The sequence below is a fragment of the Meleagris gallopavo genome, chromosome 4, assembly GCF_905368555.1.
Source record: "Meleagris gallopavo chromosome 4, MGAL_WU_HG_1.1, whole genome shotgun sequence".
Taxonomy (NCBI): Eukaryota; Metazoa; Chordata; class Aves; order Galliformes; family Phasianidae; genus Meleagris; species Meleagris gallopavo.
Genome location: NC_139407.1, coordinates 60,674,700 through 60,746,788, shown reverse-complemented (window position 1 = coordinate 60,746,788; position 72,089 = coordinate 60,674,700). Strand labels below are relative to the sequence as shown.

Genomic DNA, 72,089 nt, shown 5'->3' with positions numbered 1-72,089 from the left:
ACACCTGAGCCAGGCTCCATACACTTCATTTAGGGTTATGAGGAAAGCAGGCACTTCTGGCATACATTTCCCTTCATTCCACAGCAGACAGACCAGACTGTGCAAACTTCCTGTATAAGTTCACTGCTCTCCATTCAAGAGGGATTTAGGGATACTAACTTATGTTCATTTATCATTACGTACAACAAAAATTAATTCTGGTGAATCCCCAGCTCCGCTGTCCAGTTTAATGAGCCTGATTACCTATTTTCATTAGAATCTGGTGAAGCAATAGAAAATTTCTCTCAGCAATATACTCTGATCTGGTTCTCAGCACTGCTGAGAAACACGAAGGAGCCAGCACCAACTGGGCATCCAGCTCACACAGAGCCCTACAAGGACAGGCTTTGAGAACCATCGTTACAAAATACAGCATTAACAATGTTTTCATTGCATTAGCATCTGGGGATGAATCCAGCAGAAAAGATGCACAAAAGACCTTTTACAAGCACACAGCTAAGGGCCACTCTGTCAGAGCTCAGGAAATGGTTTGTAGGAGAGTCTGAGGAGAGAGGAAAAGGCAAAGAAACCAAAGCAGAATGGAAAAGCACTAATCTCCAGCAGTGGACAGGAATTAGCACCAGTTCAAATTGACCAGCTGAAAAACAAATATTTGTATAAAGTTATATTTACTTCTTAGCATATATTCAGCCACAAAAATCCCACGATAATGTGCTAAGCATGCTATCTCTGATACAACCAGCCCTCAGACTGCACAGAAGCCATTTAGTGGTGTTTGGAATGTTCCTTAACCAATGCCACATGTTTAATAATACCAGCAATTGGAAATGTTATGACTGTCTGTGACATTTTCAAAGTGTTCTCTTGCTAGAAAAGACTGACAGCAGCCAGAATGCAGTCACCCAGTCCAGTCCATTCCAGCCAGCAAGCATCCTGGAGAAGGTGAATCAAGCTGTATTAGGTTTGCAACAATATTGGAAAGTAGATTTGTCCTGAAATGAACTTCTTCAAAAAATACAGCTCCTGATCCCATGTGAAGTGCCTTTGACGTTTAAACAAATTCAATTTTCAGAAAAGTTTATATGCAACTGGAGTAGACAGATCAAAATATTTTTGTCTTCATATGTCCTTTCTCCTGATTGCCAAAAATTTATTTTATTTGGCTACAGAGCCATATTTAACCTCATTGAAGTCTAACAGGCAAAGAACTAGCACAGGAAGAGCACCTTCCCTTATTTCAGATATATGGCTTCATCTTGGACTGCAGAAGCACAGTTTTGTTCATGAGGGTAGAGATTTATGTGGGTACATGCACGCAAGCACATTCATTTTGTTGACTTGCTGAGGTATACACGTTCAGGTATCAGAGTGGATAGGCACAAGCTGTACACTAGAGATTGAGATTCCAAGTGCTGTATCACAGACCATTTTATTTATTTATTTATTTTTGTCCAGAGCAGCCACTTCATACAATCTGCAAGACAAAGTTCCTCTTGGGTTTTCTTTCCATATACCTCAGTGCTTTGGATATATGAATGCTCTGTACCTGGATAATGCAGGCTCAGAAGAACCACTGGCACAGCCCAGTGCTGAACCCATCATACCAGCAGAGATAAGACTATGTACTGTGATAATGCTTTATGCATCAAGAGTGGTTGCTTTTCAAAGTCAACCTGGTTTGAGATGTGATTCGGGTAACAGTGAGCTTCCTGGCAGAAGGAAGCAGGAACACGTAATCCAAAGCCATTCCCATCACCTCATCAGCATGACTAATGAAGGTGACGAGTGCTGAAAGAGTGAAGAAGAGAGAATCTTTCCTTGAAGAAAGAGAAATGGAATTGAGACCATAATGTTTTATGGTTTAACACTTACAAAGGGGTCTGAAATCTCCATCAGCTCCATATCTACTATAGTTAGTGGATATACCTATTAATGGCTATTAGAAATCCAAAGTTTTCAGATAGATTAGGATGTGTGTGATATGGAAGATAAAACAAGGGAATACTTGCTTTGTTCTTTGTTTTCCTTGCCCACATATTCATTAGGACTACAGTCTGAGGTAGGCAGCTGCTTACTCTAATACTTAGCTTGTCCTTCTTAACTTCTGATCAAAAGATTTACAAATTCACACTCTCAGAATGATATATTGGAAAGACAAATCTTGGAAATCACCAATAAGAAGAGCTCAGCTTTTTTTTTTTTTTTTTTTCACATGAATCCCATCCTAACTGCATCTTCGAGTGAGATGTTTTAAATATTTAAGACTAAGACTTAAAGCCTAATTTTCTGTGCATAGACACCCTTAGGTATGATTTAATTAACATGGGGTGCTTGAATACACTGGTAATGATAATTAATGCCCCTTTATTCCACTGAAGCAAATAGATTTCCTGTGGGCTCACAACCAAGTCTCATGATTCTTTTCAAGCTGAACAGAAGATTCTACAACAGACAGAGGTCATGCTGACTACAGCCCTGAGAACAACACTATTTCTTATTGATTTCCTTTGTCCTCTAAAAAAAATAAATTTAAGTCCTGTAGCTTAATGTTTGATCTGGCCAGAACTGCACTCCAGTAGTTGAATAAATGACCCATAAATTTTCAGTACTATACAGTTGTTTTATGTTTAAAAGCGCTCATATAAAATTTCATTAGCCCATAACTTTTCCGTAGTATATTGGTTAACATAAGGAGAGTTCCAACCAAGTAAAATATAGTTATGTCATCTTTATTATTCCCCTACCAATAACCAGGCACAACTTTCAGACCTGATGTAAGAGGGTATATCTTAATCTCAGTCATTAGGGTCTGTCTTTAGCTCCTGATGTCAAAAGTTAGAAAAAGGAAACCTGTTAGATGAAAGAGAATGTCAGTATTTGATGTACAACCCTCTTTTTCAACCCCATTTCTTGACCATAAAATTTATGTCCACGGAAAATCTGAAAATTTTTCTAGCACTATTGTCAAGCTTTTATTTCCCAACCTTTGTCATACATTTCACCTAAGAAATTATGAGTTTCATTTACATTTATTCTGAATCAATATGTTAATTACTTTAGTCTCTATGTGTGTAACAGAATTATTGAGAGAAAAAGAAAATGCATTTTTCAACCCTCCTTATTTTCTGAACATCTATGGAAGTTCTTTAACTGAAATCAAGACAGAAAACTCATGGAAGTGTTGGTTAATGTGCAGAGGCCTGAAGTGAGATCAGAAAATCTATTTCACGGTTATTTATATACAATTATCATACATATATTTCTGAGTATTTAGATAAATGTGCACAGTGACCCAGGAAAATGAATGCTAAATAAAGTAATCAGCATCAGCAAGGATGTGGCTTCAGTAATGGTTTGATTTCTCGCATCCATTTCTATTGCAGAAGAGATAAACTTTCACCTTTCACCTTAACAATTATTTACATGATCACCTAATTGTAAGTTATCAAATTCACATACTTTAGGAAAGTTGTTTTTTTACTTATTAGCTACGTATCACAAATGATTAAAACATGCAAGTAGGCTTGCCACTCTGTTTCCTGAGAGGTCCTTTGTTTACCGCTTATGGAAGGAAAAACAAGATTTAAGTAGAACTTAAGCACGATTTTGACTGAACTAAAATGTGAATGAACTTATTTGTTTCTGTCTGAATCATTTAAGTTCTACTAAGCAGCAGTCTATATCATTTATGTTAATTCAAATGGTTTTGAGGATATATATACAATAATAAAATATAAAGGTAGACCAAGGTTCCCATGATTGCTCATATTGCTAATTGTTAGCTTCTCTAGTACTATTTTGGCTTATGCTAACCACCAGTCTCCCAGTCAACATGCAGCTTTGAAAATAATTGCGGCAACTCTTTAGGAAGGGAAAAAAAACAGATGCAAACAATGTCATCACTTGCCGTCAAAGCCACAAAACAGTCTTAGCACACTTTGCAAGAATAGCCATAGCCAGCCTGTATTTTCCTATTTCAGACTGTGTCAGATTCTCTGTAATAGGCAGCAGGTTATCTAGAAATTCAAGCTTAAAAAAGATAAGTATCTGTGGTAAAACAATACCAACTTTCTCTGTACCTTCTTTCATCAATAGGGACATTTGAATTCTTTTTTCCTTTGTTGGTATAATTAAGTAGACTGTACACTGTGATGCATAGCCATCATCGGGCAACAGCCCAATTATTGCACAAAAACAGGTGAAAATCTTATCTCATCAATTTGAGAATGCATCTATTATCTGGAAAGCTTGGAAGGACAACAGACATAAACTCCAGCTATTGTTTGCCCTAGAGGCAAGGAAAGGCTCTTGATTAGTGATTATTTACAAACAAGAACACAAAGGTCAAATAGCATGATGCTTTTATGTTGGCCTTCTGAGAGACTGCACATAAAAACATGTTTGATGGATAAAACAAATACTACTGATCATAATATAAAGGGCTTGGTTTTTTTCTATCTAGGGACATTTGCCAATGGTATTACCTCTGTTTAGCAAAAAGAATATTCACATATGGGGAAAACAGGTTCATTGGGAAAATGCCAGCAAGATGAAATTAAAGCAGCAAAAGAGTAGGAAGCTTTCAACAAATGAGAAAGTGGAAAAAAAAAGGCAGCACCTTCTCATCCGTGAGGCTGCCATCTGGGGAGAATTTTTATCCTGTTTGCCTTTCTTTACAGCAACAAAAGATGCTGGCTGAAAAAGCAAACAGATCACAGTCACTCTCTTTGCAAAATGCAAGCAGTGCTTATGAAGCATTGCTTGGGATTCTCCATGCTAGAGGAGGCTTCCCAAGGTGAGGGACCAGCTGTTGGAGAGGAGAGATATGCTTATGCTCTGGACTGATCCTAGGAGGGTGCAGATTGTGTTCCCAAGCAGTGCCTGAGGGCACAAAGCAGCCCTCTCTTTATAATTTGCTCTGCAAATCGCTATTCCTTCTGATATGCAGATTGCTATATCCTTCTGACAGTCTTTGTTCCTAAAGCTGTAACTGAAGTTCAGCTCCATCTCACTGTTGACTTCTAATGTAAGCTGCAGGGAGAAGGGAAAACATGGTATGTTTGTGACATAGCGGTAGATCTTGTCCTACAGTGACAAAATGGTCACAGCAAGAAGATGACAGCAGGAATGAAAATAAATCAGCAGAAAGATTTTTATTTGTTAAGTTTTAAACACTCTTTTGTGAACTTTCTTGCAAGTCAACATAAAATAGAGCAAATCAAATTTAGTTTCTGTGAGGGGAATAGAACAGAAGTGATTTCCTTTCTCTTTAATTTCTCGGGCAAAACACATTGAAAAGTACCTGTGCAATATTAATGCAATGTAGAATAACTTCAAGAAGAAAGACTAAGAGAAAGACAGCTCAATTCCTCCACTTAGGAAACCAAGCAGATGCAGGTTCAAATTTCAGACACACGAGGTCTGGACACTGAGGTACCCAAACAGTACTGTGGGAATAAAGCTAGTTTCTTTTCTAAGGGTAAACGCCTGCTCTTGGTATCTATGTAAATAAAATCCTGGCTACCTTATGGCTACCTTTATATGCACTCCTTTTACTGCACTTGAGTAACAAGAACAACGTGGTGCTCTTAGAGCTCACATGAGCCACCGTTATATTAAGGTTTATCAATAGGAGATGTTAGGTGTTAAGCATCTTTGAAAACTATACCTTTTATTTAGGTGCAAAGCTAGCACAAATTCTTCATAGGATAATTATTTTTCCTTCTGCTCACCCCTGGCTTTTTTCCTTTACTAACTGGAACATGATCTGTTTTTTATATCGTGATGTTCAGAACTGAAAACTGAATTGTTCTGGTCCCAAAACCTACAGAACAAGGAGGCATATCTTCTCAATCTGAGGTTAAATGTACTCACATCTTACTACTGGAGACATACAGAAAAATCTTTCTACCCATAATTCACTGTCCAATCAATTATTTTCTAAGAGAGTTAACATTTCAACAGTTTTATGGCTAAAGCTCATATCAGAACCGAAGTTCTTTAACTCATATGCTGAGGAGGACCATTTTGTGCTTCTGTCTAGAAGAAGTATCACAGTTTCACTTGATGAATGCTTTTTGGAGCAGCTTTTCTGGTTTAAGCCAGAAAACTGCTTCTCTTGAGAATGCTTTGCTCTCTGAAGAATACATTTAGATGTGTGCCAGCTTTTCAACTGTAAAACTGTAAAATATATAAAATAATGTCATGGTGTTTTAATGCAATGTTTTATGAGGATAAGTTTTCTATTGTTTTTAAGTTGCATAAGTACTGGCATGAAAAGCATTACAGAAACGACTGAAAATGTTACTCTGCCATTCAGGGTTTAAAATTCCTCCTCAGCACTGAGCTTGCTGTTGCTTGGACTACTACTTCCTCTTGCACATGACTTCATGGAATCAACTCTTGACTGTCTTCTGCAGATAGTTTGAATACCTCTCATCTTCCTGTTTGATTTATTGGCTCTTATTTACTCATTTGAATCAATCTTTTCCAAAAATCTTTCAAATTTCATACCATCTGCAAATATTAACACTGTTACAGACTTCCTTATCTGTAAAACACACAGAAGTACACGTCCATCAAAAGAAAGATGTAAAATAATGTTTTTCCTGAAAAAAAAAAAAAATCTACTTGCAATATATCACTGACCAAAATTATTTGAACTATTACATGGAAATATTGAATATATATGAATTGTTGACTGGATATATATGAACAGTCAGGTAGATTGTACAGACTTGTTTCTCACCTGGCAAAATCTGATTCAACCAGGGATAAACCTAATCTAGTAAATCTTTGCTGACATCCACTGAATTTCTGGGGTCCTACATTAACCATCTGTTAGAGTGATTTCACTATACAAAAATATCCAAAAGCTTCTGAGAAGTAATAAGTTACATTTATAAACACATATGTTCAAAGAATTTGAGGCCAAAAACTCTGTAAATATTGAAAGCACATTTACTTAGAGAATTTAATGTCATTTTTTGTAGCTGTGTCTTCTTTCAAAGCCTACAGTTCTCAGCTGCCAAACCAAGCAGTGCAAATCAAATTTGTTTTGATATAGACTTTAAAAGGCCTCTGTCTTGTGTCTCAAATCAGTAGGGCAAAACTAGGAAAAACTAGAGACGAATATCTGTAAAAAAAGTTTAAATTTGGAATTCTGGCTCCTGAAGTTTGTATTCATATTTGTATTGCAACATGACCCCATTACGTAAGCTGAAGATGTGAAAATAAATAAATAAAGTGTTATATTACTACTATTTCTAGAGGACTACCATGATGAGAGTTTGCATAGTGCTATTTTTCATCTCCTACTATTAACTGAAAAAAAGTAATACAACAACAGGGCTCATCTTGCAATGAAATACTCCAAATTTTTAAACTACAATTTGTTCACAAAACTGTACTGCTCACCATGATTCATGGAGGTACTTAAACACCGTAGTTATTTGTGACATCCTATCATGTCCCCCTACTCATAATTAAAACTGAAGCAATAGCACTGAAGCAATATAAGATATAGCACTAGATATAACAGCAGTTAAATGAGATCAAACATTCTTAAAATAAGTCAGTGCATATGGATACCATAAAGCACTTACAATACATTCAGTCATATCTAGTAGGCAGCATAGAAAAACAGTGCGAGATTCTGAGAAAAAAAAAAAATCACATTTTGATTCTCATACCTCTGTTTGTGTTCTCTGCTTGATTCCCTTTCTTTCAGTAAGTACCTGATTATCAGTGCTCCAAGTTAAAAAATGTTGTATCTAATTATTCTCACAGCTATTTCAATTATGGTCGAACAGGATGGAAGTTACTTTAATTGTCTTAATGCTTCAAGATTTAGAAGATTAGTTCTTGAAGCATCTAAAATGCACATCCTTCCCTGCTTTCTCCTTGCTCCCTGGAGAGAGAGAGTTATCTGACAGCCTAACCTGGTGTTAAAAGAAGGTGCACCCCTACTGTCACAGTAGTTCAGAAGATTGCTTCCTTGCCATGCTGCTGGAGAAAGAGAATAAGCAGGTGCATGTATAAGTATTTTAGAGAGCATCACCCATGCTTACCCCAGGGATGATATTCAGCAATCAGAGAACGATTCCTTAGCTCTATCTGAACTGTCCATCTACAGACTTAGAAGGGCAAGGATGTCTGAGAATCAAATTTATCCACTCTTAGGATATTTTTTCCTTCAGACAAAGGGCAGCAACTTAAGGATCTACAGATTTGACATGGTTCCCCACCACATCCTTATCTCTAAATTGGAGAGAGATGGATTTGAAGGGTAGACTATTCAGTGCATAAGGAATTGGTTGGAAGTTTGCCGCCAGAGAGTTGTGATCAACGACCCTACGTTCAAGTGGAGGCCAGAGGTCCGTCTTGGAACCCTTGCACTTCAACATCTTTATCAATGACATGACAATAGGATTGTGTGCACAAGTTTGCTGATGATACCAAGCTGAGTGGTACAACTGATACGGCAGAAAGAAGGGATGCCATCTGGAAGGACCTTGATAAATTCAAAAGTTGGGCTCACGTGAACTTAATAGGTTCAACAAAGCAAAGTGTAAAGGTAGCCCTGTTGAAAAGGACTTGGGGGTCCTGGTAGATAAAAAACTTAACGTGAGCCGGCAATATGCGCTTGCAGCCCTGAAGACCAATAGTTTTGTGGGCTGCATCAGAAGAGAAGTAACCAGCAGGGCAGGGTAGGTGACTGACCTCCTCAGCTCTACCCTCATAAGGCCCAATTGGAGTACTAAGTGCAAGTCTAGGGTCCCCAACACAGGAGAGATGTGGAGCTTTTGTAAAGTGCCCAGTGGAGGGCCACAAAGACGATCAGAGGGCTGGAGCAGCTGTCCTATGAAGACAAGCTGAAGAAACAGGACTTGTTCAGTCTGGAGAAGAGAAGGCTGCAGGGAAACCTCATTGCAGCTTTCCAGTATTCAGAAGGAGACTATAAGTAAGAGGGGAATCAATTTATTATACTGGTAGATAATGATAGAATAAGTGGGAATGGTTTTAATCTAAAGGAGGGGAGATTTGGATTAGATATCAGGGGGAAGTCTTTTGCTGAGAAGGCTGCAACAGAGAGGTTGTGGATGCCCCATCCCTGGAGATGTCCAAGGCCAGGCTGGATGGGGCCTTGGACAATTTCATCTAGTGCTTAATCTAGCAGTTGGTGACCCAGCCTTTGTCAGGGATGCTGAAACTTGATGATCTGTGAGGTCCCTTCCAACCCAAGCCATTTTATGATTCTGTGATTTTCCTCAATTAGTCACCTGACTCTTCTTATGAGACAGTCAGAATATTTTGTATATGATAAATCTGAAATTTTAACATAAAGACTTCCAAGGCGAAATTAATTCCTCTTTTGTAAAGGAAAAAAAAAAGAAAAAGAAAGAAAATTATATAATACCGTTATATAATAATCAAGATGCAAGATATTAAACAATGTGAGATAGGATATCTTGATTAATTATAAAAATATATAAATTTTTCAAGCTGGAAAAGACTGCGTTTATAGAATTTCCCAATTTTGATGAACTTTATGATGGCAGAACAGAAAGCTCAAAGAAAGTTTTCTACTATCCCTGGTAATAAAAACCAATCTCTCACTTTCCTGCACAAGAGTAAAACTTAGGTTACTTTACTTCTGGTGCTCTGCTTAAAAACAAGCATATGTTTCCAAAACGCTAGCAAAAACCATATTACTTCTTAAATAGAGTTCTAATAGAAAAAGAATCTTTATATCTGAAGTATAGGTTGATAGCACACTGTGGCAAGCATCTCTATTTCATTTTGATTACATGTCCCCATCTTCACTCTGGTTATAAATACATTGGCAGTTCTCCAGAGAAGTGTCATAGCTTAATAGTCACTTTTCTCCTGAACTGTGATAAATATAGAGTAATGTAATTAATGCAGCAGGAAGAAAAGTGCTGCTCTTTGAGGAGGAGAATTCATAAGTTCCCTTATGTTGTCCTAGCAACTTCGCGGAGTTGACATAGATTCTTCTCTTCGAAGGAGGAGTAAGTATATGTCATTTCAGAAACAGTGGTGTTATCTGTCAAATTACCTTGAGCACTGAATAGAATAAATACTGTTTTTGCAGTCTGACTTGGAAAAAAAAAGTCTTGCATGCAAAAATTTATAAAATAGATAATCAAGTAGATGAACTTCAGCTCAACTCAAAGTTCCCCAAAATAAACAGAAACAAACTTGTATGTTTCAATAGTTCTATCTGAAAGACTAAATCTCTTTAAAAATCTAAGCTGAATTTCTTTATTAACCCCCTCAACAAATGACAAGAGAATTGTATCAACATACTGTAAAAAATTTGGTCCTGCATCGCTAGCAGGAGAACAAACTTCTTCACATTTACATACAATACATAGCCTTCTTCCTAATCTACTGCACAGAAGTGACCTGCTTGTGTTCAGTTCCTTTCCTGTTGGGCAGCCTCCATCAAGTTTTTGTGCTAGATCAACTTCGTGTTAACATCAAATAAAGTCCGTTGTTTCCTTCATTTTCAATTCCCAGACCTGTACCTGCTCCCTGTTCATCATGCTTCTGCTTGTGTTTCTTTGTCTGTTTTTCTAAGGATTTCCCTTCAGTCCTCTTTCTTGGCTTGGATAATTCCTCCTTCACCTGTATGACAGCTGGAGCTTGAATCCTGTCCTCTCTGGAAACCAACTATTCCCCCTCAATTCCAGGCTGCCTCTAATCTTCCTCTGATAACTCCTCAAAAGGCTCAGATTTGATGTTCTTCCAGCTGTCTCCGTTTCCTGTTCATAAACTGTTGGTTTTCACTGCTCCTTTCTGGTTAAAGTAGATTCAGGGTTTTTTTTTCCAGTCAATATGAAGACTGAGGTTGCTGCTTTTACAAGATGCTCAATCTGCCCTTGAATCAAAGGCACGTGCTCTGAATCTCAAGTATACACAGGTTGATATGACTTCAAAGGAGAATGAAAATATGGACAAAAATAATTATATCCTCCTCCTCTAGAAATAGCCAGAAAAGGGAAAATATTGTGGAGCAATTACTTCTACTACGATTCCTCGGGGCTGGCAATAACATTTTCATAAATGATTCTGAAATAAGGCTAATACAATCTTGAAACAGCTACAAATGACAAAAAAAGAGGTAGAATGAAAAAGAGCAAAGATAGGACATCTATACAGAATGATCTGGAGTTCATCAACATACAAAACAATTCAAGCCCACAAACTATTTTAAGAAAATCAAATTCACATTATACATCCAGAAAGAAAAATCATATCTACAGAATGGATGTGTACTGACAAAGCAGTGACTTAAGGGGGATCTAGAATTGAAACAGACAAGAAGAGACCCATAGGGATGCTGAGTCCAAGCAGTGACTACAGTGAAGCAGAGGCAAACCAAGCAGCAGGACAGATCAAGTCAAATTCAGATTGGAAATAAGATTAAGTTTCAGCTGCAACAGTAATTAAACAAGACCTTCAAATCAAGACAGAGCACATCTTTGAAAGAAAGTCACAATCTTTAGTTCTATAAATCTATTATAGCTTAATGAACAAGCAATCAAAGGGAACAAGGATTCAGACTGAAGTTGTACCTTTGCTGCCCCCTGGAGACTCTTCCCATTGAACTAAGGACCTCAAAAGTAAAACAGTGACATCCGCAAAGTTTTTAAGCCTGTACACTAACACTTGAAATTGAAATAGCAGGTTTGTTTTCTTCAGCTCAGTCCATTATTTTCTCTGGTTTTTGGCCTTTCTTAGCGAAGAACACTAAGTAAAATCAACAGTCAGAATGCATCATAAAGGAGACACAGACTATATAGTGCAGACAGAAATAAGCTTACTAGGCCAGATCCTCTATCACCTTAAATCACTGTAGGCACATTGTTTTCTCTCAGCTGCACTGAAAAATATCTAATTCCCAAAACTGGGCTTTTGCTAGAAAAGATTTTCACATAACCTAGCAGATATATTAACACATGTCAAATAGACACAAGATGCTGCAAAAGATTTTGTGATGTTGTTCAAAAGGTCCGTAAGAAAGTACAGAGTAAGAAGGTGTGGAAGAGACTATAAGAAGATTTAAAATGCATCAAAGAGCTATTAATTCAACACAAAAGTCCTATTCAGTTAATCAATTCTTGCTTCCCCAAGGTCAGGATGACATCAGAAACACCACACATCTATTGTTTAATTTGCCTGTTACAAAGTGTGAAGTACTCTGAATCCCAGTTTGTGTTATTCAACCGTTACTATTAAGCTTCATTCTAAATAATGATGTAATGAGGATCACTGTAAAGAGCCAGCCTGTCTTTCTCTTCAGAAGATAATACTTCCTAGGCCAACCTGGTCTTAGGAGAAACGAACCACACCTCACATACCTTGTGAGAATACCAGAATATAGCTGCATCAGTCTTATGCAGTTAGGAATGAGTCAGTGATAGATCTAAAGAACAATGCGTAGGTTTCAGAGAAGAAAAATACCACAAAAAAATTAATCACCGTATTAAATTAGCTTGGCTCGGGATCCACGCAAGGAGACTCACAAAAAACTTTCCTGAGAAAACTACTGATTGTAGGGGGTTCTCGATCCTGCTTACCAAAGTGCCTATATCTGACTGGGAAAGGTCCTTTACCTTTCAAGGATAACAAAAGATTTTCTTAATGGGCTTGTGGAAATGCGTGTTAGCCCTCGGTAGTGCAAATTTCTATTTGTTCCTTTTGTATCTCTTAGAAAAATGACAGTTTTCCCTAAGCAGATAAAGACTTAGCATCACTTACCACACCTTCTGGGGGATGCTGGTGGTAGACATGTATGACCATCCCATCAAACACACAACTAGTCATTTTCTTCTGAAATCAATCTGGTTCATTGAATCATAAAATGGCATGTGTTGGAAGGGACATCAAGGATCATCAATTTTCACCACTCCTGACAGAGGCAGGATTGCCAACTGCTAGATTAAGCAGTAGATGAGATTGTCCGGGGCCCCATCCAGCCTGGTTTTGAACGTCTAAGAATGGGGCATCCACAACCACGCTGGGCAACTTGTTTCAACACCTCACCTCACTCCCCTTCTCAGTGAAAAATATTTTTCTTTTTTCCAATAGGCCTTTTATGGAACCTTTCCACATAATTAGAAGTTTAGTTAATATTACCAGAAAAAAAAAAAAAAAAAAAAAAAAGGATTACCAAGCCTTGTGTGCCTGTGAACAGGATAACACAAGATTTTCTTAATGGGCTTGTGGAGATAAGTCTGAACACAGACTTGTGGACCTGTGTCCATCTGCTTCAGTATCCTCCAACAAGGCTAACATTTTTCAAAGTAAGACAGCTACAGGGCAATGTGATGCTAAAGAAACCAGTTTCCTCCACTCGGATATATAAGGGCTATCTTATGTCCTGAAGTGTGTAGCTTTATGTCCTTTTTTGATAAAGTCTTTATTATTTTAATTTCCTCTAATGTTTCATGAGATTTTCTCATTATCTATTACCCTTTTTTATTCCCATTATGCTTCTGGCTTCAATGATATCAGGAGACAGTAAGGTTCAGAGGTTAATTGTGCCTTGTATTTAAAAAAAGTACTTCCTTCTTTAACTGTGTTCATCTTTAAATAAAGCTAAAATAGAAAGTGAAAAAAGAAATCAATTTAAGATAAAAATGAAAGAAAAAAAAGAGTGAGTTAAATTATGACACTCAAATAATTCTTTCCTGGATGCCTTGGGGAAAACTTGATGGCACTGAGAATTTAATGCAAATTGCCACTGTTAAGGTTAGATTAAAAAGAAAATTTAAAAGATAACTCTTTTAATCAGCTTCTCAGCTGGTGTGAATCAGCTTAGTTCTTTGGGAGTTATTGAGCCTGAAGTGATTTATATCATCTGAAGATCACGCCCTTTGATCTTTAGCTATCTAATCATTTTTATCGATCTCCTGTGGTCTTCTTTTAATGTATGTATATCTTTGTTATGCCACAGCATAAAGAAACAGACACGCACTTCACCCAAGGTCTCACCCTCCTACTTCCTCTAGATGATCTTGCTGTTCATAAATTACAGAATCTACTTTATCCTTTTTTTTTTTTTAAAAAGCAAATACTACTGATCTACATTTAGTTTATGTCTTGCCATGCAGTTAGTAACTCCCCATGTCGTATTAGTAATGCTCCCTCCCTGCTTGCAAACATGTACCTCTCACCATGTATTTTGCACTTAGACTTCGTGAATTTCATATCACTGATCTCAAATAACTTATGCATTTATAATTCAAAATGATCTTGATTAATTATGTCCTTTACTTTCATTCTTTCTCCAGGAACTGCGGTCCTTTCTAACTATAAGCTCAGCTCTGCATCAGAATCGTTTTATTCCAGAAATGTAACAAGTACTACAACACGAGCACGTTGCTGGCCAGGCAGTTACCTACTGAGACTCACCACACCAAAGTTCAAAATCAAAGACAGTCAGATCTAGTTTATTATTTTTGTTGATATGGTTGTTAAAATTCACATAAAAAAATCTTATCCTCTCAGTTTTAAGTATTCTTATCAACAGCTACTTCAAGAAGTTCACAGGGCCTTCTGCAAGGCATAATATAAAAATGTAACATGCATACTGTAGAATTTTACAAAAAATAATAGGATTCCTAAGACTACCAATTTGTGCAAAAGGACTCAATATATCCTTCAGGTTTTACATAACTCGAGAGGCTGTATTTCAAACAGTTAGGGGCAAAATTCATGCTATTTACACCTACAGGGGTTTAACTCATTTGTCATTCGTTCATAAGTATCTTGGAACATTTTACATGCCCTAGGACAAATTATACATTCACACGAGGCTGACAGATACGTTAAAGGACATAATGGAAGCTCTATATTCCTCTCATCCAGGAAACTTGCTGAGAAACCAAGAGATAAGTTGAGATGGGATAACAGCATCTTAAGAGGCACTTCAAGTTTAAGAAGCTGAATTGTTGTTTATAGATTTCCATACCATATTAAAAATATGCCATTTAGTATGTTGGTGTTTGCTTATGCATAAGAATCATAGAAATGGAAGGGTCAGAAGGGACCTCTGGAAATCATCTAGTCCAACCCTCTGCTAGAGCAGGTTCTCTACAGGAGATTACACCGGAAAGCATCCAACAGGGTTTTGAATATTTCCAGAGAAGGAGACTCCACAATCACTCTTGCACAGCCTGTTTCAGTGCTCTGTTATCCTCAAAGAATTTCTTCCACATATTCCTCTGGAACTTTGTGTTCCAGCGTGTGACCTTGTCCTGTCACTGAGCACTGCTGAGAAGAGCCTGGGCCCATGCACTTAACTCCTGCCCAAACTTGGATTTGTGCAAAGGACGCTTCTATACAGAGGAAGACTATATTGCAGCTATGCTTTTCTTTTCTGAAAGAAACAGTTTTATGCCTCTAGTCTATATTCGCTTCTGACAGTTAATGAGTCAAAAAAGAGTTGTTCAAATCTGCTTGACGTACTCTATTAAAAAAGTATTTAAAAGAACTGAGCACACAGACCTCATCTCTGCCTGCACGCCTTCCACTTGCTAGAAGAAAATGACGAAGCAGTTGACATATTCAATGACAAAAAGTACAGTATCTCTATTTTCAGTGTCAGCCAGCAACCAGAAATATTCCTGTGGACGTATATTTGCAATGTAGGCAGTAGCTCTTTCTTTCTGAAAGACCCAAGGAATATAAGTGCAATTCTGCTTTTCATCCTCTCTATAAACCTTTTGTTGTGCTCTCCTACTGAGATGTCTCTTATCTCTTTCTCTTCAATATGCACTTAGAGGTGGAAAAGCAACCTATAGGTTTCTCTGCCAAGAACATATAGCTGACTCTCTCTTTTGCTCTCTACAGATGTAGACATTGCTATCTGCAAAATGTCACAATGCCTGGAAGAAATTAGTTCCTGTGCAAGGAGCAGCAAACTCATCCTGACCCTTCAGAAGACATAACAATGATCCACAGATGAAAGTACTTTAAAGAATTAGCTGGGGCATACCTTGTTTCTTTCATCAGTAATAACAGTCTTCTATTCAGCAAAATTGTATGAAAATGCTGAATTCTGTTTCACTGCTGATTAAACAGTGACAATCACCATTTGTGAAGGAAACACAACAAAAAGAACCATTTCCCATTAAGTGCACACATTTAAGAATAGTATTTCCAGACAAAGCTGAGTGCCTGTTGACAAAATTACAAAATTTTGTGTCTGGATTTTATAAAATCGAGCCTGTAATCTATTGAAGTGCAGAGGGGGAATGCAGAGATAGATGAGTAATGGCAACAAAGGTGTCCAAAGAAACCTGAACCTGCATCAAGGTCTGATCCTGCATCTCAAAGAAATTAACAGAAAGTAAGATCATTCAATCATATAAAGGATTGTGTAAAGCTTAACATAGGCAGGTATATAGGAGAGGCGATTTGACATTTTTCTCCTACACCAGAAGCTAGCTATAAATAAATGAAGCATGGGAGCTGTGGGGCTTCCCTTCCAGCTGTGGAGGTACCTCTCCCCTGTTGTCAAGCAATCACTGAGGGTCAGATTTCAGCTGTGATGCACTGAAGTATAGTTCTGTGACCCTGCTTCCAGATTGACAGTGACATGACATTGATGTGATGCCATATCAAATGCCTTTTATACTGGTTTAAAGTATTTAAAGTCAGAATCTTTCTACTCGGAAGTCAGTCTTTCTCTGGGGTATTGCTAAAATGCTGCCACAAGAGAGACACAAAGGCACTTAACTGTATCATAAACATACTTCTTCACCTAAGGATTCCTAGGAAGACACTAAATTTATACAACTGTACAGGATTTTCCTGTTTTGACCTCTAAAGATGTTTCAAGAGGCCTTCAAAAAGGAAATAGCGTGACATTTCTATCAGGAGTGATCATTGCACAGTTCAGAACCTCCTTACTCACCACGGGAGAAGAGTTGGACCTTCTTTATTTATCCACTGCAAGACCTAGAACAGTACAGGCATTTTCAGGAAAGAAAACAATATTTCAGAGGAATAATAATGTTGTGCAACATCATTTACATATCTAGTTTCTTTAATAACGATTTGCACTTCAGATTGCAAAAAAGATTTGAAATAATCTACTGCCTTCTATCTAATCATGAAAATATGAAAATAGCACAATTTAGTGTTAATATACTAAAAATTTACTAATGTAATTTTGTTTAGATGATTAAAATCATACAGAAGAAAGATCCTAGAGAGAATTGTATGAGAATTAGATTTTCAAGAGAAAAATATAATACCTTGGATGAACGATGAAGTAATCTGTTACTTAAATCACCTGACATCACAATTACTCTCCCAATCACTGGAAGAAGCAATCCCAAACTCTTTCGAGCCCGGGCATTTGCAGTAGCTGCAGGAGCTGACTGACTATAGCTTTCTTTTTCACTTTCTCCACCTGCTGGCCATGCTGCAAAGCAGCACAGCACCTACACAAGAACATCTGACTTCAATGAATCACATCTAGGTACTTCTATAGGTTATTAATAAAGTCTTTCTGTTCTATTTTTTACTGTTAAAAGTGAGATCAGAAACAATGCACTCAAACAACACTGAAAGAAAGGACAAAAGGTTGTTAAAGTTCTTCAAAAAGCAGAAAATGACACTCACTGAAAGCATTTTGTATTTGCTTAGACTCTAAATACAAGAAAGAATAACTGCTGGACTAAACTGGACAGAAAGGGTCAATGTTAATGTTCACAGCATTATCAGACCATTGCTAACAGGTGATGTGATGCATACGATGCATACACTACTGGGTATGAAGTCCCTGAAACAACCTCACAAAACATTTAATACAACAGATGAAAAAAAAAAAAAAAGAATCAAGAAAAGAAAAGAAGGAAAGGACCACAGTGATGAAACCCATACTGTTACACAGTAAAACAGAGATGATGGTAGCAAGACTTGTTCTGTGCTTCACAGATGGATCAAAGGCCAGTGAAGGTAGCTGCAGAGTAAATGCATCATTTCTGGAAAGGTCATGCATCCAAAGAAAAATTAAAAAAATATATATATATATGTTTTACTGCCAAAAATTAGGCAAATTGAAAACTCTTTATTGTCTCCATATTTTGCTCTAAAAAAAAGGTAAATGATTTTCTCTTCCTTTCTCAGTTCCATGTTTATTCACTGCATTCAAAAACACTTAGATGAAGCCTAGAATTTGAAGTAAAATGCTGTCATGTCACAGCTTTTACAGTATTATGTACACACCCCACAAAGTATCAATTAGCAGTGAGGAGAGTTTATTGCTTTTACAGCAAAGTAGTCACCAAAGCATTCAAAATCGAGGGTAGGCTTTCTGGGAGAAGATTGCTTTGTTTTTGTACACAGTGCCTGGTTAGCTGTCAAACAACAGGACTGACGGGCAGCTTGACTGATGGTGTTTTCAAAACATGGCAGGTGCACGCAGCTTCAACAGCATGCACACCACCACGTATATGGGTAGGGTTGAATTTGCTGAGTCCTTATGCAGTTTTGTAAGGAGCACAAGGTGGCTTGTTGGGAGGTTAATGCAGATGGATTCAGTGATCCCTGAATTATTAACATCCTTCTTTGCTGCTACAGAGATTTGCCATGACGCTCATGCTGCAAAAGAATTTGAAGTTATACTCACCTACTTAGAGTTGCTGAAAGCTGTTATAATGAAATTGGGCAGGGAAGAATGGAATGGGTTGTGATTGCTAAGCACATTTCATCTGGCAGAATTTTAACAGCACCCCATTAGAAGCTACTTACAGCAGAAACTGTAAGAAGTAATTGAGCACTGTGAAGTATGCCTACCTGAGAAATATGAAGTTATACCAGGAAGGAACTACACAAACTCAACAAGTCCGAATAGGAATCAGACAAGAATCACAATTCATAAAGCCTAATCATGAAACCATTGCTTCAGGAGAGGAAATATACCAAAACTCCAAAGGAAAATTTTAAGACGCTCCTCTCAGATGCAGCATGATACAACAGTCAGTAAAGGTGATCGTGAAAGTATACCTTGTAATAAGATGATGGCATTATATTCCAGGAGAATATCCTAATAACTACAATATTTGTTTGAAAATACTCCTTCAGTCATACGAATTACCAGCAGTAATAAAACATAACCAAGCAGGTGTGCATGTCTGACTTCAGCTGATGCTAGATGTTTACATACTTTAGTGAACCCCTGTCCCAATATCTGATGTAGCTGCCACTTGGTCCTTGTTTCAGATTTTATTCTTCATTTTTGAAATATTTGCCATTATGATGGCAAAGCTCATGATTGCTCAACTCTTGCTTATTTTATATTGCTAGATAAAGTTAGAATTCAGCTTACAAAAATCACGTCCTTAAGGTCACTGAAGCATTATCATTTAAAACTCTGGATCTGAAGAAACAAGCCCCAAAACTTGGTATACCTTCAGGCCCATATTTGTTGTCAAACTGACAGACTTCCTCTAAAGGCTTAAGGCTACCTAATAATTGGTAACATAAAGCAAACACAGTAATCTCATAAACAGACAATGTAAATGATACAAACACAGAAAAATTAACTGGTTTGAGATGTGCCAGAAAAGACTTCTGAAGATGCATGTAGATATTCCAAAAGGAAAAATAATCTCTTCTAATTTGTTACATTGCAGATGAAAACCTAAAATACAGCCCTTTACTGAGGTATAAGAGAGGAACCACTCAGATTTTTCTTATGCCAAATATTTATCTGTAGATTTTATGAAAATGTAACTCTTCCACACACACATTTATAACATTTCCAGCTACCAGCATTTCTATGCTTGTAATCTGTCATCTAACTCTCCTGTCTCCGTGTGTTGTGACTATCAATAACAGCAACTGTTTTCCCTCTACAATGACAGGTTTCAAATAAAGCTAAATTTACTAATGGGTAGTGATGGCAGTAAACTAGGCAGCAAAACGACAGTGTCAAATCAATGACTGAGACTTCAGGCTCAACCTCCTTGTGTAAGCAGGTTTTTATTAAGAGTTTTTATCCGCTACTGGCCTTCATCTATTGCCAAAGTTGAATATTATATGACCTTCTAAGACTGTGGATCATAGAAAAGCAACAAGATACAGTGATTATATAAAATAGACTTTTTTATGCTTCTAGCACTTACCTTCAGATGTATATTTAAACTTACATAACGTTAACATTTCTATACAAAAATAAGGAGAAAGAACATCTATTACCAATTCTCCAAACAAAGAAGGCTCTGTACAGATTTGCTGGATGGCTGGCCACCTGTAGTGATGTCAAACTGAGAACAGTGATCGAGAATTTGAGACAGATCTATATGTTGGTGAGTTTAGGATACAAAGTCTATTCAAAGGAAATAGTGTGCTATACTAATATATTAATATGCTAGTTAGCATAGCATTGCACAAACAAAAGGCAGTTTTAAAACACTAGAGTATTAGCACGTGTATTTATAACTTCAGTCAGTCAGGTGTGTATTTCTTCTTCCTTTGTCAAAAAGAAGGAAATAAAAACAATCCTTTTCAGCTTCTGAATCCCTACATAATGCAAATCCATGTGACTTAAGGCCTGCACAGGTGAGTGAATTCTAATTCAGAAAATTACATTTTTAGTCAAACACATTGTACCACAACAGGAATCACCAGGGAAGATGGCAATAACTGGAAAATAATTTAAAGTCTGTTTCTGGTTTTTACATGTGGAAACGAAATCTTCACCTGGAGGAGTCACTAAATATACTAGTAAATAAGCATCGAGAAGCTCTTCTTACTCTGCATGTAGCCAAACAAAAGCTAAGGCAACAACACCACTTGATTATGTGTGAGTAATATATATGAACTCCGTATCTTTTTCTTAACTCATGGCCTTCGTAAGCAAACCATTTTTCAGAAATTGTTACAACAGTTACTACACCTTACTATGCTGTCCCGCTCCAGAGAGCTGTACTTTAAATGCCTTATTCTCCTTTCCCTTATTTCAACAACTTAACTACATTCAAATACCCCTCAAAGTATAAAGTTTCTCTCTTCTAAAATGTTTAGGCCTCGTAATCTTTGTAACTAAGTACTGATTAGTGTTATAGTCAAGATGTTGTATTTGCCATTGCAGAGCCTTTGGGAAAGGCTCAGTCAACCACTGCCCCTGTTAGAGGAAGGCAAGGGAGCAGTACACATACAGCACATTAGATAACACAACACATGATCTACTGCAATTATTAGGTTAGTTATCTTTTTCCAGGATCAGAAGAGAAATGTAAAAGGAGAGGAGGGGAACACGACACTTCAGAGAGTTCTTTGCAATCTGCTAGCTGAAAGGCAAGGAAGTAAACAAAGTGGCTTTGAAACTGCTCTGAAAGTTTTTCCAGTTTCATCTTTCACTGCTCCTCTGCTTGGTCTTCAATTGTTTCCTTCGTTTTTCAGACTCCTTGTGTTCTTACAGAATTCTCAGATGCATTACTCACTCAACCCTAGATTTCTTTGTCCTGTAATCAGTTCCGAGTTCTAACCTTCACAATTTCTCAGAAAGTTTTTCATCAAATCAATAATCATTTTGAATCAGTACGAAAGAGAGAAGGAATGGTATGTTGTTGTTGTTGTTGTTGTTAAGAAAAACAAACAAAATCCAGAAATATGCACATATTTTACTATAATTTTTTCATATCAATGGTACAGAAACTAAAATATAGGAGAACTTGTAAACTAACTAGAAAAATAAAATAGATTGGAACAAGAAGAGAAACCTCCAAATTTTGCAGGTGCTCATGCACTAAGCAGTCCCAAAGTCAGTCAAATACACTTATGCACACAAGCTTCAACATAAGTGGCAGCATTTTATCATCGTATATGTCTTTTCTTTTTAATAGTCTCAGACTGTCTTAGCTCCTCAGTCCCATGAGCATATGGACAAGATTCAGAAGGCAAAGAACAACCGTCAGGATGATGAATGAAAAACCAACAGAGACGTGTTTTAAATGCTTCAGCTGAAAGGCATCGTTTTACTTCAGGTTTAGTTTTCCTTGATGGCTTCTCTTTTCTCCAGTCACGAATATGAACTCTCCCGTCTAGAACTAAGATTAAAAACAAACAAAAATTCAGCTGTTAATATACAGCCATGGGAATTGTACTGGAAAAAATGCATAGTGACAGTCAGCAAATAACATGTTTTCAACAAATGGATCACTCAGACAAAACTAAATGTACCATTTATACAGAAATAGAAAGTAATGCATAAGAAACTGAAGTAATATAGAGATAATCTAAAGAAAAAATAAATTATTTCCCTATGAGATGTTTTACTATCATGCTGAGGCATCTTTTTAGCATCTTCATAGAGGGCGTTTATAGAGTTTTTGTTTACCAAAATCCATTAAAATAATTTATACTAAAATGCTCAGAATCTAGACTGAAATTTACACTTTTCAGTCAAGTTTAATTGGATAGGAGGGGTAAAATTGATGACTGAAAAAAGCCAAGCCAAGCCAAACAACAACAACAAAAAAAGGCCTATTTATTCCTTACCTTCAAATACTTGATGATTATTCTTGAGCAGTGTTTGCAGGCCTCCATATTCACTTTTCAGCCTCTTTAAAGTCTCCTTATTTAAATGTTCTGCTACTTCTTTCAAGGAAAGGCTTTCTGCAATAGATGATGGTGTAGCTATAAAAATATATATAGCTAAAATCCTAGTAAATCCTAACTTCTGCATAAATTATTGCTTATGAACAGAACCTAAGAATTACCTATAATTACTATAGCAACTCTGTGCTTTCAACCTCACAAATATAAAATGTATGTTTTCTGTGTGTGTAGTCTGTAAAATGGCAGTTTTCATTCAACAGTGCTCAAGTCAAAATTTGTGTCCTCCCTTTTTTTTCCCCCTCTTCAGTAACATATAATCTTCACTGTGCCAAGCACTCTTTATATGAACATAATAAAATGACTCAAAGGCTCTTCTATAACAACAATATATAACAAAGTACAGCAAGTAAATAATGAAATGGGTGCAGGAAAGTGGAACTTACTGAGCGCTTATAAAATAAACAGTAACTTCTTTTCATTCTAAGGCTAAGACAACTAAAAATTGCTCATTTTGTTGTGAACAAATGGCACATCAAAGCACTTCTTAGAGAATTATAGCAAGTTATGTTATTATCTAAAAATATATTTAAAATCCTTTCCATCTAGATGCAAAGTTATGTTTCTGAACAAACAGCTTTGTTCTTTTTTTTTTTTTTTTTAATTGATTCTGTCCTAGTATGTAAGTACTGAGTAAAAGGAAAACAAGAGAAGTTTTAAAATACATTTATGCACCTTATTTGTACTCCAGGGTGCAATAAACCACCACAAAAAAAACAGAAACAAAAACTTTGCTACAATACTGTTGTAAAGATAGGAAACAGTAGATATATAGTTGCTTTAAAACAGTTCTGGATCACCCAAGAGAGGCAGCAGTTACAATCCACTAATAAAAGAGGAATAGTTTAACCTTTCCGAGGATCAGTGCTTGCTCAACATTCCAAAAGAAGTGATCTCCAAACAAAGATGCTTCTCTTGTGGCTGCCAGCTCTTAAATGAGGTTAGGAAGGATGGACCCTAGGTCCTTCCAGTCACACAGATGAATTGCTTCTACCTGTGCTTCCAAGGACTGGCCACATTCTTTCAAGAGGTAATCATTGGCTCAGGTCATAACCTATCTGCTCCTACACACTGTTCATAGTATTTCTTAAAGTCTATCTCACTTGCCAAATTTACAACCATAAATTCATCAGAAAATACCAGCAGAAGCAAAAGGCAATGGAATAATGTTAGAAAGACTATCTCACAGACTATCTCACCTCCTTGATTCCAGGTATTTTTATTTCCACCATGTGTATTAGAACATGATTTTGCAGGGACTGCATTTAACAGCAAGTTTGCTACATTCAGAACAACACCATCTACAAAATCCCGAGGGAGGGCAGCACAATTTCTGGTTTGTTCTACTTTTTCTCTGGGTTGAAATCCAGGCATCCAAATTCCACCAGCAGTCTCCATCACATTTTCAGGGAGTTCTGAGCTTGCTCCTTTGCACACAGCGTGATCGTTATGATTAAAGCCATCTTCTCTGTCACGTGCAACCCCAGCACAGGTCTGACGATTACGAATAAACTGTGTTATCTGCTCATCCATCAAAGAACGTTCTGTAGTTGGATAGATCCTGTTTTTTCCAATAAGGCACACCTATCTTAGCAGAAACAGATACATCTCTATTTATACTGTAGCATTTATACAGTCTAATTCCTACATCAGAGTATTCACTCAACAACCAACATGTCTTAAAGAGGCTTCTACACCTAACTGCCAGAGATATGCATTGGAACTCTATGCTCATTAACACCTGAGGGTTGTTTTTTTTTTTTTTTTTTCCCCTCCAATTTCTTTTAAATACTGGTGACACAGACGAAATCCAGCAGCCAAGCCATAATCCATTTTGCCATACAAGCACAGCTCCAAAACATTTAAATAATCTGGCATTATTAAAAAAAATAAAGCTGAACCCCTCTTTCTGCTACAGAAACATTTCACTTTGAAATTCTTGATAAGAAAACCTACAAAGCTAAGTGCAAGTAACCAATATTAGCAGATGGAAAAATTAAAACAGAGCTTTCCATCCTTCAGAGAAGTATATAATAAATAACCATAAACCATTTCATTCTCTCTTGTATTTCAGATTGTAACCTATCAGTCCAAAATTACCCTTTTTGTTGATGGAATTCTAAGGCAATCTTCTTCCACATGAAAACCACAGACACGTCCCACTTCAGCAACAAAATCAAGATATTCTCTGTATTGAGTCTTCTTGCTTTGTCTTCGGCTGTATTTTCCATGGAAATCGAAAAAGCAACATGGCAGCACAAAGTACCTGCATGAATAGGAAGACCTACAAGAAGGACAATGAACTGCTAAACAGAAAGTTACTTCCAAGAACACAAAAATTTAAGAAATAACACATCAGATAAAAGCATTGATGTAAAGTTTTATGAAGTGACAGAGCTTCAAGAAATTATATTGATGTGATACTACTTCAGGATATTTATTGGTAAATTATTTGCTATAGTAAGTAACCGTGTCGACTTTGCAGGAATAAATCTCTAGGTATCAAACTACTGCAGCAGAACAAGGAAATGCAGGATCAACAGCAATTAATTTGTTTTTAAACAAATTTCACATCTAAGAAATAAATACAAAATTCATTTTGAAATTTGAAAGCAGAATGCTACACTGAATTCTATGATAAAATAAATACATCTTCCATGTTTTTCCAAAGGAAAAGAGAAACATTTTGTAAAAAATAATCAATTGCCATCATAAGAAGCAAATCTTGCTAGAGCAACTGGTAGGGTTACAAAAGAAGCAGTCTTCACCAAGCATGCATAGGCAATAATATTTCTACTAAATTCCACTCCTCCTGCTTCCCCAGGACCACCAAATACCTGGCAGCAATTACAGGTATCCATGGCGTTAATTCATCTGAATGGTTTCCTATCAGCCAGTCAGTATCTGGAAAGAGATGACTGTCACCTGGCACGATAGAAGATTCCTTTAAAAAAAAAATAAAAATAGAGATTTATTAAAAGTTTCTTTAATTCTATTTGTTAATAAAGCACTAAGCAACCATGTAAAATCCTAAAAGCAGAAAAATACAGCAAGAATGAGAACCACAGAAGAAAACAGTATTTTCTACTATTTGTACTTCTGCCAGGCACTAATTTTTTAGAGCTACAAAAGATGGATCTGGCAACAATAATCCACAAAATACTGGTCACAGAGCAGAACAGTAAGTCTGATGAAGAAAACTGGCATCTTAAATATATCTAAACAAATATCATACATCGCTTATGATTTCTTGCTACTTGTCACATTCATTTCTGCTACATATATTTTCAGAGTCCTACTCCCTTTGCCACGTCTTAAAGACCTAGGTCAGTAATTAATCAGAACATAGCTTCCCTACTATCTTCTCCTCTTTCATAGGCATTTCCTAAATTAAATCTCACTATACAGAATACCAGCTTCATGAATAATAGAACCAATCCAGCCTAACACCTCTTGTGTATGTTGCCAATGCATCCTTCTCCAAGCCGTGTTAGAACTACCTAGTGATACATGTGATATCAGGAGCAAATACAGGAATCAATATGTTAGGAAAGAAAGTTTCACTGGTGACCTTTACAATCGTTTTTGCAGTCTCTAGACGTGCTCTAAAAGGTCCATATCTCTCCTTTTTTGTTGAGTCTCTGTTGAAGTTCAGCACTTTTGTTCCAAACAGCACAGTGCAGTACAAGATCAGAGTTACACTCAGAGTGACTCTGTTGTTAATTCACAACTTCGGATATTAACATATTTTATCAAGTACAGCTTTGCAAACAAAGCTGTTCTCAATTGTACTTCCAGTAAAATCAAGTCTCTTAGTGTTAATGTTTGCACAAGTAATAGGAAATCACTCTTTTAAGCTTAAAAATAAGCAAACTACAAATATGCAAGAAGATGATACAGCATTGCCCTATTAATACTCCCTTATAGCTACCTCTAGTACATATGGGTGCACTGTACCAAAGCCATATAATGCTTTAGACAATTGTCTACAATTCATTGTGTTTAATAATATTTTTATCAACACAGTCTGAAGCAATGAACAAACGAATTAAGTTACATACATTTGCATAATACCTCTAAATGAGTTTCTGGTCCATACATGTCCCATATTTTTCTTCTCCTCACGTCAATTCCTCGACCTAAGTGCTGAAATATTTGACCAACAAAGTATCATTTTTAAGTACCGTTTTTAGTAGAAATTCTCAAACAAATCTAAATATTAACACTGACTTCTTCAGTCACACAACAAAATACAGCTTCATTTCAGGCAGAAGTCACTAGTCTACACAGTCCTTGCTAGAAGAACCACCATCCAACCACTGAACTGATTTATTGGAGTCTAAATACACTTTCTCTTGCACAAGCTGATATGAAAAGGAACAACTGGAAATTAAGTTAGAAACAAAAAATCCGTTAAGAAACTGTATTTGAAGTTCAGAATCCTGTGTAGAAGTAGTATTGACTGCAAATTAAATACTAATGAGTCTCATGAAACTTTCAGACATAATTTTTGATAGACAATAACGTATTTATCAATCAGGTAGAAAAAAGAAACATCCACAGGGAAATACAGTATCCAGTATTAGACCAAATTTTTCTGGTCACACAAGAACATAAAGTTTGTTTAATGAACACTTCCTCTGCAATTTTACTAGGTTTTCCCATTAGTTCTAAATGAAATTTTCTGAGACTGAGTGAGTTTTGTTGAAACTCAGAGCTTCTTTGCTGCTTTTGTTTCAAAACACGTGCCTCAAGAATCTGAATTTTGCTGCTGCCAAAAAATGCAACGCTCCCACAAACAAAGTTCATTGGTTAGGCCTTCCAAAATAAGAAATTCACAGATTCACAGAATCACATAATTGTAGGGGGTGGAAGGGACCTCTAGAGATCATCGAGACCAACCCCCCTGCCAAAGCAGGTTCCCTACACCAGGTCGCACAGGTAGGCATCCAGGCGAGACTTGAATATCTCCAGAGAAGGAGACTCCACAACCTCCCTGGGCAGCCTGTTCCAGTGCTCCGTCACCCTCACCGTGAAGAAGTTCTTACGCACATTCATGCAAAACTTCCTATGCTGCAGCTTATGTCCGTTTCCCCTCGTCCTGTCTCCACGTACCACTGAACAGAGACTGGCCTCACCGCTATGGCCGCCACACCTCAGATATTTATAAACCTGGATCAGGTCCCCTCTCAGTCTTCTTTTCTCAAGGCTAAACAGACCCAGTTCGCTTAGTCTTTCTTCATAGGGGAGATGCTCCAGGCCCTTCACCATCTTTGTGGCCCTCCGCTGGACCTGAGCTACTTTTTATGTGCAAAAATACTTTCAGGTTTTGATGATGTATGGGGCTGCTGAATCACGGCCTGAACCTCTGATTAATCACCTCAGGCAAGCAATGAGTCAGCCACGGAAGCACGGGTGAAGGCAATTCACCTGTGCTGCAGGAAGGGGTGGAGCCTGGCTGCACCTCTCCTAGACCCATTTAAGAGCTGACTGCCAGTAGGGAAGGATCTCTCTCGAGATCTGCTCTGTTGGAGTCCATCGTGTGAGCCCAGGATAGGGTGAGTGACTTCCCTTTCTTACTCCAATATAACAATTACATTAGCCAAGCTCCTGGATATACCATACCATCTGTATATCCATTGATTATACAGATGAGTAGACTTCAGATTTGATAAAATTCATTAAAAAAATCTGCTCTAAAAGTAATACAAGAGAGACTACCATTTCTTTCTGATAAATTTACAACATGATTAAATTATACTATTACTTTTCCCCTAATTTCCTTCCTTTTTTCTTGCCTCAGGAAGATAAATAGCTTTCAGGACAACCCACTGCACTAATAAAAACAGCTAAAGCTTTGCTAAGACTTTTTCTTGGTAACTAGAGAGTAACAAAACCTTGTTCTAATAACAAGAATTAACTGAATTTTGGCTACTTGCATGCCAGATTAAAGAAAAGCAAAACAAGAATATTGAATTATATTTTTCCATTATTGTAAAAAGCACTCTATTTACCCCTTCACTGTTAAGAATATGCACCAGTAGACCATTTCCACATCCCAGATCTACAAATGACTGTTTCTTGGCCAATCCTTTTTCCTTTCTCTCTTCTTCCCAGAGAACCTAAGACAAGAAAAGAAAGCTTTGACTTACACTCTCACATTTCCCTGGCAAAAAGTAGACAATGAATGGAAAATGCTGGGAGACAAAGGAGATGTGACAGAAGGCAGTCACTGTACTCGCAGAGAAAGCAATTTGAGGAAGAAAGAAAACAAAAAAACCCACAAACTCTAGAACTGCTTATGGAGGGAGGGAGATATTTTAGAGTATCAAGTTTTTTTTTTAAGTGCTAAGCTTCACTCACTTCTGAGCATCTGGAAGTAGAAACTGATCAAAGAACACAGAGGTAAAATAAGCTGATAAAACAAATGGCCTAAGAGATTAACATCACAAGAAAGGGAGAGTAGCAAGCAAACTTCCAACAGTGCATCTGCAAGTAATACTACAGAAGAGCTTACACCCACTGCATAAAAGAACAGATGACAATGCTGAAAATAAAAACCAAAATGCTCTTTATAATGAACTGGCTGTAAACTGGTACATGCAGTTTCCCATCGACTTGGTAAGAATTTTTCATTTACTTTGCAGGAGTCAGCTGTCACAAATTCTGAATCAGTTGAAGGGATCCCAGAACTTTCAACCCAGTTCTGGTCCCTGCTCTGTAGGTAAGAACTTACTCCCATATAGTTATGCTTTGAATTTGTTATCTTAATAATTGCATGTTTGCCTGCAACACCTGGAGTAGACTCCTGCTGTGTCTGTCAAAAACTTTTTCCCCTTCAATGATGAACGTGTATTCTGTAGCTTCTTAATACTTCCCTTTTATTTTTCCTATGAATAACAGAAATTGTCAAGAATATTTACCTATGGAAATAAATTAATAAGCAGCAATGTACCAAATGTTTGTCAGTTTAACTAGGGGAAAAAACTGCAGAAAAGCCATAAGATCATCAGGTTGTACATTTTTAAATGTAATAATCATTGCACTTTTGTACTCCAGACTGTATGCTTAAATCAGAACAAAAGCAAAAACAAACAACAAGCACACACTCACACCCTTTTATCACACCTCCTCCTTTTTCTTTGTATACTTGTTTTAAGTTCAGGTCAATTGAAAACCTGCAACAACTGTAAAATGAAAATACTGATTTTCTTCAGAAAGCTTTTTCTGTTAGAAAACAGAAGCTTCTAAATATTAGATGAAACAGGCTGGGAGAACTGAGGTTCTTTACGTTAGGGAAGGCTCCAGGGAGACCTTATAGAGCTCTCCAGTACTTAAAGGGATTTACAGGAAAGATGGGGAGGAACTCTTTATCAGGAAGTGTAGTGATAAGACAAGAGATAACAGCTTCAAACTAAAATGGGGTAGATTTAGATTATGTAATTGGAAGAAGTTCTTTACAATGAGAGTGGTGAGGCACTGGAACAGGCTGTCCAGAGACACTGTAGATGCTCCATCCCTAGGTCAGGCTGCATGGGACTTTGAGTAACCTGGTCCAGCAGGAGGTGCCTCTGCCCATGGAATGGGGTTGGGAGCAGACGGTCTTCAAGCTCGTTTCCAACCCAAACCATCCCATGATTCTGTGATTATTAAGCAAAACAGCTCCTTACCAGCAAATAAGTGGCAATAGCAACATCTTCATAAACAAACTTCTCAGGATCCGTTACTTCAGGCCATACCTTCAGAGGAAAAATAAAAATAAAATCACTTTAAATACTTCAGAAAGTGCTCAGTTAAAGATGATGAATATTCAGAGCTCTTTAACAGGATTCTGCACTTGACAAGTTTTGCATTTTAACCTGATTAAAATATAGACAGAAAACAAATACAAACAGCAAGGTTTTGTGATTCACAGAAAAAAATTGCATAAAAAAAGTCTGTTATTGTTCAATCAGTACAGTTTCCAAGAATTTTAAGGCTCTGAAGTAAACTGCTGTATCTGTTAGAGTATGCATCATTTTGCTTATTCTTACAGCAAAAATACTAATATTATTCCTACTAAACACATCAATAATATTAGTATTCATAAATTTATTTTCAAAACATATGAGACATAGAATTACTCTGGCCCAACAGAACACTTTGTTCTGTTGTTGATGTTTTACAAGATCATTTACCGATTTCTTCATTTGTAGCTAGACTTTGGTCTCTACCAAATTATGTCATACAGTATTTAAGACTGTCAGCATCATTTTTCAGTGTTTCCAAGATTCACCTACCTTAAATAGAGTAGTAAATGTTTAGCCTAGTTACTATTGGTGCTTCCTGACTACTTGAGGCTTTGAAGGACATACCATATTTATGCTTAATTGTGAAAATCATTTAGTATTTCCATCCACTGATCTGCTGCTAACTCCTTACATGAAGGCGACCGTTATGGTAAATGTCTAACTCCACATGATATTTAGTACAAATTTGGCTCAGAATTCTGCTTTTCCAGTTTAGTTCTTCCAAATACTATGAAATTTTTTTTTTCCTTTATGTACACAGTAAAAGATGAAAAAACAACACAAACTATACTGCATACAATTCAAGTAAATTACTTTAAAACAAATAGTGACAGAAACAGTTTCGTAAGATAAGAAACAACAATAAAAAGCAGTGACAAGAAAGAATGAGGTCATCACATTTGTCACCTAACTTACCTTTACGATCTCCTTGTATTTTTCTTTAAGGTCTTGATAAACCTTACTGTATTTTGCTACAGGAATGAGCGACAGCGTACTTCTGAACTCGCTGCATTTTTGCTCCACAGACCACTTAGCCAGTTTGGACAAAAGTACATCTCCAAGCCATGATAGTTTGGGGTATATTATTCCATCTGAAAACCAATCTTTTGAAGATGGAGCTATAATAGACACAGACCTTAAAAAATAAAATAAAAACTTTAATGAAGTAGAGTGTACTTATACATCTCACTGCCTCAAGTGGAAAAGAGATAATAATTAAGTGGAAAAAAATGAGAAGATCAGATAAAAGTATAAGAGTAGATTGAGGAATAAGAAAAAACATATTAAACAAAAAGAGAAGATAAAACAGGAAAGTTACCGAATAATGGAACAGTATTCCCTAGGTTGTGTTTGACAGCTCATCACTTGCTAATTTAAGCACTGTATGAAAAGCTGTGCTAACCTTACCATACTAAGGACTTGCATATAACGCACAACCTGATTTACCACAATAATCCAAACACTGACAAGTAATAGTGGGTAATTCACAAAAACATTTAAAAAAATTAGGAGGTAAATACATTTAATGAGACATTTCATGATTACCTGATTTTTAAATTTAGTTGTATTTCCTATATTATGCAAGCTGTCAGCAGGAACAATCATACCCTCAACACTCGGGATCAAGATGTAATAGTCCACAAATTTTAATGTCTGAAACTCAGCTGGTTCCAAACAGCAATTCCTAACTGTATTTCAACCTTACTAAAACCTACAGAACCTGACATCCATCATGGATATAGCCAGCTCCTCCCAACAAGAAAACACCACACACAGAGTCAATATATAGATTCAAAATTGAAAAATATTTCTTCTATGTTGATTTTGGTATTTTGTGTTTAATAGAACACTATGCACTCAGATCACACCACTAGTCATTTATTAATTACACAAATTATGAAAACCAAATCACCTAGATATCAATATTAAAATACGATGTGATCCTTGCAATAATTCAGGATTTCCTTTCTCTCACACTTGCAGCACTTACCATTCCTCATCTCTTATGTGTGCAAATTGAATTTGATATATGTTGCACTTTTTAATTTGGTATTTTCCCTCACTGTTTTCCTCCAAAGGCAGAAAGGTTACAGTTCCATTGCAAACATCTGAAAATATATGTAAACAGCGATATGTTATTCCATGGTACAAACTACCTTGTTCAGCACAAAAAATATAGCATTTCCTTGCTATATTAACTGCAAACTATTGAGGACAATACTTTATTGCTGCTTTCTCCTACCACACAGTAAATCTGGAGTTCTGGGATGCACATTTCAAGTTAACGGAGACGTAACATCCCACAGAAGCTGAGGATGCTCTGTTCCTGGAGGTGTTCAAGGCCAGGTTGGATGGGGGCCTGGGCAGCCTGGTCTATTACTAAACATGGAAGTCGGTGGCCCTGCCTGCAGCAGGGGGGTTGGAGCTTGATGATCCCTGAGGTCCCTTCCAACCCAAGCCAACAGATGGCCATGCCCCTCAGTGTCTCTACCAAACTTCAAGAAGCTATTCTGGAAGTTCTGTTGCATTTCATTTTCTAACATGACCTATACAATTAATTCCTACACAAGGAAGAACAGAGTGTCTTTTGAAACAAAAACAAAGGAGATGGCAGCAAAACACAAATGGTATGACACAGCCTAGTGCTCACATGCTATATCTTAATGCTTAATATCTTAATTTATTCCCTGTTGAGTTCCTAAAGATAACTCTAATGGAATTTATGCTGTACAAAATGTATCCATTATTACTTTACACACTAGTTACAGCAGTGTTTTTAGCTTCTGTTTATCCAAGGGGATTTCTTTAGAATAATGTTTCCTATTCTGAAAATTGTCTGCTATCATCAAAACACTCTAAAAATTGCAAATCTCCAAAATTAGAATACTACGTTGGTAAAGTAACCAAAACACCAAAGGTCCAGACTTCCTACGCTTCAGTTTGCGGCCATTTCCCCCTGTCCTATCGCCACTCAGTGCCGGTGCAGTCCCACCACAGAATACAAATCCTGAACAAGTCACCTTGCACCACCAGCTCCTTCACCGGCGGGGCGAGAAGCCCTGCGGGCCGCGCCCGGGGCAGCAGAGCCCTCAGCACAGCACGCAGCTCCCGACCTGGCCCGGCCGTGAGGAAAGGCAGCAACTCCCCGCGCAGCTCCCTCCAGAGCCGGCCCAGCTCCGAAGCTCCCGCCGGTTCCTCGCCTATACCGAGGTGGGGAGACGTATCTCCGTCCTCCCCGAGCAGCACCGCGCCCTCCGCCTCGATGGCGGCGCCGCACAGCCGCCTGTTGGCCACCTGTGGCTTCTCCAGCCACACGCGCACCGCCGCCCAGAAGCCGCGGGGCAGCGCCGCACCACCGCCCCGCACCGCCGCCGTGCCCAGCACCACCATGGCTGGAAGGAGGAGGCGGAGCGTCGCAGGCTGCTGCCGTCACTTCCCGAGGCGGAGGCGGCAGCGAGCGGAGGTAAACGGCGTATCCGTGCACTCCTGTAATTAGCTGTCAGTCGGCTGGACTTGTGCGAGGTGTTTGGCGTGGCTCTGCCAAACCTCATCGCTTAATTGGAGAGACGCGGGAGATACTATTAGCTAGAGAAAGGGTTTGGTCGGATGGTCGCAGCCAGAGGGTCGTGTTCGGTGGCTGTGTGTAGGTGGAGGCCGAGCAGTGTCTCCCAGCGGTCCATCTTGGGACCGGTGCTCTTTAACATCTTTAACAATGATGTGGATGACAGAATTGAATGAACGTACCCTCAGCATGTGTGCTGATGGTGGTGAGTTGAGTGGTGCAGCTGAGTGGTGCAGTTGACACCATAGAAGGAAAGGAGGCCATCCAGAGGGACCTGGACAGGCTTAAAAAGTGGTCCCGTGTGAATCTAGTGAGATTCAACAAGGCCAAGTGCAACTCCTTGCACCTGGTCTGGGCAATTCCAAATACAAGTACAGACTGGGAGAAGGAGTCATTGAGATCAGCCCTGCAAGGAATGACTTAGGGGTTCTGGTGAGCAAAAAGCTGGGCATGAGCCAGCAGTGTGCTTTTGCAGCCTGGAAGGCCAGTGGTATACTGGGCTGAATCAAAAAGGGAGTGTCCAGCAGGGCAGAGAGACTGTCCCCATCTACTTTGCTCTCGTGAGTAGCACTCACTTATGTGGAGTACTGTGTCCAGTCCTAGGGCCCCCAGCACAATAAAGATGTGGAGCTATTAGAGTGGGTTCAGAGGAGATGCACAAAGATGATCAGAGGGCTGGAGCAACTCTCTTCTGAGGAATTTGGGCTTGTTTAGTTCGGAGGAAAGAAGGCTACAGGGAGAGCTCTTTCCTGCCTTCCAGTAGTTGAAGGGAACTTGCAAGCAGGTCTGGGACCAGCTTTTTGCACAGTCTGATAGTGATAGGACAAAGGAGAATAGCATTAAACCAGAAGAGGGAAGATAGAGTCATAGAATCACCAGCATTTGAAAAGACCTCCAAGGTCGTCTAGTCCAACCATCCACCTACCACCAATATTTCCCACTAAACCAAGTCCCTTAGTACAACATCTGAATGTTTCTTGAACACCTTCAGGGACAATGACTCCACCACCTTCCTGGTCAGCTCATTCCTGCACGTGACCACTCTCTTGGAGAGAGTACTTCCTAAAGTCCAACCTAAATCTCCCTGGCGCAACTTGAGGCCATTCCTTCTAGTCCTATTACTAGTTCCGTGGGAGAAGAGGCCAATCCCCATTTTGCCACCACCTCCTTTCAGGAAGTTGTAGAGAGCAATAGGGTCTCCCCAGAGGCTCTTCCAGACCATATAATCCTAGTTCCCTCAGCCGCTCGTCATAAGACTTGTGCTCCAGACCCCTCACAGCTCTGTTGTCCTTCTCTGAACACACTCCAGGGCATCAATGTCTTTCTTGTAGTGAGGGGCCGAAAACGGTACACAGTACTTGGCTTTACCAGAGTTGAGTACAGAGGACGATCACTTTTCTGCTCCTACTGGCAACACAATTTCTGATACAAGCCAGGATGCCGTTGGCCTTCGTAGCAATCTGGGCAAGGTTAGATGGTTTGATGTTACAAAGAAATTCTTTACTCAGGGGATGGTAAAGCACTGGCATAGGCTGCCCTGAGAAGCTGTGAGAAGCCCCATCCCTGGAGATGCTCACGGACAGGTTGGATGGGGTCTAGGGCAGTCTGATCTGGTGGCTAGTAGCTCTACTATGGCACTGGGATTGCAACTGGATGATGTTTTGGTCCCTTCCAGCCTGAACGACCGTATGGTTCTGTGATAAAGTCCAACTTATGCTGGCTGCAATACTTCAGTATAGAAATGCCTTTCTGACCCCTTCTGTTCGAGGAAGCACATCTCAGCACGCTTTAGTATTAAAAAGTACCACCTCCTGCAATCATTATTTTGCACTTCAACCAAAAAAAATCAAGTCACCTGCCCTGAATTTTGGCAGTTCAAATAGAGATTCTACAACTGAAACTCTGAAGAGGGTTATCTAGTCATAAGCTTGAATTACTAACAGATTACTAACTTCCAAATAAAAAAGCTTTTTAACTCAGCATTTTTTTGTGTGAAACTGTAGCAGTTTTCAGTGAGTTCCAAATAATCCATATTGTTATTTTCTGCCATGTCCATAGGCTGATTTCAAAACGTCAGCAGAACTCAGTTCCATGGGGCTGAAAGCAGCATGGAGGTGATTCCCTGGAGCCATCTTCGGCTGTATTTCTTATTGTAATTGCCAGTTTTGATTTACTAATTCATTTTGAGATTGCTTGCTTAGAACTAACTTGTATCAAAACATAGTGGGAAGATAGAGAAAAATTTAAAAATTTTTTTGCAGTGCAGGACTCTTTTCATGAAAGCACAGGTTTTAGCATTTCAGCAATCTCACTGATCTGCAATGTAAGTAAAATTTGACACCTTTAAATAAAATTGCAGTGTTCTGATGCCAGATTTTCTCTGTTCTGAGCTAGAAGCCTTGAACTTCTGCCTGATTTAATGCTTTCCAGTTCACTTCTGTTTACTGGTAGGAGGTGAATGTCTGTTTGGCATTGGGCTGAATTGCTCTTTCCCAGTGCCTGAAGTTTGGTGTTTTGTTTTGTTTTTTTTTTGTTTGGGTTTTTGTTTGTTCCAGCTTGTAATGCAGTGGAAAGTACAGTGATAGTAGTGGGTGGCCCAATCCTTAAATGAGGTCTGGGAAGACGTGAATCCGGTCTCCGTTCATTCTGGTAACTTATATGCATTGCATGCAGCTGAGCTCCCCTGGGTTGACCCTGCCTTCCCACCAGGTATTCAATCACTGATTCAAGCTGACTTAGCATTTCCACTACATGTCTCATCACTGGAACTGCACCTGGAACCCATCTGGAAGTTGCACATGTAAATATTGTCCTGCAGTCCTCCTCTGCTGTGTTATTATTCTTTTCTTAGTAGGTTGAAAGAAACCAAATGAATGAAAGAGGAGTATCAAAATGATGAAGAAAAGGAATGACAGAAAAAAGTAGAATGCCAAATTAGCTGTTTCTATACATTTCAATAGGCCTAGATGAGCCACTTGGCCAGCCCTGGTCCATATGTTCTCTCAATGGCTTTGGGAATTCCTGCTTCTAGCCAGGCCCCCTGTTCTGGCCATCTTCCATTCCCTTGCTTAGGCACTGATGCCTCTTTGATACCTGACAAAAACCTCTGCCATCTGAGTGAGGGAGAGAAATTGCCAAATGTGATATGAGCAGGTAGCAGCAGAGAGCATTGAGTCTTTGCACTTTGGACCTGGTTATTACAAACTGAGGTTCAGCTTTTCTCCCAGAGCACTGCAGGTTGCACCTACTGATAATGAAGTGCTGCTGATTTTGGGTTTGCAACACACTGGAGAAATGTTATGGCCTACGAAGATTCAGGAAAATGGCATCAGAATTTTTGGACCTTGCTGCTTTTGATCGCAACTGCAAGGGATTGAGGCCAAGTCAGCACAGAATAAGAGAATTCAGAAATAAATTTGTAGTGGAAAGATGGACTAAAAAGGTTAGAAAGCAAAACCCCTAAAATGCAGAATGAGAAGTTAAAAGTTAAGGAAAGAAAAAGGAGAAAAATGAACTTAAGCACTGTATCCCCCTATGCTGACCCATCTGGTTATTTGCTTTGTGCTTTCACAGTATTATTACCTACAGTAAGCTGTCTACTCTTTCTTTCCTGCATCCCAATTCCAAGCACTCCAAGTAATTGACTGAGCTTTTGGCTAATGAAATCAAACATCCATTACACCAATAATTTCAGAGTGCTTTCTGTTCACCTAACAATCTTAACTGCTTTACATTAACACAAGTTCAGTGCCTTTGATCTTACTATCAGTTTCAGTCTCTAGAATTTATCCTTATTTTCTAGAAGTTTTTATAGATATGTTCACTTCAGTATTTATACTTCTGGGTAAGTCAACAAAATTACAAGAAGATACTTTAAGTTGAGATCTGCCCCCGAAATATGGAAGAGTGAACAGCTGGAAAAGCTTTCTTTCCTCAATCTTCTTCCTCTACAGAGGAAAGTGCAACAGCACACTTTCATAGGCAGAGTGGCAAACTAAATACTGTAAAAAGAACAGTATGGTGTTGGTTGAGTGCAGGGAGCCACATGACAATGAAGGTCCTCCTTTTTCTGTGTGGATTCCTTTACGTACTGAATGCTAAATCTGTACCTTCAGGATATAAATGTATCTTCGTGCCTGATAATACTCATCCTTCTTTAGTCTTTTCTTAATAGCTCTTTGGGAGAATTATTAACATCAACAGTATATATTAGTACATAAATGCAATTTATCTGTCGATCTCTGCAGAAATTCACCTAGATCAAAGTATGGATTGATACCTGCAGTGACAGTATTCTGCCTTGACTTTTTGAATGCTAGAGTAGTAAGAGCCATCTCATTCAACAAACTATTGCCATTTCTGTAATCAGAAAATTAATCATTAAAGAAAATCTTGTTTTAAATTATATTTAAAAGGTTTAGATCACATTTTAATAACAAAGACTATGTAATTCATTTACATTTGATCAAAGGCATTTTTCCTTAGTTTTTGCCAAGCCAACTGGATTAGAAAAATGGGCAGTCAAGCTTTTAGTTGGCTTTGCACTGCTCTACTCACACATTAGAACGACTCTGTGGGTTTAATTAACAACCCTTCTGATTTCTTAATCTGCTGTACTTCAGTGCATAAAGTAGATTTTCTTTGTTGCAGAGAAGTCTGACTAACAATGGCACCCACACTGAATGTGAAACAAGCCACTGGCAACCAAAGTTCCTGGAATACTTTGCTACCAGATTTCCCTAAGGGGCCTCTCTCCAAATATAGAAAGAAAGCTTCCTTCAACTGGAAAGAGATGGCAATGTTCCTCGATGGTGAAGATATCATCCGGCTTAAGGTAAGCAAGCAAGACAGTAAGCATTTTTATTTTTTGACTTATAGAAGCAAATACATGATTCTCAAACACAGAGTATTTAATAATAGTCTTTAGATATGGAGCATGAAGAAATTATTTTTGCACATTGTTTTTCAGAACAGAACTGAATTTTTAAGCAAACTACATTGCTATCTAATAAGACATGACCAGGTGCAGCATTACAGGACTTCCTTGTCCTTTTCAAGCTGAGAAGAATCTGTATCTATCATATTTCTCTATGAGAGGCGTTAAATCCTATATCTCCTGGTTTTACAATTTACTTAAACTTATCTGAGTACATCCCACTACCAAACATGTTATTTCTGTCATTCTTTGACCTGACATAAGCTCCTACTGTCTTTGTGTTTGCCATAATGCTTATGTAGTGTGTGTTGAATAGTTTTGCTTGCCTAACTGAATGAAAGCTATCCCTACTAAAAAAAAGATTAACTGCAACACAAAAGATGGTGTGGGAATGCATGACCTGAGAGATGGAGGGGGAGACAGAATGAACATTTTGATGGTGATACAGCATTTTGTGGATTTAAGCAAATCTTGTAGGTTCATCATAATTATTAAAATACTTGAAGGAGAACCAGAGGCATTGTTCTGCATCTAACTGGTACACTTAAAAGAATGTGCAAAAAAACAACTGTTCTGTGTCTGATGGAGTTTCAAAACCATATGGGCAAATTATTAACACGGGGAGATGGAATGACTCTAACTTTCAAAGAAGAACATGGGGAATCTTCTGTTATTCTTTTTTACTGTAACATCCTCCTCAGAGAATAGGAAAGGCTTAATTGTTTATGAAGATTTTACCAAAGGAAGTTTCCAAAATGACACAAAAGACAATTAAAAATATATGGATATCTTCAAGACAAAGAGTTCTGAGATAAAAAATACACCGTAGCTTATTGTGAGCACCCACCTGGAGTATTACATTCAGCTCTGGGGCCCCCAGTATAAGGGGCACATGGACCTGTTGGAGCAGGTCCATAGCAGAGCCATGGAGATGATGAGGGATCTCCACTGAAGAGTCTGAGGAAGTTGTCCAGCCTGGAGAAGACTCCAGGAAGACATTATAGCAACTTTCCAATACATAAAGGGTGCCTTCAAGAAAACTGGAGAGGTTCTTTTTACAAAGGCATGTAGTAATAGAACAGGGGGTATTGTTTTGAAATGGAGAGTAAATTTAGATTAGATACTAGGAAGAAATTGTTTATTATGAGGGTGGTAAGGCACTGGAACAAATTGCCTGGAGGAGGTGTGGATGGCCCATACCTTGACCCATCAAAGCCTGGTTGGATGGGGCCCTGTGCAGCCTGCTGTGGTGGAAGGTGTCCCTGTCCATGGAAAGGGGGTTTGGAGCTAGATGATGATCTAAACCAAATAATTCTGTGATTTTATGATTCTATCTAAGGAAAAAAAAAAGATCAAAATTAAAACTTTGAAAGTTGTACATCCATATAAAATGGATACATATGATGGTTCTGTTAGAGTACATTTCTGCTTTCATCTGGGAGCAGAACAGTTGTGGTAGCCTAGTGCCGTTACCATTATGACATATTTATAATTAAATGCTACCTCTGGAATTTTTTGTACTCAATCTAAGTACAAGTGCCCTTTAGAGTCCTGGCAGCAGCTTCATAGTGAAATAATGAAGCAGCTATAAAAAGCAGGTAGCTTTTACCAAACCATTCTCTTACAGTCAGAGTGAATCAGTCCCACACTTACTATGTAATGACAAAGGAGCTTTTGTAAAGTTGAGCTTCATGAACTGCATCTATAATGGTAGACAATTTTAACAATTTTTTAATTCTGTGAGCGTTTTGCTTTATAAACTTAAGTCAAACCATTGTAGCTTAAGGCCTAGGTATTATCCTGGATCAACATTAACTTGTTTTGTTAATTCTTTTGTATTAACATTCTCAAACCATTGTTTTTCCTTCCTCAAGAACAGAATCTTCTCTGCTCTAGAAAGTGATCCTTTCTTTGCACGTCATCCTGGAGAAGAATTGAGCCGTGAGAAGTATCAGGAGCTGACATTCCTGCGCTGTAAAAGACTCTTTGAATATGATTTTCTTACTCAGCAAGAGATCATGGAGAACCCATTGAAGATACTGAATTTGGTTATCTGTATAGGAATGTATGATTGGTCTCCATGTCTCCAATTTTTCTTACATTGTGGTGTAAGTACAACTGTAAAAATATTTTTGAAGTATCTTGTAACACTCTTGTTTGTTCTGTTGTTTTTCTGCCTATTTTATTAAAACAGTATATTTTCCCAGCCCATTGTTTTCAGTAATCAAATTCAGTTTAGCTGTTTAGATCTGTGGGGTAATTTTAGTAGATCTTTGTCAGCTAGTTCTCACTTGGAATCCTGTCTGGTGGGTGGAAACAGCATGGGCACAGCTACTATTTTGACATCCTCAGTACCACCTTCTTTTGTCCCTTCTTTCTCCTCAATGGCAGTAGCAGTGAAAAGAACTAGCTTTTATGGGCCCTATTTGGTTGCTGTGTCTTTTCTACAACTCCATATACAGTTGTCTGAAACTTCCTTGCCTTACCCCCTAGTGTGTTGATTCAGGGCAGAATACAGAAGTAACAGAAATCTGTGTAAAGATGATCACTGACATCAGTGGATGGGTTCATTAGTTCCCCCCTAGATTAGTCTCTCAGAAAGAATACTTAACATGGCTATTCAGATAATAATAGCTGAATTATTAACACTCATTGCAGGGCAGGAGAGGTCTGGGATTTAGAATTTTGCTATGTAAACATCCATCTAGTAAACTGAAGATATCTCTAAAAACAATGTTCTTGTCTGGTCATGAATCAAATACCTTCAGTTCCCAACAAACTAGAATATTCTTATTTTATTCAAAAAGATATCCACATGCACAAGTGGAAAGTGAGCCCACAGAGCATTTTTAAGAGTTTGCAGTGAAGGCTTGATCAGATTTGAACAATGAAAATTTGCTACTGCAACTATAATCTTTTTATCCCAATAAAACAACACTTAGTCTTTGCTCTCACTCACTAGTGTTATTTCCTCAGTAAAGAGGCTAGGAAAAGATCAAGTCCTGATTTACCTCCTCATGGTATAGTTCAAGTAGTAGTTTTCTATTTGGCAGCCTACTTTACCTGATTTCTTTAATGCACGTCACTGCTACAAGTTATACATTTGTGTTTTCCATCACGAGGTCACTGACTTCATTCATTATTTTCTGTATTTACAGGTATTTGGAGGTACAATTTTGAGTGCTTCAAAAAGGTTTGCCAACTTTGTGAAGAAAATTTATAACATGGAGGTAAATTTCTTTTCATAGCTTTTTAGAACTGGGTATTTTCATAACTATAACCATGGCACTTAATGCATCTTTGCAATATTTTTGATCTATGTAGGTACCTAGTTGCCAATAAATAACAAAGTAAAGGAAGACTGAGGAGCACATTCAAGCTCTCAGCCTTGACTATCTCTCTCCCAATTGTTTTGCCATTTCCTGAATCTTGTTTTAGTCTATCCAGGTTAACATGGAGACAAAGTTTGGAGACTTCTCCCAAAAGACAATATTGATGACACTTTGCCAGTTCTTCTCTTCCCCCCCTCCTCCACCCTCCCCCAGTCTTTAAACAGTATCATAGCAAGTTTACTTGCTACAATATTTACACTCCCACATCTGCATCATACACTGTGCAGCACATACCCTTGGTGAGATGCTAGAAATATTCAGTAGCAATGCAATAAACTGGAAAATATTAATTTCTTAATGCCATAGAAACACCACACAGTGTCCAAAAGAGAGCTAGAACCGAGTGTCCTGCACAGTAAGTACATCCTGTCTGATACAGAAAGGGCCAATCCTAAGCAGAATGGCAGTCAGCATTCACTGTCTGGCTTGATCCTCAGGCCTGTGCAAAGTACACACTTGAGTGCAGTCAAACTGAGCTTCATGCTTCTTTTATTATGACCTTTTCTATCTTTTTTTTTTGTCAGCCATTCACCTTCTTTGCTTATTTAATCTTCTGAAATTATCTCTCAGCTCATAAACAGCAGTCTACTTCTACATTTTTTATTTTTCGATGTTTTCCAAAGTTTATAACCTAAGATATATATTGTGGGCCAAACCAGTCTAGGATAAAGGGATGCTGATATGCACAATTCATTGTGGCTTTAAGCCCAAACAGTAAAGAGAATCAAATGTATGCATATATGGATATGATACAAATTTAACCCCTGCTAATAATTTAGACTACTTGCCTTTGAAAAAGTAAACAGTTTCATTCTACTTTTCCCTTGACTTCAGAAATGAGAACTGTTTGTAATGAAAGCAAACTCACCCATTTTCACTGCACAGTATTTCTCTCATCCCAGACCTGAAAATTGTCCATCTATGCCTGTCTAAACAAGTCAGCCATCAGCAAAGGAAAAAAATCTTTTACCTTACTGCAGGCAGCGTAGGTACTCCCAGCCTTAGAATTGTATCTGATTGGCTTCTTTGCAATACAAGTTACTATCTAAAAGATGAATTTGCAATCGTTTGCAAATTTTATCGTTTTAATTGCCCTAATTAACTAGTCTTGAATTATGCCTTATATCTCTTTATTTAGATTTTTGGATGTTTTGCTCTTACTGAACTCAGCCATGGAACTAATACAAAAGGCATACGGACCACTGCCACATTTGATCATAACACTCAGGTTAGTTACTGCTGCACAGTAGTAGTGCTCAATGCTTTTTATCTGAGATTAGTTGTTTTTTTTGTTGGTTTTTTTTTTACATTCAGAAAACACGGTACTTGGAATTTAAAAATTGGAATGCTAAAGCTATGTCTACATTTCAGAATACGTATATTCTACAGAACAGATGCTGTTCCTGGTCCCCTAGTTGTGCACACTGTGAAATATACTGCCTTTCACACTGTTAAGCAAGCTTCCTCTCCAGAGAAAACTGCGAACGAAGGAGATGGTCCCTGTGCACACTGCAGCACAGTGTGGACTCAGCTCAACTTAACCCAGTCCCAAGGAATGCTTCAGTCCATCACTTTGCTTTACTATGATAACTACTTACACAGGCAATTTAGAGGCTGAAATTTAGTCCTTACGATCAAGTCATGAACTAATACTGCTCCAAATTTTTCTTAGCCACATGTATTCTCTTCTAAGTCGAACACTGCAAGAGAGATTTCAGCTACTGGGGCAGAGTACGGAATGAAAACTAGGTAGTTAATGGATGTTTTCAAAAAATGATTTTCATCATGAAGAAGAACTCAATAGCTTTTATCATTTAGATCATTTTACTCCTCTTTATTTTGTGGCTATAGGAATTTATCATCAATTCTCCTGACTTTGAAGCTGCAAAGTTCTGGGTTGGTAATATGGGGAAACATGCCACACATGCAATTGTGTATGCCCAACTCTACACTCCTGATGGACAATGCCAAGGATTACATTCCTTTATTGTACAGGTAGGATAGAAACATGGTTAATCTTTTGTCTTTTTGTGGGGCTGAGGAATCTCAAAGATTTTTTGGTAGTGGTGTTTCTTATGTCTGACCAGCATTTACTTTAAGTAATGCCTTCAACATTTATTACAAATGTGACAAGTCTTTAAATTTTCACTGTATTTTTGTGGTGGTTGTACAGCCTTTTTTTGTCAATTTTATGCAAATTTATGCAGCTGGAAAATACAGAATTATCACACTATCAATACAATTAAAATAATCTATGCTATATGAAGTCCTTAAACTCTTGGCTAAGGTGAAAAGTTTAAAAGTTGTAGGCAGTAAAACAGACTGAACAGAGTTTACTACAAAATCAAGGGATACCTCAAAGTTGAACATTATACAGAAGTTTTGTTGGTTTCTTCTATATTTTTTTATACCTAAATGAGGTTTCAGTTCTTGTTCAATCCATGGTAAAGTTTATTTAACACAGTAGTTTAATTGGCCTAAGTAATTTTTATTACGGGATCTATGCCCCAAATGAAAGGATGTGTAAGTGTGATTTAAATCCAGGATTGTGTACTTGGAAAAACAAAGAGCTTCCTTTAATGTTAGTAACAAAATACAAGTTGGAAATATTTTCTCTATTTGAAAAGTTTAATCAAGAACTTTCACTGTTCTAAACTGAAGTAGTATTTTTTTCCATTTCTATGCAGATTCGAGATACGAAAACTCTCCTACCAATGCCAGGTGTGATGGTTGGTGACATAGGAAAGAAAATTGGGCAGAATGGGTTGGATAATGGGTAAGTCAATCCATTTGTATGAGGAAGCACTCTGCAGTGTATCGTGTGCAGTGGTGCAAATATCCTGTGTCAATTCTGTACTTCTGAGATTGTGAAAGAGCTGGAGTAGCTAGTGGCTTTAATTTGTTCTTATTTAAGTTACATATGTATATACATATGTATATATATATATATTCACACACACCAATTTTGAAGAACCTTGAAATTCAGTATTTTCTATTCCTGCAACTTCAGATTTTTCATTTCATTTACTTTTTAGAATCTAAAGTCCTGCTGATAACCCTGTGAATGTCCCCAGGCAGTCTTACAGTCATAGACTCTGCAACAATAATACTGAAATAAAACCATGAAGTTATGAACTGAAGTATGTCAGCCTCTAAATTCATCCAGGTTTAAGCTCTCAGTTATCTTGCATGTTGATTTCCAGCCCGCAGCAAGGATAATGGAGGTCCACAGGCAAGGTTTATTGTTAGTAAAGGTATTAGATTAGTCTGACCCAGCAGGGCAGAATCTTAAACCCAGGTCAAAGACCCATTAGCTGTCTTGTTTAAATCACAGGGTTCCTGGACTAATCCTGTCCACTGCAGAAAATAATTTTTGTGTATGGTTGAAATAAAGAAGTTCCATGGCTCCATTTCTCAGTCATAGTCTGATTGGAAGAAAGTAGAGAAACTGAGGTAAATTTAGGTATATGAACAACCAATTTTTAAAATTAATATTTTAAACTCTCTGCTGTTTATATAGCTCTGGGTAAAGACAGAGATTAAAACAGGAAAGGGAGTGGGAGTTTATGTCATTTTTTTTTACTTCCAATTTTCTTTCATAGGTTGATTCAGTTTGTTTTTCAGTTATTATTCTACACTGTATGCCATTGAAGTAAACAAAAAATAGACATCCTAAGGTGTATTTCTTTGTAATCTAATGCCTTTGACTGTCTTTCCAGAAGGAAGTAGGTGTTCCGTAGGTTTTGTTGTCTGTACCAGCATTCTCCCGTTGTCCCAAGAGCATACAATGTCAAAAATGGAACTGAAGTTTATGTGTATACAGATAATTCTCATCAGTGCTCTGTGACATGAAGCTACAGATTAAAGGGAAAATAAAACATTCAGAAAAGGAAGTTTTAGAGGAAGAATGTGAGAAGATGCCTGTAAAAGAGGTTCTAGGGTTTTTGGTGGGATTATTTTGCCTCCATCTGTGTTACAAACTTGTAGCCACCAGATGGCACAGCAGCATGGACCTGAGCATTCCAAAAGTAGTTCAGTATTTCATATTTCAGTAGAAATAGTCAAATTCTGCTCCTCAATTTTAATTTGCAGTATTGTTTTAAGCACAACATAAGGAAAAGAGAAAAATGAAAATTTTGCATGTAATTTATATGCTCATGTTTATCTAGGTTAAATTAGGTCCCAATATGCTATGTCTTAAATTGTTACTTCTAGTCTCTACTGCATGCTTTGCCAGTTTTTTTCAATTTATGTGTGAGGTCTGGCTCAATTACTATAGACACTTCAGTGTTACACTCACGATAAATGGTCAGAATTTAATTCAGAGAATAGAGAATTTAAAAAAGATACCAGTATTTGTTCCTGTACTTGGAGAAGTTTATGCTACTGTTTTTTAGTGTAGGTACACAGGTATCCTAAACATGCATAGGATGCATGGGACATGAGGAAGAAATTCCCCATGCTCAGAAAACGACATTAATTATAAAATAATTATAAAATCATTTAAAGTTTTATATTTTATAAAATATATAAAAAACTAAATAGATGACTATAGCTGTCTCTTCTGGTTTTAAAAAATTAATCTTCTGGGTTGTTTGGCTGACGGGTGATTTACAGCTAATGCAGAACATACTGTTTTCAGTAGGAGAAAGAATTTAAGAAGTAATGTGGGAGATTTTGAAGTGTATACCCAACTGACTAGCTTGCTCCTTTCTAAGTAATGCTTTCTCAGCATCATTGCTAGAATATCCTAAAATCACATACTTTCCAAATCAATGTAATTTCAGCTACCTATTAAAAAAGATGAAATCACTTTAAAGCATTTTAAAATCTGTTCCTTTCTATCATTCAAAAAATGTTTTGTAACATATGTATGCATGATTCAAGACAGAAGTACAATTTTTTTTCTTATGGTAAATTTAGATTCTTTCAGTGTTTTGTTACAAAAAAAGAAATCAGGCTGCCACTAGAGGATGCCAGTGCTTCAGTCTTTATTTTCATAATACAAAGATGTCCAGCATTTTTTGAAATGGACTGATCACTGAGGTCCCAAAATTGAAATATCTGGGGCAAAAAAAAAAAACAAAAACCAGTCACTAAAACCTCCTGAGTATTTGAAAGTCAGGGGCTTTTCTGTAATATGTGTGGCAGGTATGAAAGGAGAGAGACATTGAGACAAGAGCTTTGGTAAGTGCTGATGTGCATTTCTGTTTCTCCTCTTTGGTTTTGGGGCTTTTGTTTTGTTTTTGTGTACTCTGGTTCAGTGACACCGCCAATATTATCCATTACTTCAGTGCGCATCAGAAAGTGATTGGCACCAAATCAGTGGTGAACCAATTTCGTGTCCAGTTTTAACTGCTGCTTTCCCAATCAGAAAGAGAAAACAACTGAGTATGAGGAAAGAGTCTGAAAATTAGTTCTCTGTTTCTGAAGTAGTGCTGAACATACCAGTCTAATTATGACAAGTTGTGAGCTCATTCAGCTGTATCTTCTGTGAGCAGGCATACAGTTTGTTGAGTGTACAGAAAATAAAGTAAGTGAAGAACAAGTCAAATTAAGCTATCAAAGGTACAGCAAACTAGTGCCAAAGAGAAGGCTATTTATTTGATTTTTTTTGTAGGGGAAAAAAGGATCTTTGTGGACAAAGGAGGATTGTTAGCATTGTGTAATTATAATGATGGACTTCAGAAAACTGAAAATTTTTCACTAGCAGTTTAACATTTCGTGTACAGTTAACATGCGATCTCTCTGCATATACAGCCTGCAAAATCGTTCAGTTGTGTTCTCTAACAATCTTTGAAGCCAGATTCAGTGTTCTGGATACTGGAAAACAAACACAGCACCCAAGAGGGAATGGGTAAACGGGAATTGTTGGTCAGAAAAGCAGTAAGTGATGTAAAAGAATCCCTACTGGAAAGAGATTGTATTCTGGGCTTTCAGAACCTGCAATTCCTTGCATGCTAGAGAAGTCATCATGCATCATACATCCTCAAGTCCTTTGTATTAAGTCTTCTAAATGGTTAATTAATTTATTTATTGTGTGTTCAGTAGTATTTCAGTTTCAGTGCCAGTAATTCATAAAGATTCTGCTTCTGCTATTTTAAGCATAGGCCAAACAAAAGCGTGCTCCTTCAAAGAGTTTTTGTCTCCTAGTATTTATACCCTTAAATCTTACTCAGATTTCCTAATGGTTGCAGTTATTTTACTAAGAAAGTAGAAGCTGTAAATATTAGAGCCTAAATAGTCTCTCAGAGCTGTATTTTACAATCCAAAGCAGAAGTTGGTGAAGATAAGTTGTACACTATGCTCCTTTGGGTTTTTGTTTCTACTCCCACACTCCCTTTTCCTTTGTGCTGGACAGGCATTTGTGTAGCTGTGCAGTGGATACAGTTAGGGAATTAGAACTGTCTGAAAATTAATCTGACAAAAATACAGTCTGTTTTCAAACAGATCATTTGTCAGATCTAGTTCACTGCAAGGCCACAGAAGAGGCTGTTCCTGTACAAGAAAAGGGACAATACAGGGATGTAAATAAGAAAGCAAGTATAGAGATCAGTCCTGCTTCTCAAGCAAATAATGCTTGTCTGTATTTTTTATTGCCTTCCAGCTTCTGGCCAGAGTCACAAACAATTGGGTAAAGAGCAATAATAATGAAGCAGCTATGAAATAAAAATAATTGTTAAAAATGCCTTAAGTTATCTGAATTTATTATCATCAATCCTTGTGAAAAGTGCCACTTTCAAAGTTAAACCAAATATTTTGTGAGACATATCTTGTATATTTGCAATTTAAGTCAAAACAGTGACTTTGTATTATTGATGTTTCCCTATTTTGCCCTTTCCACCTAGTTTCTGCAGTCAAGGTGAAATATTGTATGGATGCATACAATACTGTGCACATTGCTAAGATGTTACAATTCTGAAGAGAACTGCCTTATTTCCCCATTTTTGTCGCTTTCCAGTACCTCAAAACTGCATAGCCACAGCCAGTACATTGAGATGCCTATCTCAGTAACAGGCACTGGCAGAACTTAAGGGAAAAGGGGGATTCAGATCTGGTCATGCACTTGTTTTATCACCAGCAGAGCTAGGGCTTCACATCTGCAGTGCATTTCAGACAGCCTTTTTTGTTTTCTTTTCCTCAGCAGAGCTGTGTCAGCTCTTGACTTTTGCAGGACTTTTTTTGCAGGACAGACTTTTACACATTCAGAACTTCTTGCCAGACTGGCACTTGAACTCACTCACTTTATGGTGAGTGGGTCTTAGTGTCTCGGTGAAGTCTATTAAGATAGGATTAGGAGGCCTATGTTGTTTTAATAATACTACTGGGCATTTCTGTTGCAGACCTTCATTCTTAGATTAGCGTCCTGTTTTTAGAAGCTGGAGCTTAAATTCTGCCTTGCAGATTTCCCCAGCTTGTCTGTAATTCTGCTCAGCTCTAACCTTTCTGTGAGTTTCAGTATGGAATATGCAATGTTTTCTTTCTCTTCTACAAGTTTTTCACCAAACCTTTTAAGTATTATTCTTCCCAAGGTTTACTGTGTCCCATAAACAGCCATTGATTTGTAGTCTTCCATTCATCTGCTTCCTTTTTGTGCCTAGAAGAATGGAAGAAACTGTCAGTGTACCATCTCTAACATAGTCAATAACACAAGCTGTCAGGAAATGCGTTTGTGTGGGTTTGAAATTCACCGAAGCATATTTGAGCTATTTGTACCATAGGTAACAGCTTATTAACTTAGTACTGGCAAGAGGAGCTCATGGCTTTTCCAGCTGCTCTTTTTTTATCAGCATTACTGCACACCAGATGAATTACTATTGCATGATTTAAAGTCAGGAAGATTAACTTTGCTTGAAATGTTCCCTAAACTACTGGCCAAAGAACCCAAACAAAAATGCTACTATTGGAATAATTTTTAACTCTGCTCTTCTAATCTAGGTAGAAATGTATGTAATACAGTTGTTTTACACATGTATTAGAGTCTGTAAAATTCCACATTTCTTTAAAGCTCTATGAAACGTATCTGAAGTGACAGCTATCTGTCTTTCCTGCAGAGAGGTCTTAATCTCAGAAACACTAATTGCTACGTAGAAGAGGCCCTAAGTAGGGCAGCTTTCAAGCCTACGGTCTTGTCATCACCACGTGAAATGTAGCCATTTTCCAAACTTACTGGTACTTGATATCCCCATGACTGTATGTACAGTTCCATTATTGTAAGATATTTCTACTTTTTCTCAATTATTTAAGGAGATTTTCCCTTGAATGCGTTGACAGATGTGGTCTGTGTCTATTCACTATGCTTCCTAGGCTAATGACCGTTAGAAATGTAATAGTTGACTTCATTAAATCTTACTATTTATTTTTAATATGTTCCGATATCAAGTTCAAGTTGGCTGGAATGTCTAACATTTTCAAATTGCAAAGTTCTTGGAGAAGGAGCATAACAGCAGTTGGCAGTCAACTCATAACGCTGCCTGACTCCCAGGTCCGATAAGGTTCTTCTTTTGTTTTCAGCGCTCACAGACAATATATCGTATTTCTTTACTTGTGAGAATTTTCTATAGGATTTTTAATTGCTAATTCTGTCTAAATCCTTGGCTTCTCAAAGTTTTTTTGCATTGTACATGCCTCTAAGTTGATAGCAGCTTACGGAAAAAGGAAATAACAATCTCTAATGGCCATTATCAAAGAAAAAAATCTAAACTCTCAAAAGTTGTCTTAGTGTATGAGCTAATTTTCACATTCAGAAAATAGGTTGTTATATAATAATTTGAAATTTAGTATTATGGTTCACTAGCTATGGAAAAAAGTGATTATGAGGAGTATGCCTTTTTAAATCAAAATGATTCTAAGTAACATTTAATAAGCTGCAGAAGTAGCTACCTTATACATATGTCTGACTGTAAGTACTTACTGTCTGCCTTATTGTTTGAATACATTTGTAGCTTCTAATCTAATGCTTAGTTTGTAAGCTCTTAAGAGCAAGCTCCTACTTGCTCTGCAGATGTACAACTAGCAAAACAGAGCACTGAACTAGGAACCTAAACGTTGCCGTGCACATTCACTTGTAATTAATGTAGTGAGTAATAATAAAAATAACCCCTCAAGTTCTATCTAATGTGCATGCTGAAGCTTAAAAAATAACAGAGTTGCTATACATTTTTCTGTGTGATGGATTTTATTTGGTATATAGAGAGTGGAGGGAGTGAATTTAACCAAAAGATCTTTATTGAATGAGACTTTTTGCTTTCAGTGATAAAAAAAATATTAACAAAGATGGATGTGACATTTTTTGTTAATGCTAAATTTGATTATATTATGAAGTTGTATTGCCTCACTGAAACATACACTTAACAAAGCACTTCTTAGGATGGATAAGTCCAGTTAGGATAGGCTGCTTTTCTCTGTGGCTAAGTCTGAAAATACTCTGTATCTCTAAGGCTGAATAAATTCAGCATGCAGATATGTTTCCTTGGAAACAACTCATAATTTTAAAGCATGTGCAGCAGTGCAGCCCGTATGTAATTTATTAATGTGAAAGACCTGGATCTCATGGGCCTTATTAAGTAGATCAGCCTGTATTGGCAAGCAAAAGGAATTTGCTTTGATTACAAATACAGCTTTTCAAGTGCTATTAGATGCTGAGATATTAGTGAGTGGAGCAGATATTACTGCTGTTGAGCCAAGTTGTATTGCCCATTTGGGTGAGACGGTTCATATGCTTTCTTCCTGAAGAATATGAATACTTGGGACATTCTGCCAGTTCTAAGAGCCGATGCTACAGGGTCACAATTTAGAAAAGATAATGCCACTCATTCCTTCTTAATATGGCACATTCCAGGGAGTAGAAATCCTAGTTTAAGTTTAAGCAAAGAAGGAGTCTCCGTTCAGCTCCTTCTTATTGCATTAATTCAACTGGGTCCTTATTTCTATTGCAAATAGTATGAAAGAGCTTCACAGATCTGTATTTTAGATTCACAACAATGTAGTGTCTCTGTTCCAAAGTATTTACCATCTCCAGACTGCAGTGAGCAGCACCTCAGTACGCCAGTAAACCATTTGGTTCAGCAGAATTTTCTGTGGTGAGGAATTTTTTGGAGTCAGAATTGTCCAGTCTAGTTCTGAGCAGGAGAAGGAAGTTGAGTTGTTCAGCTTCCCAAGCTTTTTAATAACTGAAACTGAGATAACTAACTTTCCTACATTCAAACAGACTGAGAGTTCGTTTCAGGTTTATGGGTTGTTGGTGAAAGTCTCTGTTGCACTCACTTCGTATAAGGTCTCTAATAAGTAACTCTGAAGTAACTTTACCTACTGTCTCTCCCCTTACAGAGCATACATTGCTCTTCCATTAGTTGTTCTTTTTTACTTATTTACTTATGGAGTTGCTCAAAAGGTCCCCTCAGTGTTCTTTTTTAAGCATCACCTTAATTATTGAAAAAGCCTTGAAGTTAAGAGTGATTGCAAATCATTTCCCAGCTTGAACTTCCTCTACTGCCCTGAGTATGAAAGCTTTTGTTCTTCCAGGCATACTTTGTGAAAATTACTTTCCTGGCTTGATGGATTCACTGATAAGCACTGTGCAGTCTTGTTTTTGTTATGACTTTCTTTTTCTGTAACGTAGACATTCTACTCTACTCCAAGGTAGATTTTAAGTTGTGTATTTGTTTGACCAGGTTTGCCATGTTCCACAATGTCAGGATACCTAAAGAAAACATACTGAATATAACTGGAGATGTCTCACCTGAAGGAAAATACTCAAGTTCTTTCACGGTATGAATCAGTTTTGTTTCATTAATATAGTTCATTAAATACACAGAGGTTGAGCATGTGGCCCTCACAGGTTGGGATGTGCTTGATACCTTGACCTAAATGGCTGGTGAAGCAGTTTGATGTTAATGCTGATATTCAAATTGTCCTTCAGAGATGACTCAATTCACTTAATTGGTTTTACTGATTTCCTGCTATTTAAACTATCTTGGCAGTCCCCTAGTAGCTTAGAGAAACTACTTTGGATTTTTTCTGAACAGCTTAACTGAATGTGTCAGTAAATAAAAATTTCCCGGTCCACTGGGCTTCTGATCATTCTACCAGAATTGTATCTTCGAGGCAGGCAATGAAATATTAGCATCACCATTTAGTTTGTGCTTTTTATTTATTTATTTAGGATGTTAAGGAACGTTTTAGTGCAGCTCTTGGATCCTTGTCCACTGGCAGAATTCTGATCACAGCAGTTTCTGCAACCAATTTAAAGCTTGCCTTATCGATAGCCATTCGCTTCTCAGCAACTCGCCGTCAGTTTGGACCGACTGATGAAGAAGAAATACCTGTTATTGAATATCAAACACAGGTAAAAACTTCACACTTTGCATCTGTAGATTTTTATATAATGACACACAGAGCTATTGCAAATCAAAATAGTGATGCTGGAGTTGGTGACATTAAAGTTGTCTTTGTTATCTGAAGTGTAGATCTTGTGTAGTTTTGGGTGTTCTGTCCAACTCAAGACCTCCTCACACTGCTTTTGGCCTGATTTGGCTTTCCAAATAAGTTCTTGAAATAGCTAAAATACAACAAAATATTCATGTCTATGAAGTATCTAGAAACATTTGTCTTCTAAAACAATAACCTTTTCTGAGAAAGACTCTTCTTTATGCTTACAAAAAAGTATTGATGAAGAAACTAGCATAAAAAATGTCAGTGCATCTATTGCAGTTATTCTCATTTTCTCTTTTTTAGACTTTATTCTTTAGAGATATACAAATTGATGACATTCATTGTGGTGATATCTCAAGCCATCATTAATTTTGAGAGGAATATAGCCAGTATTTTTTTCCAAAGAATATGCAGATGAAACACACCTTTTGATCTGAAAATCAATAAAACAGGAATAGTAGGAGTAAATTGGGAAATAGTGAGAGCTCAGATCAATTGAAAGTTCACTATATAAGAAGTTTTAAAAACTTACCCAGTTTGTGCATACAAAGTGAGTGCTTTTTCTTTTTCCTCAGGCTTTGCAATTAGTCTTGCAACTTAGGAAGTTTTCGCAACTTTCAATAAACTTTAGCAAAAGCTGCTTTCTTTCTGTCTTACTTGAATGAACCTGGGGCAACATCCCACTTCCTTAAGCCTCTGGTTTGCTCAGGTTCATCCTATTCTGTAGGCTATGCTTGCTGAACCACCCTTGATGCTATACCACAAAAGCTTCCTTAAGCAGCTTCCCTTTTCCTTTATGGGCTTTCATCTGATTTGCACATTAAGATGTTATTTTCTCTTCTATCCAGCCCTGTGCTTTTTTTCACAGAATGCAGCAAGCACTAACCTACATTCAGCAATTAACAAAGAAGTGAAATAATTACACCCTCCATGATGCTGATACTGAAGAAACATATGAATCATGACTGGCCCCTGGCATGCCAGACATTGTATAAACACAGAGAAAAAATATGTCATTGGTCCCCAAAGCTACAGTGAACTTTTGCACTGGTTTAACAGGATGTTTATCAGAAATTCGTAAAATTCATGGACTGAAATAGTCTAACTGTAATTTATTTATAGACTAGTTACACTTAATTATGTTTATAAAGACCTATTGCTAAGTTGTCTTCACCATAAAATACAGTTCATCATTTTGAACAAAGTAAAAATGAATGTTCTTTCAGAAATATAAGATAGTTATGTATATAAAACTATAAAGTACGTGTGTGTATCAACTAGTAATCAAATTGATTTATTAATTATTATTCCAGCAATGGCGTCTTCTTCCATATCTGGCTGCTGCATATGCCTTAGATTATTTCTCCAAATCACTGTTTGAGAACTTTGTGGAATTTTATGCAGGCTTGTTGACAAAGCAAAAGAGTCAGAGACAGGTGAGATATTTACACATTTCCTCTTAGTTGAGTTCTTATTACAACAGATTGGAAACTCTTAAGTGAAGGACCTACTTAGAACTCTTAGGTCATTTTACAATCAAGAGTAACATCTCAGAAATATGGTAATGCAAAGTGATGGATAAAGCTGCATTTGGAAGAGCACCCAAATGAATTTTAATGGAGTGCAGAACTGTTTATTGTAATTATATGATAGTGTAAATTCAGTTTATGACTGTTGTGAATACGGTCCTGTAGAAGCTATTTATCAAAAACTTTCTGAAATTACGCTACTCTTAATTACTGCACAGACTATGTAAGTCTGGCTTGAATTTGCAATTCATATGCAAGCATTAGGAAATACTCTTTTGGAGAAAAACATTAAGATTTTTGAGTCTTAATGCTGAATTTCTCAGCCACACTCAGTCCATCAGAAGTTACCCCTTCATAAATGAAGTAGTTTGATCTATTGGTCTCTGTGCAAGGACTGATTCTCAGCCAAAACAACTCCAGAATGAATTTTTTTAGCATATAAATTATATACATGTATTTAAATCTTGACAGTTTTAACTGTTAGGGCATACACAGTGGCTGTGTATTGCTAAGATAATTTAAACATTCATATTTTTCCTGCTAAAATAAGGTCTGTGATGGATTTCTATGCTAGTGGTTAGGTATTCTAACAGAAGAAGAGTCTATTTGATTGTTTAATGTTACTTGATTGTTTAATATTTTATCTCTAGAGATCTCCAGTGCATTCACTGCTGTTAGGCAAAATACTGGCCTTCAGAGACATATTGCAGTAGAAAAAATCTGATTCTTGCCAATTTTAACAATTTAATCCTTATGAATCCTGTTCTAGAGGGGATAAAAGGGAAAGAAACAAACAAAAATGGAGAATTGCTCTCAAATTATCTTTCATAGTATTAACCCAGCATCTCCAGAAACTCTCTGTAGTGTGGAATTTCCAAGCATTCTTTCAAAGGAAGGCCATCATTAGTAGTAAAAATGCAGGGTACAGTAATTCTCTGGAACTTTGGGGGGGATCATTACAATTTTCAAATTCTTGGCAAAAGTGGTGCTTAAAAGATCAATGAAGACCATGGAAGGCAGTAAATAATGTAAATATCCCCTTGTTGACCTGAGAGAAAAGGATTGTTTATATCACAGGGAGGCAGAAGCTTCCTCTGGACATGCTACCTTCAACCACCTGCCACTCCATCTCTGGGAGGTAATCAGAGAGTAGTCCCATGCAATGCCATGTCAATTAGCACATCCCAGCCACCTACCCATATGACCATTGCCTGGCACAAATGTTTCCTGTCCGATATGAGAATGTTAGTATCCAAAAGCTTTTGTGGCAGGTTACTCTGGGGGAAAGCAAAAGGAAAAAAATGCACTTACATAGATCTAGAAAAATTATTACTGACTTGTAACTCGATTTTCACAAAGGCTGATTTGGGACGTGAGATTCATGCCTTATCTGCTGCCAGCAAACCACTGTCTTCTTGGACTGCTCAGCAGGCAGCCCAGGAGTGTCGAGAAGCTTGTGGAGGACATGGTTACCTTGCCAGTAAGTCACAAACTACTGCATGCACCTTTACATTCACATGTAATTTGACTGTTCTTCAGAGAGTCATAGAATAGTTCGGGTTGGAAGAGACCATTAAGATCATCTAGTTCCAACCCCCCTGCTAAAGGCAGGGACACCACCTACTAGACTAGGTTGCTCATAGCCCTATCCAGCCTGGCCTTGAATGCTTCCAGAGAGGGGGCATTCACAACCTGTCTGGATAACCTGTTCCAGTGTCTCACCACCCTCACAGTAAAGAATTTCTTCCTAATATCAAGTCTAAACCTGTGTTTAAAAAGGGCTTTTTCCCTCATATCTGTATTTTAACATTTATTTTATACCTGACAGTACCAAAAAAAAAAAAAAAAAAGGACTAAACCTGTGCAGTATCTGCACCAGCACTTGGACAGAATAATGGTCTGTTTGAATCAGTCTTAGTTCCGAAAATAAAGATGCAGATTTTACTGAGGAGAATTCCCCTTCTAAGATGAATGCCACACTTTTCTAAATATATTCTTCACAATATATTCATTTTCACAAACTAAACAGTGAAATTCCATGCTCATATGTTGGTAAGAATGTCTGTACATACAGGAACAGACAACTATATTACATTTTGTCACAGAATAGTTATTTAGTCCCTCATAGTTTCCATTGATGTATAACAATGTATTAAAATATGCACTTTCTTTTTTTAAAGTGAATCGTCTGGGTGAAATCCGGAATGATAATGATCCAAACTGCACATATGAGGGAGATAACAATGTCCTGCTTCAGCAAACCAGCAACTACTTAATGAGCTGGATGAATTGCATTAGAAGTAAGTTTTGATTCTGGAATCATGTGTTGGACTCAGCAGTGAGTAAATAACGGAATTAAGAGGTATTTTCCAACTGAAAGCAACTGATAGTCATTTAATCATTTTGTAGAGCATAAATAATGTGCTGCAGACTCCATCATATGATACATTCGCAAATACACAGAAATGTGCTGCAAGAAATGTCAAAAAAAGTCTGGCAGAAGCTAGCGAGATGTTTAGCCATCCCTAATTATGTCAAGTAATATCTTATTTCTTGAGAAGTGCAGTTTAGTTCAGTGAAACTACTACTAATACTGCTGAAAGTCATATCACCTGACTTTGTAGCAGTTTCCTCTGTCAGTACATTTTGTAGTTCTGTAGATAAATGATTTTGTTTTAGTTTCCTAGCAATGTTTTTCACTGTCTAGAAAAGTTAGAGATAGGAATTGAATCTTACGAGGCTCATAGGCAGAGTTGTCAGTTTCTTCAGCACTTGTCCACCAATTCTCATTGGCCTGGATTAGGTCATAATAAAATGAGTATTGTGTCTTAATTGCATGTGACCTATCAAGAGGATGCATGGCTTTATAGTGGGCTTTTAGTTTGAAAGAGTCTGATTTATTTTCTTGTAAGTCGTTTTTATTTTCTTTGTTTTTTCAGATAAAGTGCCTTTTGAATCTCCTCTTGGAACAATAAACTTTCTTCAAGACTACCATCATATCATTGGCTGGAAATTCAAAGCCAATAGTGTTGACGATTGCATGGACTCCTCAGGTAGCCTTTTGGTGTTGTTCAACTCATAGTAGATCTTAAATTCCTTTCAGACTCAGAGATTTGAGATTATTAGGTATTTGTCACATTACTATTTGATGACTTTCTTTGTATTAAATGTATTAAAATGTATATCATTTTAAAATAACATTCTAGAATAGCATTTGTGATCTAGGCTTTTTGCCAGTATACTGTTGTTTTCAAGTGAAGGGGTAGGCTCACAAAATGTAGACTTTCTTCTACTTTTGTATTTTCAGAAGAGATTAAGTACCATGTAGACCTAAGTCTTAATGTAGGAGAGAATATAACAAGGTAAAAAATTTCATGAAATCAGAAAATACTGGTGTCAAAACTGAACTGTGTATATACCTTGTCTTTTTGCTATAGTTCAGTTAGAACTAGTGTATGGACAGGAATGATATGTCATCACTTTATCCTTACAATCTATCTTACTCAGCATTTATTTATTCCAGCTGCAGTAATAGGCAAAGTGTTACATTAATGGATTAATTAACAAAACCTTCACATTTCATCTCAGATAACAAATGAGACTGCAATAGAACCTGCATGTGAATTCTAGCATTTTAAGTGTCAATGTTAAGAATTTTGGCTTTCTTCTCTTTTGCACAGCTCCTTTAGCAGCATATAAATGGCTGGTTTGCTACTTGCTCCGAGAAAGTGACCTAAAGCTGAGAAAGGAGAAGCAGTCTGGGCACAGTGATTTTGAGGCAAAAAACAACTGTCAGGTAGTGCTTATTCAGCTTTCCTATTTTACTTGCTTATTTTCATTCACATTTGCCATATCCTGTTGTTTTTTATCTTGTGTCATTAAGTAAAATTTCCTCAAGCACAAGACAGCAAATCATCTAATTAATAATATCTAATTCCTGTCCATTTGCATTGTACTGAACATGATAGAAAGAGGACAGTTATGGTCAGCAGAAGTTTTCCAAGATATATTTCCTTTCAGAAAAGTTGCAGGCATATGCTGGGTGGTGTATGTAAGTATGGTATCACAACTTCTGAAAACTAAATCTACTTCTATTAAATCTACTGCGGCATCTGATTATTACATCTCCATCTGCTCTTGTGGCCAAATACATACTGTAGGAAAGAATCTTGCTCTGGCAGGTAGGTAAACTAGATGACCTAATAGGTCCTTTCCATCTCCAATTTCTATAGTGCAAAGTACTCATGAAAGATACCAGACTGACAGCATTGGAACCTGAAAAGGAAACAGTGACAGTCTACAAATAGCAGATCCACTCTCTCACCAGAGAGTTTTAACAGCTAGTAGTGACTTAACTCCAAATTTCAGTTTATATCCCTGAAGTCCCCAAATTCTTCTGTTACCTTCATGAGAAACTGGCTTGTATCCAAGAAAAGAAAACTTGCCATTTGTCACTGAATAGAGAAATCTGTTCCCTGAAGATGGGCAGTGTGGTTCACCTTTGCCTGCAAAGCTCATTAAAAGCAGTGGGAAGGAATATTCAGCTCTTCACCTATAAAAAACCAACCTGCCTTCAAAAAGGGATGGTATCTATAAAACCAATGGTGGAGGAAGCCCTTCCTATTTTAGCCCTGGAAGCAGACTATTAGACGTGCCCTTTGGGGTCAAATTCAGAATGAGAGTTGCCTTCTGGTTGAAGGCAAAATGAGTTCCAGAAATTCAAATCTGATTACTTGTCACCTGGCCAACTCTTTTAAGGCTAATGCCAGAGTCAGCATGTTACAGAAGATGGTCTGCACAGCAGTATAATGTTATTCACCTCACTTCTCTTTTATGTTCATTGTGCTAAAATGTAAAGAAATATAGGCACACAGCTGCTTCTCAGATAGGCTTTGATACAGCCCAGGTCATTAGGTTTTCTTTTCTTCCTACAATTTGTCTCCAGGACAAGAGGATTTGTTATTTTAAACAACATACCTCAAAAACATTCAAGAACGATTTCCAAGCTGTGCTTTAAATCATATTTGATTTTAAAATTTCTGAGCATGAAGAAACACTTCTCTGCCCAGTGGCTGACTAAGAAATATATAGTGTTTTCTCTTGGTATGGTAGATCTAGAGGAGATTCCTAACCTATGTCCCAAGGCAGAAAGGAAAAAGTGCTTTATATTACTTCTCTATGATGTCTCACACTGCTGGAAGATTACCAACCTAAGAAAGTAGGAAGATCTATTTATTTTCAGCCAGGAGCTGGATAGAAATAATACAGAAATGTAAGTAAAAGTAAAGGAGGAAATAGAATTTGTAGGAGAGAAGAATGTGGAATTAATTCTTAATGATTTGTTTGGAATATTGAGACCTACCTCAGTCTCATCAGAGAATTCATATTGCAATGTTCTGATATAAATAAGTTCATCTAGTAAGGGGGAAGTTATCCCTAAGCTTGCAGGGAGTAAATATTTGCAATTCACACTTGCATCTGAGATTGAGTGCAAGTATGCCAGTGTACTGTTATCAAGAAAGAGACAGTGATCTTTGGAACATTCCTTTTAAAATCTAACAATGAATTTAAATGTAAAGATGATGCAAGTATTTTTTAATTAAAAAAAGGAAAAGTAATTGAATAATTCTAACTGATACAAAGTGAACAAATGAGCTAAAAACAAACATCACTTCATATCAGTGCAACAATCAGCCACAACAACTATTCTATAATCCACTTCTGTTCATCAAGTAGTATGTTTTCAGTCATCAGTCTATTTCATCATAGGACATACACCATCATACCTTAGGGTGAAGTATATAAAAGTAGACAAGTCTTTTTATGTGAGTACAGTCACTTAAGGTTATATACTTGATATTAATAGTGACTGTGAAGTGTTGACTTGCCTTTCTGATCAGATAGTTGGCAAGGATTAGTTGGATAGTTCTTTTAAAACATACTGCACTGAATCCACTCACGCTAACATGATCAGATTTTACTAAATGAACTGTAGTAAGTTTTCAAGGGCTTACTGAACCCATTACATCTTTATAAATTCCTAGATAAACCTACTTTTGTTATTCTAGAGTTACGTAGGTTTATTAATGACCATGAACTTAGCAGATCTGATTTTTCATGGTCTTCCCTCTAATGTAGCTACTTGCTCCTGTTCAGTCTGGGTGCAACAAGCACTGCCAAAACACATGTTTTAGGTGTACAGTATGTGCTCCCTTTGGATTGATAAGAGAATGGAAATGGAAAACAGTGGAAAATTAGGATCTCATTTCTTAGGGGCATTTCATATGGCATTTTATGACTAAACTTTGCAAAGAAATTGTGGAAAGGCTTTACTCCTGGAGTTTCTTTTTAGACTTTATTTAATCTCAAATTGTATCAGCAGATCTAAGTCAACAAATCTCCACTGATGTCATCACAGAAACACTATTTTGCAGCAGCTGGGAATTGTTTCCTTGTATCCATTGCTCAATATCCTTTTCTGCTTTTTCCTAAGGTGTATTTCTGTCGATCATTAGCCATTGCTTTTGTTGAACAAACAGTCTTACAAAGATACCATGACTACACTCATGATCCCAACATACCATCTACTCTGCAACCAGTGCTTAAAAATCTCTGTGCTCTGTATGGACTTTGGTCTTTAAGTAAACATCTGGCTGTGCTCTATCAAGGTGAGACAACTCCCTGACGACATTGTTCATGTCATTTTATAATAGCCCTAAGATTAGAGACTTTTTCCCGTGTTGTATTTTAGCAAGGGGAGGGATACATTATTAAGATTTAGACTATAGCATTTTCTTATTGCCCATATAATTTAAAACATTCATTCTGGACAAAAATTTCAGGAGCAAGGATCTGGAGCTAGAAGTTAACCCAGAATACTCTCTTTTATATTAGAGATGATAAAGGACTCACAAATTTTGTTGTGATTGAGTGCATGGGGCAAAAACAGAGGATCCAGATTTCTTAACCTAATGGTTTTGCAGTTATCTCGTTAACAAAGGCAGTACATGCAATTACATAGGAGCATCTGTTCAATCTCTCAAATATTGGATGGATAAACTCCTTAGTAAAAGGGTTTTATCAGTGTAATCTTAATTGCTGTAAGCTTCTTTGAAAATGTTATTGTGAATATATTTGCAGGTGGCTATGTTTCAGGTGAACAAGCTGGTAGATTTATTCAAAATGCTATTCTAGAGCTTTGTAGCAGGGTAAGTATTTCAATATTGTTTCTTGTGCTTAAATAACAATATAGTATATGAAAGAGACATACCATTTTTTCCATACTTGGAAGAGTTAATTAGGAGGTTATTGACTCAAAGTTTCTGAATAATTTCACGTAAGAGAAGATTAGTAACCTTAAATCAAGTCCTATTTTTTTTACTAGAAACTGAGAAATAATATAACTTAAAAAATAATGATATTTAATTTGTTGCCATTGGAAAGACTGCAAAATATTGTGATTCACTTCTATTTATTTCACTATTGTATTAACTCATGAATTGGTTTTGTCAACAAAAAAGCTTTTAAGACTACACTTTTAATGTGTAAAAACAGTACAATATTGGTTAAAATATGCTTTAAAACTCCTAAGCAAAGGAAGAAAACATTTAAAGTATAGCTTCTTTTTGACAATTACAGCAAAAAAAAAGAGCAAAGTAAATTGTGTTGTCTTATTGTGGATTTCTCTTAAGGTACTTTATGAAAGTAATCTTTATGCTGCTCTGATAATCACAGGTAATCACAGACTACTGCAGAAGTTGCCAAATGTGTGTCTTTTCCTTTTAAACAGTTGAAAGATGATGCAGTTGCCCTTGTTGATGTCTTTGCTCCTCCTGACTTCATTCTCAACTCTCCTATTGGTAAAGCTAGTGGGGAGGTAAAATTTCTTGCGTTTTATATTTATACCTTTTATTCTTGTGTTATTCATAAATGGAATGTGCACAAAGGGACATAAGCAAATTTCTTATTCCTCGTTTTCTCTTGTCCTACTTTCTATTCTAGTGATATAATGATACTAGGCTTTTGCTGTCTGCTCCAGATGGGAAACTTTGGTCTACAGTGTTTCAAATATCTGACTTCTTCTGGTCCTGAAACAATAGTACTAGGTAGCTTTACTTTTTCCTTTTTTTTTTTTTTTTCCCATTCTGTACTATTTTTCAATAAACAATGCAATTCCACCGACCTATGCTAAAGCCAAAATTCTCTCAGCCACTGACCGTTATGACTTTGCTTGGCTTTAAGGTGTATCCCTGTAATAACGTTATTTATCTGAACCATATTTTCTGCTCAGGAAAGTCTTGAGTTCCTAAGAAGAGTTCTGTCTTGGATTTCTACTTATCGGACTCCGGAAGAGTGAGATCCAAATTCCATTTTTTTACCTAGGGAAATTTGTGAATCTGATCACAGAACACATAACTCTTCTGAATGCATGCTTAACTACCAAAAACAAACAATCTCATAAATGATGCTAGAGTCCACAGAACTTCGCAAAGGAATGTGTAGATATTTTGAACTTCAGTGGAGGAAATCGGAGTGGTTCACACCTGTGGAATTTTAACTGAATCATCAGAGTGTTTTTCCCAAAACACCTGTGCTTTCAGCCCAAAGCTTCTCCTCATAGTGTTGAACTGAAGGAGAACTGAATCCTTTGACCTAAGGTCTTCTGGGAAATCTCTTTGGCTATTTGCATGCATTTTCAGGAGTTCAAAGTGCATATAGATTCCCAAAGAAAAACTATATTTGATTTAATCTTGGGTACACCTGTAAATCCATCAAGGATTAGCACTTGTTCTTTCAGAGCATTTGTAATTCTTTGGAACGTGACTGTTCAGGGTGCTTACAAAACAGCACTGCAAACATCCTGTCATCTTCCCTGAACTGTCACTGCAGAGACTTCTGATATATAGGTTGCATTGAACAAGCAGTTCCCTAGTCAGTGTCCATTTATTTATGACTTTGAAACCGGCCTCCACTTGAAGAAGACACTGCTTTGGAGTAACCAGAATGGAGAGTGTTTGGTCAGGCTCTCAAAGTACAGTGCTACCTTTGCATCAACAGTTCTCAGAGTGCCTTTGGTAAAATGCACTTTTCACACACCAGCTTCCTGACTACCTGTCAGAAAGTGCTTCCCAAGTGCCATACCAGCTTCCTTCCTGTGTTCTTCTCAGTGACTCCACGACTGAAGGAAAATTGGAAAGTAGCACCAATACTTTGCTCTTTATATTCATGCCTTTGAGGAGAGGCAAACTATAATCACGCTGAATGCATAAAAACAGAAGAGAACAAAGTATAAATGGGAGTATTTGAGGTAGAAATGTTTCTACTGTGGACTATGCATAATTCTGAAGAACTTCAGTTATGAGTAAATAATTTTCTGTTTGGGCTGCAATAACTAAGCCTTTTAGTAGTGCCTGAACACAAAAAATTAGTGGAGAGTTCCACCTCAGCATAGTGACTTACTGTGGCTTAGTTATTAGCCTATAGGAAGGAGCATTTAATGATAGATCTTTCGATTATTCAATTATATTTAAATATTTAAAAATATAATTATTTTTCAAGATAAAAATAAGTTGGTTGGTTTGTTTGTTTTACTTCATTTGTGATAGATTTACAGAAGTCTGCAACTCTTCCTTATTCTCACTGTTCTACTCTGCTTTGACCATCTAAGAACTATCTGTCAGGAAGTGCTTCCCAAGTGTCATACCATGCAGTATGTGGCAGTTTGGTACTAGCCAGTACAAGGACCAGCATTATTATAGGGATATCTGATTTTAATACAAAAGAACATGTTTTATCAGCACGTCTCCTTACTTTATTGAGTATATAACCTATCCTCTAGTTCTGCCATATCCTTTCAGAGGTGTCATAACCAGAGCTACAAGCAGGATTCAGGATGTGGTTGTACCATGGATTTGCTTTGCTTGGTCACAGTGCCTCTCTGGGTTTTTTTTGCCTTTTTTTTTTTTTTTTTTCCTCTCCTACATATTTAAAGCCTCAGCAAACCAAAATTATTGCTTACTGGCCAATCCTATTCAGCAAGCCAAGCTGTGGGATAACTGTTATGTAGAGACTGATGTCACAGTACAGCAGTTTGGTTTAGCATGGAGAGACCCTGCAGAAAATCACTACAGCCTGGGGAGACTGCCAGGAAGTTTGACAGGATTGCTGAGTCAAGTGTACACAGTGCTTTTCAATACTCTTTGTCTGTATCTTCATGTCTAAAGTTGATCACCGTTCCCATGGTGATCAAGAAATACAGAAGGCAGCCCAGATGTTAAAGAGACGCTGACCTAACAGAGCGATTACTTTGGTAACCCTGTCTCTACAAATAAAGGAGGAAGGGCTTGCTCTGCATTTCAAGCCACCTCAACAAAAGGACTGTAATTATCCCTGGAAAGTTTTTTTTCCTTTCTGTAGATTTTTGAGGCTTACATTTATGAACACTCCCAAGGTAGTTCTGAAAGAAGGAACGTCATACAAAGACTAAGGATATCTGTACTGGCCAAAAGCCTGTTTGTACCTAATAGTCTCTCTCACACAGAAGTTGTGGATGCTATAGCCAAGAATATAAAATATGGGGCAAACACACAGTAATCTGTTCCTAAGATACTACGCCCTTTCTAGCAGTCAGCTGGAGATTGCTTATCAGTAGCTGATAAAGCTATCATGTAATGGATTTGACTTGTCTCTCTTTAGGTTGTTTTGTGCACTCTAACAAAAAGTTTGGATTGATTTCTTCCACAAATACAAGAGCCATGGGGACGTATTAATGTTAGGGATTAGTATTAGGAATTTGGGACTGCTTTATTTCTACATACATCACTGAAGTTAATACAATTTATACACTTCTTACAGAATTTCTTCAGTTTATTAAATTGATTGTGAAGGAGTGATGTCAATTTATTCTAGCAACCATGTATCTTCAGCCCAGCAGCACAGCATTTTGGGACTTTTGAAACCATCGGAGAACCTTACCTGCATTAATTGCAGTACAGACTTTGAACAGTGTGAGACAAGCAGATAGGACTGTAAACACTACTGATTTCCTACTGTACTAAATACTTGCTAAAGTATTTGCAAAATGATTAAGTCATATTGAGAAGGTAATTTTGAATAGTGCCAACCCATATTCTGTAGAATTCAGGAAGGTTTGCTGAACTGCCTCTGAATCCATGGCTTTTAACTTTTGCAAATATTTTCAACTCTAATTTGAAAAAGGCTACCAGCCCTTCAGTCAAAGATGATACTTAACTAAACTCCTGTCTCCTATCTAGTGTTAGTTCCCTATTCACAGCTATCTGCAACTTATCAAAAATGAATGCAATCATTTTAGTACAAGTTTCGAGTGACTTGTGCCACAAGCCACAGATAATTAGCAGAATAAATGTTTCCAAATTTACAATGGGCAGCTTTTAGTACTAAGAATTCAGATTTTATTTGAAAGGAGCTTCAATAATCTGGACAACATTTCGCCAAAGAGGCCTGGACAATCTCAGCTTAAATATATTATCTCCATGTTTATTTCAAACTTAATTAAAAATTGTTAAATAATGAGCTTGGAATGGATGAAATAGTTAAATTTAGTAAATGTAACCACAGTGAAAATGTATTTAATATTTAAATGATTTATGTTAATATTTATTTAAATCACCACAAATACATAGGGCCAAGCCCTCTTTTCATGTAGGTGAGAAGCTTTCCACTTTGTATCAGCGACTGCTTTTATACTACATACATTAATGTGGTATTGTACTGTGCTCAGCCTTACTGCTGAAGATACAACCATCGTCCTTCTATAGTGTTATTTAAAGTTTTAAGCCTAAGTGAATTATGACCTGCAAATATTTCTGAAATCACATTTTTGCAGAATTGACTTCTTATGTACTTCTTATAACTGTTCCACATTAAATTTCAAATTGATGAAGAGTGATGAGCTAACAATCTGCTTATGAGAGAGAAATTTGTTATGTTCAGCCTGAGCAGCACACATCTGGAAGAAAAGTTATGTTACTTTTCAGAAATGTATTGAAATAAAGGTAAAAACAGACATGCGTGAGTGCTTTCAGACACAGTCTTCAGATTTGGACAGAACAAAGATTTGCTTAATTTAACCTTGCTTACAGAAGTCTACTTTTGATAATACAACTCATGTCAAATTGCAAATAAAAAATTATAAGGATTACTGTTCTTAGTCCAAGGATGGTGTAAATGACTTACACAAATACCTGGTTCTCACAGTACTTGGAAATTTTGAGTTTTATCTTTGTTTTTACTCTCACCTGTACATAATTATTCACATTCATTATCTAGAAAATCAGACACAGTCTCATTTTAACCAGTATGTTTGATAATCTAACTTCAGAAACTTTCCGGGTTTTATTTTCTGTGTAAGTTAGTCTTTTTTTTTTCTTTTTTTTTTCCCAGTTATATAAAAATATGTGGGCTGAGATCCTTCAAGGCAACAAAGCTCTGAGCAGACCTTCATGGTGGGCAGAATTTTGTATTAATAAACCTGTTACAGGAAGGCTGAGTTCAAGACTGTAAACCAAACAACTTGAAAGAAGCTGGAGGATTGGCCTGAGATGATTACCATATTTCAGACATCAGGAGGAAATGAGTCTGTGTGTCAAACATTGAAAGAGATTTTCATCAAGGAGTGCCAAGTTTTAAAGTAACTTTGAAATAAAGTCCAACTAGTCTCAAGGACTCTTAACATAATAATGACAGGAGAGGGAGCAACACATCTGCAGACTGTTCATATTTACTCAAATGCAAAGAATGAAGATTCATAGTGATTATTTCTTTGAAAAGTTTCTATAAGTAAAATGTTCCAATCATTCTCTTGTCTTCACAGGCATATTACAGAAGTTAGATAATTAACATTTCCACTAGGGTTAATGAGCAAGCTGAACAAAAGTATTTTTTTCAAGATTCTAGGATAATATTATTAAAATGAAAGGGAATTGGAAGGAAAAAGGCATCAAGAACACCAACAGTGAGAAACCTGTAGAAGGGGATGGGAATCATTTCCCACAGCTGCTTTAAGTCCTTGAAGCACTTCTGATTTACTTCATATGCTCTATGTTAAACGAATAATTGTGTACATACAAGTAATTGAACGTGACTCATGCATACATTTTAAAATGTAAGATAGTACAAACAAAAAAATCTTGTTTATGTTCTTTGCTGATTGTAACATTTTCACTACTGCAGAACTAATGTCAAGCTTGGGATACGGTGACAAACAGAAATTGCACCTATGTTTTGGGTCAGAATATACTCAGATGGATTGTAATAAATATGGTGTTACAAGAACACATGACAGTGATAGGCATTACTGAATGTATTGGGATTTTTCTCTTTCAGCTATGCGAAGTCTAAAATAATTTTAACTGTTATACTTTTCTTCAGAAATGGAACAGACTAACAAAATTTTGAAAATTTGAATATTTTATGCTGTGAAATATATTTAATATATGCTATGAAAAACTGGTTCCTATTTTCCTTTATTATGTCTATGAAGAGATGTGGTTGTTTTACCTAAATTCTATTTTCCTTTTTTTAGTAAACAAAGATATCAATCCAAGGAGAATATTTATCATTTGTTATTTGAGTATTATTTATGATTAATTCTGGCTAACTTTTGGCTTGGGCTGTTAAACAAGTGTGAGTTACTTGAGTGCTGAAGTCCACTAGAGCAGAATCAGACTCTTTATGGAGTTTTAAAGTGTCAGTATTTGAGAGTTTGTAAGTAAGTATTTGCACAGTGTGATCAGGTAGTTCTGTAGAGACTTCTGCAATTCCATCCAAATTCACAGAGCTAAGGCAGCAGTTCTTTGATGGAGAATGAATTGGAAGGAAAGTGTTATCGTTTCTCAGAGTACCTCGAGATGCTGATTTCTCTGAAATGTTTTGTTTTTCTAAGAATGTCCAATAGGTGGCATCTTCCAATGGAAAAAAAAAAAAAAATAGATCACTGCAGCTAAATTCGATTTTATAGAATCGTGGAGTCGTTATCTTCACCGTTTTTCTATATCTCTGGGAAATCCAGCAAGTGTCTACTTGAGTTTGTGCAGACTTGATGGAAGCAGGCAGAGCACATCCTGCCAGTATCCAGTGTGAACACCTGGATTTCTGACAAGGGGCAAAAGGGGGAAGAGATGCCCCACTGCTGAAAATGGGGAGACCAGCAGCATTGATCTGCTGCTCCACATTCTCTATTATGGACTAATCAGCAGCATTATTCAACAGTGTTACTCATGAGCAATTTCACCATCAAATCTGAGCTCTTTGTGACAGTCTCTTCCTGCCTCTTTCCACATGGCTGGGAAGAAGGAAAATAAAGTAGCAGAGCTGTATAAAAACCTCACGTACTGGCTAGAAGTCTATTTGTGAGACCTTTGTAGCCCAGAAGAAAAAGAGCACTTGATACATTTTCTTAATCCAAAAAAGTGAGAAATCAGCTGTGCTGTTGTAGAACTGAACTGAAGACACAGTGAGAACTGAACTGAAGACACAGTGAGTCCACAAAACACAACAGGAGAAAGAATCATATCGCCTCTGTAGAAATATATCCCTAAGCAGTTCCTGCTACTTTTATTTATGACTGTTATATAGTCAGTACCACAACACCTGATGAAAGCTGAACCCCTCTGTGCTGATAAGGGCTGTACAGGGTGACAGGGAAATGTGCTGAAAAGCTCCTAACTTTGACTGGAGCAAGCACTGCAGGGAGGTCATCAGCAACAATATGATTATGGGCAGCTAGAATTGCATACTCAGTAAAATGTGATGCTTATGGACACTAATATGAACTGTGCAAGTCTTTCACACAGCTTGCATCAAATTGAGAGTTTCAACAGAGTCCTTGAATATCCATCCATACAGTTCATGGAAGGAGTTGGCCACCTGAACCTTTTACCACACTCTGGATGACAAAGTGCCAAAGCTGGAATAAGTAAAAGTGAAGCAGGTGTACAAGGAAACCATAGGGAGCTGCTCTTTGTAACACCCCACATCTGTGTACCCCCACGCAGGGACTTTGCAAGCCAGGTGGTCAGCAGCTGCTGGGCTTTATATGCTGCCAGCAAAGGCTATCTGCATTTACTCACATCCAGTACAAAGCCACACTGCAGCAAGAGGCAGGCTTGTTCTGTGAGCTGAATAATTATCAAAGGCTTAATATATTTTACATGAATATCTGGAAAAACATTCTTTAATCAGTGATTACTATGAATTTCTGATTTGTATATTAATCCAGGCCAACAAAACCAGATAAGAAAAATATCCTTTTCCTCTGAAGTCAACAATAATCCAGAGGTTCTAGAGGTCTCCTATATCAGCTCTTTCAGACCAGATGAAACTGTGTGAACTTGCTGAATTGCAGCATGGATAAAGAAAGATGTAATGAAATTTGGCATTCAATTCTCTTCCAAGTCATAGGCCAATAATTCAACACCTACCACAAGATGTCATTATTATATGCAGTTTGTTCCCTTTATAGGACATTAAATAAGAGACCTCTGGCTGAACAGAAAAGTCTTTTCCTTCCCAGTTCAAATGCCAGATAATATTGGATGTAACATTTTAACTTGGTTAGGGGGCTGGGTCAAAGGCTGTCAAATAGCTTCAATCCAGAACAATTTGGCTATGGGAATCTGTTCTTTCAAGCTGCCACATGAAGGCAGGCAGCTAAGTCTGTTGCCAGAAAGCCGAAGCCTAGCAGATGCCTAAAGGAGCCCTGAACTACAGCTTTTGCTGTGCCCATTGTAGCTTGTCTCCTGGAGATGGCATTTCTCTTCCTTGTGACTTTGTCAAGCATCCTGCACACCCAGAGTATTTCAAACTGGTTTCCTCTGTGTTGTGATTTTTGTGCTAATGTGACTCAACTAAACCAAAAATGTTGTTTCATATCGGTAAAAAGCAAACTGTTCATGTGCAATAGGACACCGAATGCACACTCCACCCTTGCTGATGTGGCACGATACATAAATAGACATAGTTTCACATCACATTTTGTAGTAGCAGTGGTGTCAGAAGTGGTGACTACGGAGTCAGATGGAATCATACCAGCTTCAGAGCTGCAGATCTGTAGATGCAGCTTTCCACAGGTGCTTGTTGTCTGCACAGAGGCATGGACACATGCTGCTGTTTCTATCTGTAATCCTCATTCCCACAGTAGTAAATGTTTTATCTTGTGCTCTGCAGTATGGTAAGTTTCCATGCCGTTTGCCATTATTCGTGTATTTTCTTTTCTGACCTAATGTGTTTTCAAATCTGAGTGGTGATTTAATACTAATACATACTGCTATCAGATGCATGAACATCCCAGAGCCCATGCTTCGTCTTGGAGAACTGAACTCCCCAAGTTTTGGTAGTGTGTTGTTATTCCTGACTCTCATTAGCCTGAGATCAGAGTAAGGCTCCGGATCATTTTAGCTCGGTTCACTGGCCTGAGCAGAACTGTGAGCAAAGGGGAGATCACAGCTTGAGGCAACCATGTGATGCTATAATCTGAGGCAGATGGATCCAGCCAAGGGAAGGTCAGCCATGATCACAGCAGGCTGCCCACAAAAGTGTCGGGGGAAACAGAAGCATCAAGCTTCCTTCTTCCCCAAGCAAGTCAGGCCACCAGTTTATCAAAAACAAGCAGAACATTTCACATCATTTCCTTTCCAAGGCAGAAAGATAGATAGCTGTAATGTTTGATGAAAGCAACAATTTTGCTGGCTACTCTGCCTTTTTCTCTCTCAGAATTTTGTAGTAGGGGCTGTACTTGTTCACTAT

General features: G+C 37.4%; 2 protein-coding genes across 7 annotated transcripts; one reads left to right on the top strand and one right to left on the bottom strand.

The window, feature by feature from the left end:
* Positions 1–21,648: 21,648 nt before the first annotated feature.
* TRMT44 (tRNA methyltransferase 44 homolog) lies at positions 21,649–33,883 on the bottom strand. Its single transcript, XM_010710493.4, has 11 exons — positions 33,473–33,883; positions 32,443–32,560; positions 31,368–31,587; positions 30,333–30,401; positions 28,677–28,784; positions 26,737–26,808; positions 25,500–25,606; positions 24,763–24,946; positions 23,862–24,246; positions 22,546–22,662; positions 21,649–22,094 (listed from the first exon to the last, which is right to left on the bottom strand). Exons 1-11 carry the CDS (start codon positions 33,840–33,842, stop codon positions 21,862–21,864), a joined length of 1,983 nt encoding a protein of 660 aa, XP_010708795.2. The 5' UTR covers positions 33,843–33,883; the 3' UTR covers positions 21,649–21,861.
* Positions 33,880–68,796, top strand: ACOX3 (acyl-CoA oxidase 3, pristanoyl). Of its 6 annotated transcripts, none has more exons than XM_010710495.4 (18): positions 33,880–33,915; positions 38,665–38,848; positions 40,825–41,058; positions 42,109–42,180; positions 43,481–43,570; positions 44,194–44,337; positions 45,030–45,118; positions 53,016–53,112; positions 53,507–53,689; positions 55,089–55,211; positions 56,664–56,784; positions 57,485–57,604; positions 58,244–58,357; positions 58,985–59,100; positions 61,798–61,972; positions 62,445–62,512; positions 63,094–63,180; positions 67,728–68,796. In XM_010710495.4, exons 2-18 carry the CDS (start codon positions 38,681–38,683, stop codon positions 67,845–67,847), a joined length of 2,121 nt encoding a protein of 706 aa, XP_010708797.1. In that variant the 5' UTR covers positions 33,880–33,915; positions 38,665–38,680; the 3' UTR covers positions 67,848–68,796. The 6 variants fall into 6 exon arrangements, with proteins under 6 accessions (XP_010708797.1, XP_085079669.1, XP_085079668.1 ...); XM_085223543.1 differs by lacking the exon at positions 67,728–68,796 and adding an exon at positions 63,595–67,721; XM_085223542.1 differs by having other exon boundaries at positions 33,899–33,915; positions 38,670–38,848.
* Positions 68,797–72,089: the final 3,293 nt, after the last annotated feature.

Coding starts and splice junctions, on each gene's coding strand:
- TRMT44 (XM_010710493.4), bottom strand. CDS start 33,842: ATGGTGGTGCTGGGCACGGCGGCGGTGCGGGGCGGTGGTGCGGCGCTG. Junction 30,402..31,367: donor AATACAAGGAGATCGTAAAG/GTAAGTTAGGTG, acceptor TTTCCTCTGAAG/GTATGGCCTGAAGTAACGGA. Junction 24,247..24,762: donor GAATTCCATCAACAAAAAGG/GTAATTTTGGAC, acceptor CTGCTAAGATAG/GTGTGCCTTATTGGAAAAAA.
- ACOX3 (XM_010710495.4), top strand. CDS start 38,681: ATGGCACCCACACTGAATGTGAAACAAGCCACTGGCAACCAAAGTTCC. Junction 41,059..42,108: donor AATTTTTCTTACATTGTGGT/GTAAGTACAACT, acceptor CTGTATTTACAG/GTATTTGGAGGTACAATTTT. Junction 62,513..63,093: donor TTCTAGAGCTTTGTAGCAGG/GTAAGTATTTCA, acceptor CCTTTTAAACAG/TTGAAAGATGATGCAGTTGC.